Source organism: Brassica napus, chromosome C8 (assembly GCF_020379485.1).
Source record: "Brassica napus cultivar Da-Ae chromosome C8, Da-Ae, whole genome shotgun sequence".
NCBI lineage: Eukaryota > Viridiplantae > Streptophyta > Magnoliopsida > Brassicales > Brassicaceae > Brassica > Brassica napus.
Window position 1 is genome coordinate 23,774,724 of NC_063451.1, and position 71,537 is coordinate 23,846,260.

At 37.9% G+C, this 71,537-nt stretch overlaps 7 protein-coding genes, 1 non-coding gene and 1 pseudogene across 8 annotated transcripts; 5 read left to right on the plus strand and 4 right to left on the minus strand.

The window, feature by feature from the left end:
* Nucleotides 1-529: 529 nt before the first annotated feature.
* On the plus strand, nt 530-1,975 carry BNAC08G13050D (uncharacterized protein At4g28440). The gene is made up of 2 exons (XM_013852843.3): nt 530-976; nt 1,656-1,975. The coding sequence occupies exons 1-2, from the start codon at nt 709-711 to the stop codon at nt 1,844-1,846; spliced, it is 459 nt and encodes a 152-aa protein (XP_013708297.1). The 5' UTR covers nt 530-708; the 3' UTR covers nt 1,847-1,975.
* Nucleotides 1,976-5,248: 3,273 nt separating this feature from the next.
* Nucleotides 5,249-6,107, plus strand: LOC106414417 (PAMP-induced secreted peptide 1-like). The gene has a single exon (XM_013855075.3). The coding sequence runs from the start codon at nt 5,644-5,646 to the stop codon at nt 5,860-5,862; it is 219 nt and encodes a 72-aa protein (XP_013710529.1). The 5' UTR covers nt 5,249-5,643; the 3' UTR covers nt 5,863-6,107.
* A 502-nt stretch (nt 6,108-6,609) lies between these two features.
* Nucleotides 6,610-11,811, minus strand: LOC106412473 (26S proteasome non-ATPase regulatory subunit 2 homolog B). Its single transcript, XM_013853388.3, has 23 exons — nt 11,592-11,811; nt 11,281-11,381; nt 11,044-11,164; nt 10,888-10,947; nt 10,685-10,795; nt 10,524-10,589; nt 10,240-10,361; nt 9,975-10,089; nt 9,814-9,888; nt 9,553-9,711; nt 9,378-9,479; nt 9,203-9,304; nt 8,972-9,109; nt 8,783-8,887; nt 8,473-8,694; nt 8,272-8,385; nt 7,973-8,188; nt 7,828-7,887; nt 7,606-7,719; nt 7,425-7,510; nt 7,214-7,322; nt 6,941-7,119; nt 6,610-6,849 (listed from the first exon to the last, which is right to left on the minus strand). The coding sequence occupies exons 1-23, from the start codon at nt 11,691-11,693 to the stop codon at nt 6,777-6,779; spliced, it is 2,652 nt and encodes an 883-aa protein (XP_013708842.2). The 5' UTR covers nt 11,694-11,811; the 3' UTR covers nt 6,610-6,776.
* LOC125575605 (dnaJ homolog subfamily B member 13-like) lies at nt 11,810-14,184 on the plus strand. The gene is made up of 3 exons (XM_048765801.1): nt 11,810-12,627; nt 12,974-13,407; nt 13,596-14,184. Exons 1-3 carry the CDS (start codon nt 12,463-12,465, stop codon nt 14,029-14,031), a joined length of 1,035 nt encoding a protein of 344 aa, XP_048621758.1. The 5' UTR covers nt 11,810-12,462; the 3' UTR covers nt 14,032-14,184.
* Nucleotides 14,185-14,572: 388 nt separating this feature from the next.
* LOC106414341 lies at nt 14,573-16,113 on the minus strand (annotated as a pseudogene).
* A 2,538-nt stretch (nt 16,114-18,651) lies between these two features.
* LOC106412912 (cruciferin CRU1-like) lies at nt 18,652-24,736 on the plus strand. The gene is made up of 5 exons (XM_022698963.2): nt 18,652-19,016; nt 19,092-19,413; nt 19,511-19,829; nt 23,585-23,715; nt 24,231-24,736. The coding sequence occupies exons 1-5, from the start codon at nt 18,703-18,705 to the stop codon at nt 24,630-24,632; spliced, it is 1,488 nt and encodes a 495-aa protein (XP_022554684.1). The 5' UTR covers nt 18,652-18,702; the 3' UTR covers nt 24,633-24,736.
* Nucleotides 24,737-32,091: 7,355 nt separating this feature from the next.
* LOC106380612 (NAC domain-containing protein 21/22-like) lies at nt 32,092-36,784 on the minus strand. Its single transcript, XM_048765802.1, has 3 exons — nt 35,592-36,784; nt 33,922-34,187; nt 32,092-32,942 (listed from the first exon to the last, which is right to left on the minus strand). The coding sequence occupies exons 1-3, from the start codon at nt 35,800-35,802 to the stop codon at nt 32,376-32,378; spliced, it is 1,044 nt and encodes a 347-aa protein (XP_048621759.1). The 5' UTR covers nt 35,803-36,784; the 3' UTR covers nt 32,092-32,375.
* A 10,662-nt stretch (nt 36,785-47,446) lies between these two features.
* On the minus strand, nt 47,447-48,424 carry LOC106412909. Its single transcript, XM_013853779.2, has one exon. It carries the CDS (start codon nt 48,422-48,424, stop codon nt 47,447-47,449), a length of 978 nt encoding a protein of 325 aa, XP_013709233.2.
* A 663-nt stretch (nt 48,425-49,087) lies between these two features.
* Nucleotides 49,088-49,194, plus strand: LOC125592164. Its single transcript, XR_007328011.1, has one exon. It is a non-coding gene; the product is annotated as a small nucleolar RNA R71 (small nucleolar RNA).
* Nucleotides 49,195-71,537: the final 22,343 nt, after the last annotated feature.

The window sequence follows — 71,537 nt, forward strand, 5'->3', positions numbered from 1 at the left end:
CAAAGATGTTTTTCGTTTATCTTCCCCACAGTCGGCGCCAAAATGTAGAACCTAAAATCTACACTAAGTATTTGATAGTGATCGGGAGTTTGATCTAGGGAAGACAAATGATATAGGGAACGATATCTATAGAACACAACGATGTAAACAGTTTCCGGTAGGTAAAAATGGACTTTATTGATGAATAAGATCGAATACAATGAGTTGAACTTGATCGAATGATACAAATGAGATCGGTAAAGAATGAATCTAAGATCGGGATGGAAATAAGGTCGATGTATGTGTGTAGCTCTCTCTAGGGTTTTCAACGTGTCTCTCTTCATTCTCATTCTTCCTCCTTTATAGTGAGTCGACCTCGTGACTTTTGTAACTGCTCCGCGATATCCGTCTCTTGTTCCGCGATCTCCGAGACTTCAATGGCTTCATCTTGAGTTCGTTTGTTCACTATGAACTTCAGTTCCTTACGACCCATGTCTTTGATCGGGGTCCATTAATGTACTGACTAATATTGTGTCCAACAATATGTACCGAAAATGTGATAGATAAACATCAAACGAGAAAACGACATGTGGCAGTCTCACTATACCGTAAAGCAGGTGATTAAACACTCTCGTCCGTCTTGCGAGAGAGTGAAGCATCAATGGTCTTCCTTTATAAACCCTAAATTCCACCATTAGGGTTAGTGAATCTGTGGACCTTTAGAGAGCGATGGCGACCACAGGGAGCGCATCGGCTGCGACGGGAACGACGACGGCGAAGAGAAAACCAGTGTTTGTGAAAGTGGAACAGCTAAAGCCTGGAACGACTGGTCACACTTTGACTGTTAAGGTCGTTGACGCCAATCCGGTGGTTCCGGTTACCCGGAAGACTCGTCCGGGTGCTTCTATGGGTCGTCCGTCTCAGCCCAGTCGAATCGCTGAGTGTCTTATTGGAGATGAAACCGGATGTATTCTCTTCACTGCTCGTAACGACCAAGGTTACTTACTCACTCTCTTTGTTTTGCTAGAAATGGTATCAGTCATGTTGTTAAAGTTTGATCCTTTGTATGTATGTTCTCGTTTTTATCTCCGACAATTTGTATTCAGACAATGAACTGGTGATGTGTTTATGTCATGTTCTGGAACATGTTACAAAAAGCTATCGTGTCTGAAAATGGAAATGGAATTACTGGTTATTCAATGATGTCTTTGTGCAATTTAGTGGGCTTGAAGTTTATATAATCGTGCCGTTGGTTGTGGTGAAACTTGCTTGTTTAGTTGTTCTACATGATTCCAAAACTTAGTATTGCAATCCCTTTGGTCTAGTGATTGGTTTAGTGTCGTTGTATTGATAAAGTCTGATCCTTTGTTTGTTCTGTCGTTTATATCTCCAACTGTTTCTGTTACCAGACAAATAAACTGTGTCTATGTCATGTTCTGGTTACAAAAAGCTATCTTGTCTGAAAATGGAAATGGAATTACGGTGAAAATCTGCTTATACAATAATGTCTTTGTGCAATTTAGTGGACTTGAAATTTATATATTGTATACTTGATCTTGCCATTGGTAGTGGTGAAACTTGTTTGGTCAGTTGTTAAGCTATAAGTGTTCGACACAGTATTGCAATCACTTTGGCCTAGTAGTTGGATTGATTTGTTTTGTTTGGTGTGTGTGTAGTTGATCTTATGAAACCAGGGGAGACGGTGATACTGCGCAATTCGAGGATAGACATGTACAAGGGTACAATGAGGCTAGGGGTTGATAAATGGGGACGCATCGAAGCAACGGAGCCAGCGTCTTTCACAGTCAAAGAGGATAACAATCTGTCTCTGGTTGAATACGAGCTGATTAACGTTAACGATCGGTGATCTTTTTAGTGTGGACTGGTGAATGTCTTTGATTTAGATGATGAAGATTTGTGAGTGGTTCTTGTAGGATTTCCTTTTACCCTAAAACATGAGACATGAGTATTAATGCAATTGCTCCTTTTAATCTTATTACTTTTCCCCTCCATTGTATGGGAAGATTCTCACAGATGTATCATAAGTTTTTTAGTTGAAAGGATATAGCTTGCTTAGATTTCTACACAACCCAATGTGTTTAAGCTATTACTGAACAACATGTATCAATCAAGTAAACACCATATAGATTCATAGTGTCTTTGGTTCCTTCTCCATAGATCATATCATTATCAAAATTCAAAACTGAGAAAACAAGTCTTGGTGGGTGATAGTTGCGAAGATTCCTCTGAGATAGTTTGTTGAGATAGTTTGGGCTAGGCTTGGGCATTTTACCTGGACCCGATGACTCGAACCGGAACCGACCCGAAAATACAGGTTCGGGTCCGGGTCCATGCTAAAGTACCTGTTGGGTTTCTTTTATTTAGATTCGCGTGTCTCAGTTTGGGTCTAGGTCCTACCCGAGATCCGATCGGGTATCCGAAATACCCGAAACTTATTGTATATATTAGGTATATTTGGGTAATTGGATATATTTTTGATATTTCAGATATTTTTTTTTAAGTTTCGGGTCTGATTTTTGGGTATAATTTCAGATTTCGGGTAAAATTTTGGATTTTCAAAAAATATAATTCGGGTATTCGGGTATCTTTTGGTTTTTTGGGTCTGATTTTGGGTAAATTTTCGGGTCCAGTTCATGTATTTTGGTTCCTTTTTGGTCCTAAGTACCCGAACCGATCCAAACCCGAAAATTACAAGTATTTTACGGGTATTGAAATAATAGACTCGAACCAACTCGGACCCGACAAGACCTGACCCGTAACCAACCCGGAAAATTATAAATACCTATATGGGTCCAAATTTTTAGGACTCAAAAGATCCGGACCTGACGATCCAAACCCGAGCCAAGGACCTGGATGCCCAAGTTTGGGCCTTGCAAATATCTAAAGAACATAGTCAAAGATAGGCATGGGCGTTCGGGTACCCGTTCGGGTTCGGATCGGGTTTTTCGGATTTCGGTTCTATTTTGTAACACCTCCTAGGTCTCATTCTACTAAATTTACAAATACGGATCGGATTCGGATATAACACTTCGGTTTCGGATCGGTTCGGATATATCCGAAGTAACCATATATCATTTGGATTTGGGTTATATCGGATCGGTTCGGATATATCCAAAGTAAAATCTAAAATTTAAAAGTAAAACATAAGAAATATATACTTCTTTGTATATAATGAATTTAAGGTATTTATTTAAATTTTAAATATTTATTGCTAGATATCATATCCAAATAAATATGAAATTGAATATTTGAAGTACATATTTATGTTTCAAATATTTATATTGTATATTAATTTGGACATTCAGATCGGTTTATTCGGATATTTTTTCGGGTTTCAGGTTTTTCGGGTTTTCGGGTTATCCGTTTGGGTTCGGTTAATAACACTTCGGGTTCGGATATGTTTTGTAACACCCTACAAGATCCATTGAGGTATTTTTTACATTTCAGATCGGGTACGGATCGGTTTTTCGGTTCGGATTCGGTTCGGATTTCGGTTACGGACTCTATGCCCAGCCCTAGTCAAAGATGAGGTCGCACACAGATAAACCCTGAATTGAATTGGTTGTAGGAAATGATGACGATATGGGCCCATAACAAATAGATTTCCGAATTTTAAATGGGCCCAACATAAGGTTTAATAAATGGTCCGTATACATGATATAGTATAAATTCTAAAATTGATATTGAGAAAAAAAAAAAAAATATCAGTTTTTGTTCCCAAACTCGCACTCAAGGTCAAAAGTCACAAAAATAGCACTTAATGTTTTATCAAAAGTCACAAACTTAGGATTTAGAGTTAAAGGGTGGGGTTTAGGATTTAGGGTTTAGGATTTAGAGTTTAGAGTTTAGGGTTTAAATTTTAGAGTTTAGGGTTTAGGGTTTAGGGCTTAGATTTTAGGGTTTAGGGTTTAGGGTTTAGAGTTTAGGGTTTAGGGTTTAGAGTTTAGAGTTTAGGATTTAGGGTTTAGAGTTGAGAAATGAGGTTTTGGGGATAAGATTTCAAATTTTGAAAAATAAAAAAATTAAAATTTTCAAAAGATAAATTTAGAAAGGTGCTATTTTGGTCATTTTAGTTTTTGAGTGCTATTTTTGTGATATAAACTTAGAAATGTGCTATTTTGGAGATTTACCCATTAATATTTGTTAAAATAATATCTCAATTAATAAAATATTTGAATTATATATTATTATTTTAGTAGTATCATTCTATCAAATGAGATTATTTTAACTTTATTAATTTACAGATGTTTTACTGTATAATATTTACAGTTACATATTTTTCTAACAAGAATTGTTAAGTTTTAACTATTTTCAATGTAAAAAATAACTCATTTCATGAGTTTATTTATTTTAAAATATAAGGTCAAGAACTGATGTGTTCAATTTTAGTATGTTTTAATTTTCCGGCAAGAAGTTCAATTTTTTAATTGTTATACAAAAATAAAAATAAGATACGAATGAGCTTTGAAAAAATCTTTGCGTCGTCCGACTTTTACTAGTTTGGTGTTGATTGCATAGTTGATCAACATTTGGTAGCAGTAGTAGCACAACACAAGGAAAGTCGCTTGGACAAGTCAAACTCTCACGTTTTAAAATATCAAGCTTTCTTTTTTCAACAGTCTTAGATGCACACATTTTATAAAAAAAGTTAAATTCAAAATAACACTCTTTGAATATATATAAATATATGCTTATGTGACTCACTGACTCCATGCAAACCACATGAGATTACAGTATTTTAAACATGAAAAACCACCTACCAAACACTTCTTTTTGTTTATTTGTATCATTCAAAATCTCACTAAATAAACTAACTATAACTAATCGCACAATATTGTAAACTTAATTTAATCTTAAAGTTCCACCTACTTACACCGGCAGTGTGCTGTTTTTTTCAATGTCCCACCCCCCTCAAACCAAAACTGGTAAGAGAGTTATTTCGGTGAAACTGTTAACTGGTCCTCTTCCATGCGGTACTAGTACTACTATGATTAGTCAAGTCGTGACTTACGCGGCATGTTTCAAAACTCAAACATTGACTTTTCAGAAAAAAAAGTAACAAAAGTAAACTAATTGTATTTTCTTTTGTAATATAAATGTGCAAAATCATCTGCATTCAAATACTTTAATTAATAGTACGTTTTGCTGATAAATTCGAAGAGATATAATTGTATAAAAAATTATTTCTAAGATAAAGAAACAGTTTGTATCTGTCTCATTAGAAAATAAACTAAAACAAAATGAAAAGGCATATGTATGTGATGATCATATCTTTAGAAAAATGCATGTTAGATGTTATCTTTGATAACTGGTTTATAGATTAGTAACCGCGTAAAATAAATGTAAATTCATACATAGTAAAGTGTTGTAGAGCGACCGGTTCAAGTCATAATACTTGGTCAACACGCCAAGTCGTGAGATGCGCCGGGAAAATCCGACCTAAGTGATGAACTACTGAGTCATGTCATGACCACGTCGTCGTAACCAAGTGTATATATACTCCCTCTACTTTACCCATCATAACCATAACTCCTAATTTTCTTTCTTAATTAAACACCAAAAAATAATTCTTTCTCAGGAAATAATTATCTTTACCTGTTTATTTCGAAGCTCTTGTTTTTCTTGTTGTCGGTGCAACACAAAATGAGGAGGGTTAGTTGGCCTACTATTTTGATCATGGTGATCGTGGCGTTGTTGGTGGTAGAACACGTGGTGGTTCCAGCCGCGGCGGGGAGAGTATTAACGGAGAAGTTGGGAGACGGAAGCGCAACTATGATGAGGGTGGAGAAGATGACGTCGACGGTGGATTTTTGGTTTCAGCGTTTGGCTTCGGGTCCGAGTCCAAGGGGTCGCGGCCATTAAGTTACTCAAGCTCCCTTTATTACGAGTGAAGGCGATTTAATTTTTGTTTTATTTGCATACCAAAACAAACGGTCAATAACTGTATTCCATTCATTTATTTCTTTATTTGTTTGTTTTCTGTTAAGCAAATTGATATATTGAGTTCAGGAGCAGAAAAACTAAACCATCAATGTATACATGTACAGTTGTATACTTGTATACATAGCGTTGCTTTAATTTCAATAAGATTTTATACTCTGCTTTTACCGGACTATTTTGTTGTGGTTAGGATGGAAGATAATACAACTAAAATGTTGTAAACGAGTGAGTCGTGCAGGCCATAAAATGTTAAGATGAGTTCAAAAAGAATTATTCTTAATATTGTTCTTCGTGTTGAATTAAAAAAAAAAGAATTATTCTTAACCTTCTTAACATTTTATATTGAATTCTTTTTGCCAAATCCCTCAAGACAACAACGAAGAGCTTTTGCATGTCACAACTTGATGTTGGATTCAGAGCCGTGCATATAAGGTTAGAAGCAACTAATTTTTCTTGGCCCTATAAAAATTTTTATAAAAAAAATTGGCCCCTAAATTACCAAGTTTACCATCAGAACTAACTGAACTTCAACGAAATTGGCCCCTAAATTATTTTTAAGCTAACCGGCCCTCGAGCCAATGCAAACTGAAGTTGCTGGGCAGTAAACCAAAAAGCCAACAGCTTATCTTTTTTTTTTTTTCTAATGAGGAGAAATGTAGAACGAGTTCATTTAGAAAAGCAGGTTAATTCCTTTTTTTATATCAACTATAGAACGAAATAAGCGATTTAACAAAAGGAATTTGTCAACTAAACCATTTTCTATTCTATTATGCACATGAAACCATATAAGCTGTTCCTGAGAGTATCCAAATGCTTCGGAACTTCAATCTTCGGATTCATTCCTCTCTGTAGTTTGGATTTTCTCTCAATATGACGAAACCTTCTAGTACGGGAGACAATGGAATGTACCTGTGAATCCCAAAAAAAGGAGTTTTTAGATTCCAATATATGTAACAAAGTTTTGTTTCGACTAGGAAAGTGGTTTAGAGGAACAACATACTTGTCGGTTGCGAGTTCGGCTCTCTCCCCAGCAGCAAGTAGAACAGGTGTTTCATATGTTTGAAACCCAGTGATTGTCCTGGGTCGACCTGCCTGTCCAACCACGTCAACCGCTTGTCCTACCCTCACTGGCACCGAGATGGGCTTCAGGTTCTCGTCCACCGTCAGCATCATCCTTGGCTATACACTCAAACCAGTATCGCGTTAGTAGATACAATATGGCATAATCCATTTATTAAAAGAAAGGTACTCGTATAGAACACACTGCACTCACCTGCATCGCCAAAGCGAGGAAGTAGAGCACATAATGGTATTCCCCCAGTATGATGGATTTCATGTCAAGGCATGCATGCAGCAATGTCATTATACCAGCAAGTGCGGTTCTGAATACAAAAAAAAAAAAAATACACACAACACCCATGATGCTTCGGATTCACAAAGTGGAGCTGTCAAAGCCAAGTGTTCACAAAATAAATGTTACGTACGGGGATAGCAAGACCCGGTCGGAGTGGAAGGGATTGAGAGTTAAGAGACCTTTTCCCATATGCAACAGTCCTTGAGCAATACGCACCTGCATTGCGAACTTAACACAATGAGCACTAAGCCTATAAGTAGACACACTGTATTTATTTCACGAAACGGGAAACATAAAATGTAACACATTACACAGAAGAGGAGGCTGGCATCCTTCTCATAAAAGCTGGAGAGGTTTCTAAGCATGCCAGCAATCCTTGCATTATTGGTTCCAGCGCCGATCAAACCAAGGGATATAATTGCTGCCTATAGGAGTCAGTTGAATAATCAGAGCCCTCCAACGATGCAAATCAAGTCAATGCAAAATTAACTATTACACCCTCAACCGTGTGAGTGGCGAAATGAGAAACTCACCATGGCTACTTCTGAATCTGTGTCATGGCTAAGCCGGCTCAATGTATCCATAACATTCATCTGAAATTATGGAAAATATTAGAGAGAGTAACAACACAATTATAAGCAGAAAAGTAAAATCAGATTATTTTTAATCGAGATTCACCTTTGGGTTTGATATACATAGTAGAGCAAGGGCCAAGGGCACTGCTCGCCGAATGTTTAGTTCTCCATACTGTAGCACGTGCTCCAGAGAACGGATCGCCATATCACGACCCAGTTCTTCAGACATAGCAACAATCGCTACTCCAAGCACAGCTGGACCCTGGTGGATATTATCTTTCTCCAGATGCTCTCCACACTGATCCAGAAGTTCTTGCACCTGAACAGTGAATTGTCAGCAACTACACTAGAAAGGCAATGAAATATGTATAGTTTAAACCACCAATACATTTGAGGAGATACCTTAAGGACATTCCCAGTGCCAGCATAGGCACAGGAAAGAAGGGTCATTTCACAACACTTTCTGATTTTCTCACATAAGGTCTTTGAAATCTCTGCGGTAGCCTCTACGCTTTCCTGTTCGATATATTGGAACAAGTTGACACTGATAAGCGAGGGAGATAGCGTTCGGGTAGACAAAACAAGAAATGAATCAATTACTACCTGTTTGCCAAGGTACAAAAGTCCAAGACCAAGAGGCAAGAATCGAACGAGGGCTTCACCCAGTTCTGCCGAATTCCGATCCATCAAAGCAAACATAATAGATTGTGCAACCTCGTCACTACACGAACCAACATAAACCATCCCCAAACTAAGTGCGGCAAATGCAACCACATCGAGAGGTGCCTTTATATCATTCAGTATTGGAGACAAGCTGCTTTTTATCTGTCCAAACAATGATGAGCATGTTATTGTCTCTCGTCAACAGAAACATTTAGCATAGCACTGTAGGTAAAGTAGATATCTTCATCACCTGATCTTTTTGGGAACCCGCATAAGCAATCCCGATACCCATAATAGCACAAATTCGGACAGATGAATCCTCGTTATCAATATATTCTTCAAGAAGAGCCAATGCCTGAGAAAGAAAGGTCCAAGGTGAGTAAGAAGAGTATATGTGCAGAGAGTTTCCCAAAAAAACTGAAAAAGAAATCTAACTCACAGGATCAAAATCACTCTTAATGCCACAATTCAAAATCCCAACACTCAGTAGCGCTCCAGCTCTCACACGTTTATCACTGCTAGTGTAATATTTGTCGAGTTCATCAAGTGCTTCCACATTCCACAAGGAAATCATACCCTAGGCATTGGAAAACAGCGAATTCGTGTTACAATTTTCAAGTTCCAAGATATGAACACTCCTAGTCAATCTATCACGTAAGAAGAGGCATACCAGACTAGCAGATGCACTGGTCTTGCCATCGTCTTTATTTTTAAAGATCCAGTTTCCATCAGATCCACTGGTTGAATCTAATGGCACTGTCATTAATTTGTCCTGCAATAAGCATATTTATCAAACCGCGCAGCCGAGCTTACAAAATGTCATTAATAAGAATCTGTAATCGTACCTTGCAGAAACCAGCATTTACAAATGCATTCACAAAAGTCGCAGCTAGGTTTTGTCTAGCAGAATCCGCAACTGGGCCAGGGTTAGCTCTAAGAAAGTGATCCTACAAAAAATTTATCGAACAGATAAGAGACACCGACAAAAACAGATCCTGTAACCAAATAAACCTGACATACCTTGTAGATGTCTTCGGGCCTCTTGGCCTCCATAACGTCAATATCCCTTGCAAGGGTCAGATATCCTTCATTCAACTTAGTGTTGTTAACAATTTCCTGTAACGTTGATCTGTCAACCTCATCTTCAACCATCTCCGGGTCAAGGTTAAAGGTGATGCCCTGCATGGGGGAATAACAAGAGAAAAAAAAGAGACATATGAAAGTGAATCATCACCAGGTACTGAATCTGTATAGTAGTGATGTTAATCATTAAGCACTTACATGACGTGAAATCATGTAGCAGAACTGTTTCTTTCTTAGTAGATTAGTGCATGAAGTAAACACTTTCTTCACATACTGCAATACGGAAAGTGTCTTATCATGTAAGTAAAAATACATCACTTAGAGGATATTAAGTTCTTTATGAAGATTACAACCCAGACCTGCATGTTATCAAGCAATAGTGCAATTTGCAGAGCGTTTGGATATGCTTTAAACTTCATGTAGATCATGTAAGCAATATCTAAAGCCACCATGTCATCCGGCCATGGACGGTACCTGAAAAAAAAAACAAAAACATACAATGTCAAAGGGTCTGGTGTTTGTAACCAATTGCAAAGCTTATGCGAGCTTGTCACATAAGAAAATTATAGTACGAGTGATCAAAAACCACAAATGAGTGTGAAACACCAGTCATATTTAAATTACCTTGTTGCACTCGTGAGATAGTTGCAAGTTCTCCTGAAATTTGTGCGGCCTACATGGTCAAGTAAGAGATCAAGATCCTCAACTTCCATTAAGAGGTCAACAGCTTCAGTTTCTGCATTATGCTGCAATGAACAAAACGGAATCCTTCAGAGGTAGCCAGATAGGAAAACACAAGAGGTGGAAGTCTCAAGCCTATAAACGAAAGTTTGTTAATTTAGAGGCACCCTTTTTTTTATTACAAGGGGCCGACGAACCAAGAAAAGTAAGCATGAGAAGGACATCACCTTCATGTGAAAAGCAACTATTTGCCGCACAAGATCCATTAAGTCCATCATAGAGGACTCCTGAACCTGGTTTAACAAAAAAAAAGAACGAACAAGCATATAACCATATTGCAGAAACCAAATAGAAAATTTGATTTGCTTGAGGAGAAACAATTTGTAACCTGACGTATGGTATACTCTACTGCAACCTCTCCGGCCAAATTCCTGACATACTCGTGACCCCACGATCCGATGTCACCTCCTGATCCAGTCAACCTGTATCCTAAGCTTTCCTGGAAGACAACAAATAACAAATCTCTTCAGGCATAACAAAAAAAGGAAACTTTACTAGTAAATTTCTACTAAAATTAGCAAGGAAGCATACCCTTTCACCCTCAGCAGACATGGTCAGTGCCAGGACAGAGAGTATATCAGCCAACAGTTTCTGCAAATAAATGAAATTCGATCCTTAATCTATGCACAGCAGAGAGAGAGAGAGAGAGAAAGGAGGTGGTAGTTTTTTGAAATGTCAGAAGACTACCTTGAGATCAGACTCCTCCATTTTGAGATGACAATCCTTAAGAGGTCCATAATGAGGACGGAGGAACTTGAGAGGCATAGGAACTGACGTCATGGAGCTTGTTGACGCACGGATTTCTTGGCTACAGACAAAAAAAGATAAGACCTTTCTAAGGTTAGATTTTTCGAAAACGAATCTAGGAAAGTTTTTCCCAGTTAATCAATTTGGGGATCAGTTAAAGAGATACAAGAACTATACCTCATGCTTTCAAGAGCGGCCTTCTGCGACTCAGGATTGGGGTCCTGAACCCTCTTAACATAGAGCTCCAGATTCTGCTTTAGTTCCAAGTCCTCTTCAGACTACAATATCACATGATCCTGAGTCATCTAGTCATCAAACTTCGACGAATCTTTTCAAAATCAGCGAAAAGCTTATCAACTAATCTCTGGAACGAAGCTACATTGATGTAATCGTGAATCTTCATTCTGATCACCCTCGATACTAAACAACTCTCTCTCTCTCTGCAAGCGAAGCAAAATTTCTCAAAGAGAATGCGAAATACAACTTACGAGATCTTCCTCTTTCTTCTTGGGAGGCTTAACCTTCGTCGTAGCTTCATCTCGCTTCGCACCACCACCGCCAACGCTATTCGGATCCGGAACTGGAGCCATCAGAATCGAAAGAGACGAGAATGAAATCGAGCAATTCTTGAAAGTGGACGTTAGAGAGCAAGTATCTCGCTTTCTGAGAGGCAAGAAGAAAACTGTTGAAAAATGAAATGAAAAAAAAAACAAATAAGAGTATATATACAGAGAAGATTATAGGCTCAGCCCATTAACTAATCGGGCTAATCACTGGCCCAGACTTCTTTGCCATGGTCCGTATCCATTATTATTTTTTTTTCCCAACGGAAAATGAAAATAAAGGAAAGTTTGGACCAGGCTTTTCGAACCGGCGACGTTGGGATTATAAAAGCGTTAGTTTTGTGAGTCAAAGGTCACGGGTTCGATATGCCTGGTCCGAAAAGAGAGCGAATAGGGTAAAACTTCCCACCGTCAGTAGCCCGTCATCGTCGAGAGATAACGGGGATGATTGGTTGGGGCTGTAGATGCTCTGGACAGCCACAATTTAGTCTACAGCTATATATGTCAATCAATCAAGCTTTGCTTTCCTTAAAAAAACTCATAACAAAAAAATCTCTGCAAAATCAAAATATGGCTGTAGAGAGCTTTATTTCCAGAGCAAAAAATTAGTGCTTTAGAAATCTAAAGCAAGGAAAGCTACAGCAAATAAATCTACAGATTAAATTCTACAGCAAAAAATATAAAGCTACAGCACTTACCAATCATCCCCAACGATCGTGTAGATTGTCTACAAGTAAGAAACATCGAACGTGAAAGAAAAAAAAGAGAGGAAGAAGAAGGAGGAGGAAGTGGTGAGATGGGTGTGGATTACTACAAGGCTTTACAGGTTGATAGAAGCGCCAACGACGATGACCTTAAGAAAGCTCACAGAAAACTCGCCATGAAATGGCATCCCGACAAGAACCCCACCAACAAAAAAGACGATGAGTCCAAGTTCAAACAGGTCTCTGAAGCTTACGATGTGATTTTCTCACTATGAGTCAATCTAAAAGATGATTCCTTTATTGCTTTCATCCCGATTTGAGGATGCAATTTGTCGACTTTCACGACCACTGGTTGCTGATTTCACGAGTTGCTGATGTTTGGGCTTGTGGGTTTCTCAGATTTTGAGTTCCTGAGTCATTAGAATCTTAGTATAAAGTTAAAGATGGTTGCTTTATACATTAAACTAGTGAGAACCTCTTGAGGCATCTCTATACATTGCAATTAGTGCAAGTCTGTAACGTTAGGATTCTCAGGAGTATTCTTTACTTTGATTCAGACTTTATGTGTGCTGATATTGTTCTTCTATGTGAGTTGTTGTTTAGGTTCTTAGTGATCCTCAAAAGAGAGCGTTGTATGATCAATACGGTGAGGAAGGACTCAAAGGGAACGTGCCACTTCCTACTGCTGCTGGTGGAGCCTCCTTCTTTTCATCAGGAGATGGACCTTCACCTTTCAGATTCAACCCGACGAGTGCAGATGATTTATTCGCTGAAATTTTCGGGTTTTCAAACCCGTTTGGTGGAGGAGGAAGCGCTAGTGCCAGTGGAGGGCAGAGATTCTCTAGCCGCATGTTTGGTGATGATATGTACGCCTCGTTTGGTGAAAGAGGAAGTGTTGGTGGTGGATCGATGCATCATCACACTGTAGCTAGGAAAGTGGATCCAATCGAGAACAAGCTACCTTGTAGCCTTGAAGATCTTTACAAGGGAACCACCAAGAAGATGAAGATCTCAAGGGAGACTGTAGATGTCAGCGGGTAAGAAATCAAACTCACACACCATTTTTTATCTACTAGTAGTCACATATAAGGAGTGGTATCTATCTTAAGGTATGGACATTTCTGTCATTGATCAGTTAGTTACCTGTTTGATTTGAGCTGGCACTAGTTGTAGTCTTGACAAAACCTAATCTCTGTGTTCTTTTGTGTCTTCTGTTAAAATGTAGCAAAGTAATGCAAACAGAAGAGATTCTAACGATTGGAGTGAAACCAGGATGGAAGAAAGGCACAAAGATCACATTCCCTGAGAAAGGCAACGAGCATCCGGGAGTGATTCCAGCTGATCTTGTCTTCATCATCAACGAGAAACCCCATCTGGTGTTCACACGCGAGGGAAACGACCTGATTGTCACACAAAAGGTTTCATTAGCTGATGCACTAATAGGGTACACAGTAAACCTAACGACTCTTGATGGTCGGACGCTTACAATCCCAGTCACAAACGTGATCCATCCGGAGTACGGAGAGGTGGTGCCTAAAGAGGGGATGCCACTTCAGAAAGATCAGACAAAGAAAGGGAACTTGATCCTCAAGTTCAACGTCAAGTTTCCAGCTAGGTTATCTGCAGAACAGAAGGCTGGGTTTAAGAAGCTTCTTGGGTGATGATTCAAAAGCTTTGCTTCTGTCTTTTGATGTTTATGGGACAAAAAGTTTTAGTAACTCGCTCAAGATTTGGTACATGTCCTCAACAAGCAGGAAATAAAGATGTAAAAGTGTTTGTCTTTTATTGTTCCCTGACTAGAGATATAAGAGTATTCGTTAGTGAGGGGAGAAGCCATGACGGCGTGTGAGGAAGAAGCCACCACAAACAACGACGATGATGAAAGGCAAATCGGTAAGGAGCCCCTTGGTTTCTTCGAAAGGAATTTGAATAAACAACGGATCACGTTCTGACCGAACATGGAGAAAGCAAAGAAGACGAGCATCAAACATGATTGCTTGCTGAAGTCAAGGGACTTGAGCTTATACTTTTGCTTCTCTTCAGAGAAAGTGTTATAAATAGAATGATGTTTTACTGCTTGCTACTGCATCTGCAAGATGACTTTCATACAAAGAGTGTTAGCCAAATGACATTGTCCTTGCTAGATGTGGCCATTTAACTCCAAATTCAAGTCTCAATACCTTTTTTAATCTCTCCTAAACGATAAGTTTATTACAATTGACTCATTCAGTAAAAACAGTCTCTTCTTCCTTTTTTGATGGGATAATGAGATCCCAAGAACAACTTTAAAAAGTATATAACAATCCAAAGGTCTCATATTTTGTTCAAAGGATGCAAGAGGAATTGAAAAGACACACAGACCAGATGTGGGTTTTACTTAAGAAGCCTTCTACTTCTTTGGATCCACCTCCAAATTCATCCCCTGTAGGTTAAGCAAAAGATCATCAGAGCTCAGGTACACCTTGTTGGCCGAGTGTGCTATGGTTTGAGAAATCTCTCTTGCCGCCTCAATCTTCCTGAGCGTTATGAAAGCTTGGTTGTTTGCGATTGCTTGACCTATGAGCTGAGCACTCTTGGCTTCTCCCTACACAAAAGGCATGAGAAATTTTTGTCACACAATCATATCAGAGTCTCAGAACTTAGTAAACTGGAGAATGTAGAGAGTTTTCTCTTTACCTGGGCGCGGATAACTGCACTTCTCTTGTCTTGTTCAGCCTTCTCAACGATAAACTTAGCCCTCTCAGCCTCTTGAGCAGCCACCTGCTTTGCTTCAATGGTTGCGGTGAACTATTTCCCAAATGTCAGGGTGGTGAGGGACACATCGTCAAGCGCAATGTTGAAGTTTGTTGCTCGTTGAGTCAGAATCTTTCTAATCTCCTTACTGACCGTCTGAGAGCAGCCCAAAAAAAAACATATTTGATAACTGACTTACTAAGAATGTGGAAAAAGACATATGCCTATATTTAGACAGACACTTGTATGCTCCTCTCTCTGAGTGATAAGCTGGCTTGCATTGTACTGAGCAACAACAGCTTTCAAAGTCTCGTGGATTATAGAAGGCAGAACTCTCTCGCTGTAGTTCTCACCAAGGGTTCGGTAGATCTCAGGTAACTGATCTGCTATGGGACGCGTGGGAACCCTCAGCCCAATCTTCACCTGAAAATTTCAAGAAAACTTATGAAGTCGTTTGTTGACATTACACCACAGTAACATATCATAAAAGTAAAGAATTCACATTTTCCAATCCAAGGAAAAAAAGGTGACAAAAGTTACCATTTGGAGATCACAGCTTCCAGATGTACTCTCAACAAGGTAAGGTCGTGCACGAACGTCGTAAATGACCAGTCTTTCGAACCAAGGAACCATAAGGTGTGTACCCTCAGGGTAAACCTGCGCAATAACAACTCCATACTTGTGATTGTATAGTAAGTATTACATAAGCTCAGTGAGAACAGTTGAACAACAATATTGCAGAACCGATAACCTAACACATGAGATCTCGTTGGGAACATTAAAAGGGAGAAACTTTCATCCACTAGAAAAGCTCAAAAAGACCCATATTGAAGAAGAGAACACTGACTAACCTTACGGTTGAACATGATGGCTCGATGACCTCCGTCGACATTGTAGAGACTCTGAGTGGCAGCGTAGAGACCGAGCCCACCAATAATCCCAACCTTAAGCAACGCAGATGCAGCACCACCACCTGGCACCTTCGGAACTTTGACGTTGTTCAAATTCATCTGAATGAACAACCCAATAATAATAAATAATAATCAAAACATACCATTCAAAGTTCAGACTCAGATCTTAGTCAAAACCAAGTCAAAATTCATCAACGATAGAAACTTTAAGGAAGACCCATCATAGGTTCCATTGCTAATTACTCATCATATTTAAGAATAGACCCATCATATTTTTTGTTTGTATTGTTTGACGTAATATTTTTACACTAAATAGAAATTTTTAAAATATAAATATTTTCTAAAGTAAACAAAATGGCTAGGTTATAAAGCTTTTAATATAATAATCTCATGTTATAATAGAATAACAAAAACATATTAATAAAGACTTCAGTTAAAATATTCATTTTTGGATGAGCTTGATTGAATGACTGAACCGGGAGCTTAGAGCATCATTATCCCAAGCTTTTAGTGGGTCTCTTAGGTAAATTTTGATTTAAAACAAAATCAAAAATACATACTAACATAAGGGACGTATCTTAATTAAGGGAAACAAGAGACGTTTCTTCTAAACTCTCTCCTCTCCTTCCTCCGCTGTTGCTTCTTCTTCTCCATCTCACTTTTCTCGTGCTTCCTCCAAAATGGAGTCACTCTCTTGTGCGAATTTAGGGTTTTGAAATCAGCAATTGAGAGCTTCCCTGATGGGGCATTCAAACGGAGACTTGCCCATCAAAATCGACGACCAGGTTGAAGATCCCGTTTCTAGCCTTCATCGACTACGCTAGATCGGTGATTTCACTGGAAGAAGACGAAATCGAGGAGGAAGAGGATGTGATGAGCAAGAAGAAGAATCCCAGCGAAGCCATGGCTGAGGCTAGTGGTCCGGGCTGGGGATGGATCGCCTGGAGTGTATTGAAAACATGTACTGCTTACTCGAGCGGCATCACTGCCGCCATTCTCCTCTCTGATCTCTCTCAGGTGTGCCACCACTCTCTCCTACTTCGATTTTGTACCTTTTTCGAATGTGGGTAGGTGGAAAGTTTTGATTTTTATGAGGCAGTGTGCTTGTAACGGTGAGTAACTAATGAGACTGGTGATGTATACAAGTTTTTGCGATGCAGGTTTCTTATCTGTCTAGCGTTCTATAGGAATGCGATGTTTTTAACTGATGTTTTGGCAACTTCAGTTTACGACGAAACAACTGGATTGACTGTTAAAACCCCAACCTAAGAACTCCCCCCAATAACCATGCTCTTATGGTTTGGACAAGGCCATGGACACATGTCAACGCGACTAAACATGCAACGGAACAGTTGTCGAGTCAAGTCGCAGAAGACAAAAACAGTATCAAACCCTCCCAGCGTCGCCGCATCTATCTATCACCTTCTTGCTCTCTATAATGTTTTTTTTTGTGACAAATTGCTCTTTTTTTTTTCACTAAAAGATATTTATATTATCATATCTTTTACACAAAGACCGGCGATTGATGGAGGAAATCCCGGTAAACAGAGCCGACAGACTAACATTAGTCTCCAGAGTCATTTGCCCACACATGGGAGACGATTTGAAAACGCTGAACAAGAGTCTAAAACATACACAAACTAACATAATACAAGTAGAGATCTAATTAAGAATCCAAAATCCTTCAAACAATATTGCATGTCGGTTTGAACCAGATAATCTTTGGGAGAGAAGATGATGGAGCCATAAAGACAAAACCATCAAAGAGTGAAACCTCCTATATTGAATAGCCCAGCATATTAAGAACAGCTCCAATCACCGGCGCAACAGAACTCTTCAAGTTCTTGAGCTTTGACCAGATTCGGCAATGGCGGAGAGACGACAATAAACACCAAAGTGGAGAAAGATGAAAGAAGATCTCGATCAGATCTGAAAGTAGAAGACAAGGAGTGAATCTAAACCACTCCGGATTTAACCGCTCTCGAGAAATCGGGAAGGGTCGAAGATCGGTCCAGAGAAGACCAAAGATACCTCAAACATAACATGCAAAATCAATTATCCAAAACTAGATTCAAACAAAACCAGACCTCAAACTAAGCTGGTAAGATTGTGCATGCGCCGAAAGTACAAAGATTATACCCGACTCTGGCTCTATGGAAGCCGCCGGAGTCGGTGAACAGACGATTCACTTTTAAAAACTATAGAGAGAGGTCGGAGGATTTTGAGAGGACAAATTGCTCTCTATGATCTTATTCTTATTACAAACTCTTTTATTTGAGTTTTAAAACCAGATTTTGGCTGTATCCTGTAAACTCTTCGATCACAACGCCACATATTTAATCTGATTCTAGTGTTAATCGTCAACCAAGTAGATTACCCCATCCCGTTTAGATTCAGTTATTATGGCTAAATAAATTTAAGATGATAATAACTGAGAAATTAATATAACTAGTTTCGGATAACGTGAACCTAAAAATGAGATAGATACATTTAAATTTGTCGTGTTTTGGCATATGGGGGAGATAGAGCTAGGCGCATGAACATAATGAGACGTACGCTTGCTTGAGCACAGAGTGACGTGTAAAAACCATAGACACACGACTTCATGCAAACACAAACGTTCATGCTCACCCCACAATATATAAAGTTACCCGTCTTTTTCATCCATCTCTCACAACACGCACAACAATGATTAAGCTTGATCATCTCCTCGTTGCAACGTTCGGGGTTCTCCTCGTCCTTAATGGCTGTCTCGCAAGGCAGTCTCTAGGGGTTCCTCCTCAGCTGCGAAACGAGTGTAACCTCGATAACTTAGACGTTCTCCAAGCCACCGAAACTATCAAGAGTGAGGCTGGTCAAATCGAATACTGGGATCACAACCACCCTCAAATCCGATGTGCTGGTGTCTCTGTCTCTCGTCTTGTAATCGAGCAAGGCGGTCTTTACCTTCCTACCTTTTTTAGCTCCCCAAAAATTTCCTACGTCGTTCAAGGTCCATATCTATTTACACACACACACAATAATTTTTTCCTATCAAATTAATATATATCACGTTATAATGACCCCATATATTACACTTTCTCTCAATCTATAAATTTTATAGGATGTGCCGAGACCTTCATGGACTCGCAGCCTATGCAAGGACAACAACAAGGACAGGGACAGCAAGGGCAACAGGGGCAGCAAGGGCAACAGGGACAGCAAGGGCAACAGCAGCAGCAAGGACAGCAAGGGTTCAGTGACATGCACCAGAAGGTGGAACATGTCCGACATGGAGACGTCATTGCCATCACTCCAGGCTCTACCCATTGGATCTACAACACCGGAGACCAGCCACTTGTCATCATCTCCCTTCTCGACATTTCCAACAACCAAAACCAACTTGACCGCAACCCAAGAGTACATATATATATACACAATCATTCACTATTGTACCATGTCATTTTACCTAATATACGTACATACATGTCTTTGCACTTGTGATTCTATGCCATAGGTATTCCGTTTGGCCGGAAACAATCCACAAGGCGGTTTTGGTGGTCCCCAGCAACAACAACCGCAACAGAACATGTTGAACGGGTTTGACCCTCAGGTCCTAGCTCAGGCACTGAAGATCGACGTTAGGTTGGCTCAGAAGCTTCAGAACAAACAAGACAACAGAGGAAACATTGTTCATGTTAGGGGACCTTTCCAGGTTGCTAGGCCACCTATAAGACAGTCCTACGAGAGCGAGAAGTGGAGACACCCACGTGGCCCACCACAAAGCCCACAAGACAACGGCTTGGAGGAGACTATCTGCAGCATGAGGACGCACGAGAACTGTAACACACGTCTCCTCCTCTCTCGAGAACGGTGTGCTACTAACCGGAAAATACCAAATTAAACCGATTTATAAAACCGAATAAAATGTCAAACTTTTTAATCAAATAATTTCCAAATAAAACGAGTTTATATTTAAAACCAAATACATTAAATCGAAAAGTTAATTAAAACTGAAATAAAATACAACAATCCCAAGACACTAATCCGTCCACATATCCAACTACTCGTCATGTTCACCTGCAAGGGGAAGAAAGAGGGGTGAGTAACAGAGGAGTTACTCCGTGAGGTATGGGATGCTAAACCGCAAACCACTGACTCAGTACATAGCACTACGACCATGTAGGCCTAGCTCTAGCATGAAACAAACACAGTGTCTAATACACCACATAAAACATCCAATGCGCTGATAGTACATGCTACTCTATGCACCCCGCATTTCCTCATAAGGATATATGTATATCTCCAGGCGTACAGTAGTCCATCTCTGCACTCCCACAATCTGCGCGTCGGCGACTGATACAAACGTCTTTGTACCCCCGCAATCTCACTGCTCGTCGGCGGCTTACACAAACGTTTTTGTGCACCCGCAATCACACTGCTCGTCGGCGGCTTACACAAACGTCTCTGTGCACCCGCAATCACACTGCTCGTCGGCGGCTTACACAAACGTCTTTGTGCACCCGCAATCCACACAAACGGACTTATATATTTATATACATATATATAGCAGTTTTAACATCACTCAATTCATTCAACCGTTGAATCCTCTATTATCCTATTTTCGGATTAACAATCAATAATAATAATAAACAAACAAGACTCTCAAACAGACTCAATTTACAGAGACGGATCATGTTTCGAAACTAGACTTTCCATAATAGTAGTACTAAACTAGCTCGGGATTTAACGGAATAGCTCTCACCTTAGCCACAAACGAGAACCAAAGCGGACCGAGGAATAAAACGAGATGACTTGATCACCAAGAACCCTAGACTTTCACACTTGTCTCGGCTTCTCACCATCATCGCGTGAAAAGCATAACAAAGATACACATGTATAATAAATATAAAACAATGACATAAGAAAAGAAATATTAGATTTAGGGCTTATTGAAGCTTGATGCACAAGGAACAAGGACCACAATTAAACCTTAACGTCTTTGATCACGTTCTCACATCACCGACCAGAAACGTGACGCACATCACGAGGCTGCATCTACGCCTCTCCGTCAACACATCTCATCTCCAAAGACCAAAGGCTCACGTTGGTATGTATTATTGATCGGTAGTGAGGAACGCGGCAGCTCCGGTTGGCTTGGCTCTCATCACGGCGAGTGTACCACCACTGGCATGAGGCAACGACAACGTCTCCGACGGCAAGGCTTTATCTCTGGTGTCCCTTCATCATCTCCAGCACAGCAAAGCTCCTCCGGTATGGAACCGAGAGTGGTGGTGATGATTGGACACATGAAAATGGCGAGACCACACACCCATGCGAGAGCAAACGAGAGAAGTAGAGGAATCATAAGAGTAGATGGTGGAGATAACTACAAAGGCATACGGCTAGGGCTTTTCCATTAGGGAAAAGGATATGTAAGATTTTATATAAGGATTGGTTTAGGAAATGGTTTGGTTTAGTCAAAATTAATTAATGAGAAAAATCCAGCTAACCGGTTAAAGAAACCGGGTCGTTACAATTCTTCCCCACTTAGCCTGAATTCGTCCCGAATTCTAAAAAAACAACCTGAAAGAACTTCAACGGCTACGAAGGAAAGAAGAACACAAGATAAATCAAACAATGGAACAAATTGAAATTTGGTCTTCTCGTACGAAAATAAAAGAGTTAAAAACACTATCGCTTAACCGAAAGATACTGGACCGAAGGGTGTCATTCATTTTTTTTAAACTCCCAATCCCGAAACATTAAAAATCGTTGAAATCCGAGTCCCATAGATCGTCGTCCCAGGTCAGAGCCGGGACGGAACCCCGCTCTGATACCAAATTGTAACACCCGTCTCCTCCTCTCTCGAGAATGGTGTGCTACTAACCGGAAAATACCAAATTAAACCGATTTATAAAAGCGAATAAAATGTCAAACTTTTTAATCAAATAATTTCCAAATAAAACGAGTTTATATTTAAAACCAAATACATTAAATCGAAAAGTTAATTAAAACCGAAATAAAATACAACAATCCCAAGACACGAATCCGTCCACATATCCAACTACTCGTGATGTTCACCTGCAAGGGGAAGAAAGAGGGGTGAGTAACAGGGGAGTTACTCCGTGAGGTATGGGATGCTAAACCGCAAACCACTGACTCAGTACATAGCACTGCGACCATGTAGGCCTAGCTCTAGCATGAAACAAACACAGTGTCTGATACACCACATAAAACATCCAATGCGCTGATAGTACATGCTACTCTATGCACCCATCATTTCCTCATAAGGATATATGTATATCTCCAGGCGTACAGTAGTCCATCTCTGCACTCCCACAATCTGCGCGTCGGCGACTGATACAAACGTCTTTGTACCCCCGCAATCTCACTGCTCGTCGGCGGCTTACACCAACGTTTTTGTGCATCCGCAATCACACTGCTCGTCGGCGGCTAACACAAACGTCTCTGTGCACCCGCAATCACACTGCTCGTCGGCGGCTAACACAAACGTTTCTGTGCACCCGCAATCACACTGCTCGTCGGCGGCTTACACAAACGTCTTTGTGCACCTGCAATCCACACAAACGGACTTATATATTTATATACATATATATAGCAGTTTTTAACATTACTCAATTCATTCAACCGTTGAATCCTCTATTATCCTATTTCCGGATTAACAATCAATAATAATAATAAACAAACAAGACTCTCAAGCAGACTCAATTCACAGAGACGGATCATGTTTCGAAACTAGACTTTCCATAATAGTAGTACTAAACTAGCTCGGGATTTAACGGAATAGCCCTCACCTTAGCCACAAACGAGAACCAAAGCGGACCGAGGAATAAAACGAGATGACTTGATCACCAAGAACCCTAGACTTTCACACTTGTCTCGGCTTCTCACCATCATCGCGTGAAAAGCATAACAAAGATACACATGTATAATAAATATAAAACAATGACATAAGAAAAGAAATATTAGATTTAGGGCTTAATGAAGCTTGATGCACAAGGAACAAGGACAACAATTAAACCTTAACGTCTTTGATCACGTTCTCACATCACCGACCAGAAACGTGACGCACATCACGAGGCTGCATCTACGCCTCTCCGTCAACACATCTCATCTCCAAAGACCAAAGGCTCACGTTGGTATGTATTATTGATCGGTAGTGAGGAACGCGGCAGCTCCGGTTGGCTTGGCTCTCATCACGGCGAGTGTACCACCACTGGCATGAGGCAACGACAACGTCTCCGACGGCAAGGCTTTATCTCCGGTGTCCCTTCATCATCTCCAGCACAGCAAAGCTCCTCCGGTATGGAACCGAGAGTGGTGGTGATGATCGGACACATGAAAATGGCGAGACCACACACCCATGCGAGAACAAACGAGAGAAGTAGAGGAATCAAAAGAGTAGATGGTGGAGATAACTACAAAGGCATACGGCTAAGGCTTTTCCATTAGGGAAAAGGATATGTAAGATTATATATAAGGATTGGTTTAGGAAATGGTTTGGTTTAGTCAAAATTAATTAATGAGAAAAATCCAGCCAACCGGTTAAAGAAACCGGGTCGTTACAAGAACATTGACGACCCAGCCCGTGCTGACGTGTACAAGCCCAACCTCGGTCGTGTGACCAGTGTTAACAGCTTGACCTTGCCCATCTTGCAGTTTGTCAGACTCAGTGCCACCCGTGGCATTATCCAAGGTGTAAGTAAATTATATATAAATATAGATAATATCTCATTAAGAATTTTATTAATATAATATTAGAAATTATTCAAAAGATTACATTATAATGCATTTAATGTATATATACTATGTAAAATAGATATACAGATTATATGTCAAATTATATAATATCTATCCAGTTCATATTCATATCACAATTTTTATTTAGAAAAAAACATACAGAAAACTGGAAATTAGCTATCTATATACTCCCTCTTTTCCTAAATATAAGATGTTTAGGTAGAAACACACATAATAAAAAAACTAGTTTTTGTCTAGAAATCATCATTAAAACTATAAATTAATGGTATTCAACCAATTACAAAATAGACTATTAAAATATGATTGAGTACACAGTTTTTAATAAAATAGAAGTTATTTAGGAAAATGAAAACATCTTATATATTAAAACATCAAAATTATGTAAAACATCCTACATTTAATAACATAGGGAGTATATGTCATGACAATGAAAGGCATGATCACAATTTCAGAATGCAATGGTGCTTCCGAAATACAACATGAACGCGAACGAGATCTTGTACTGCACTAGAGGACAAGCAAGGATCCAAGTGGTGAACGACAACGGACAAAACGTGTTGGACCAACAGGTTCAAAAGGGACAGCTCGTGGTTATCCCACAAGGATTCGCATACGTTGTCCAGTCTCAAAACAATTTCGAATGGATTTCTTTCAAGACAAACGCTGACGCGATGATCAGCACTTTGGTTGGTCGAACATCAGCGTTGAGGGCATTGCCACTAGAGGTTCTAACAAATGCTTACCAGATATCTCTCGAGGAAGCTAGAAGGATCAAATTCAACACGCTCGAGACCACCTTGACTCATGCGCGCAGTGGGCAACAACAGTTGATCGATCAGATAGTCGAGGCTTAAGTTAAAAGTTAAAACGTTTTTGTTTTAGTAAAATAATAAAGTAGTGACATGGTTACTATTGTAATGGTCAGATTGTAATCATGCCCACTTAAGGTTTTAATGTATGTGTAAAATATGTTGGATAATTCCAAGCTCGTGGAAACTTAACATATTATTAGATGTTTAATATGTTAAGATAAACACAATAAGGAAACATAGAAATAGGAAAATGAAGTTTCTATTTAGGTTAGGTTTGTGTTTTCCATATCCCACATGTTAAAGGAAATTGTCTTTCATATAAATATAGGTCTAATGGAGAGGTGTTCCATATGATCTGAGAGAAACATATTGAGAGCTTTAGTTTTGAGTAGTTTCTAAAGCTAATAAGAAAAGTTGTTTTTATAACTTTTTGTGTTTCTAAGAGATCTGAATTGGTATCAGAGCCAGGTTGGGCCGTTACCATCATTAAAGAGTCTCATGTTGGAGACTCAATCTAAGCTTAAGGTGAAGCTTAGGTTTTGGCGACAGGAGGAGAGATCACGAAAGCAGATGGCCGACGTGATTATAGCTGCGCCACACATCAAAGACTTTGGATCCACATCCATCCATTGTCTGATGTTGTCATCGACAAACTACCAGGTTTGGTCGACGAGGAGGAAGGAGATGATCGTCGGAATGCCATGTGTAACACACGAAGAAGGCGTGTGTGACACATGTCTCGCAGGGAAGCAAACGAGACACTCATTCCCGAATGTAACACACGAAGAAGGCGTGTGTGACACATGTCTCGCAGGGAAGCAAACCAGAGACTCACTCCTGACTAAGGCCATGGTTCGTACATCAAAGCCATTAAGATTATTGCTTGGAGATTTGAGTGGACAAACCGCACCACCAACGACAGCAGATAATCATGAGGCATTCTATCGGTTCAAAAGATCTCACACCGATAGAGGAGGAGAGTTTGCCTCAGCTGTGTTCAACATAGGTTGCACCGATAGAGGAGGAGAGGTTGTCTCAGCTATGTTCAATCTAGGATGCACCGATAGAGGAGGAGAGTTTGCCTCAAGCGAATTCAATATATTCTGTGAAGAGAATAGAGTTGAAGCTATGGCAGCCGAGGTGGATTCTATCACAAGAAACAAGACGTGTGAGCATGATTCATGACGCATCCGGTTTTTGGCACACAATTTTGGATAATTCCAAGCTTGTGGAAACTTAACATATTATTAGATGTTTAATATGTTAAGATAAACACAATAAGGAAACCTAGAAATAGGAAAAGGAAGTTTCTATTTAGGTTGGGTTTGTGTTTTCCATATCCCATATGTAAAGGGAATTGTCTTTCATATAAATATAGGTCTAATGGAGAGGTGGTCCATATGATCTGAGAGAAACATATTGAGAGCTTTAGTTTTAAGTAGTTTCTAAAGCTAATAAGAAAAGTTGTTCTTATAACTCTTTGTGTTTCTAAGAGATCTGAATTGGTATTAGAGCCAGGTTGGGCCGTTACCATCATTAAAGAGTCTCATGTTGGAGACTCAATCTAAGCTTAAGGTGAAGCTTAGGTTTTGGCGACAAGAGGAGAGATCACGAAAGCAGATGGCCGACGTGATTATAGCTGCGCCACACATCAAAGACTTTGGATGATAGGCCCGATATCTTCCCCGCGAAGTCATCGACCGTATCTGCATCATCCATCTTCAACCTATCAAACTCCGTCATCAACGTCTGAAGTCTCGCCTCCCTTACACGATCAGCTCCTAGGTGTCGCGACTTGATGGCATTCCAGATCTCTTTTGATGCGGTTTGTTCTCCCACCTGGAGAATCAAAGTCTCTGGAACAGATTGAAACAAAAGAGCTATCGCAACATCGTTCTTCTTTTGATCATCTGAACCGGGTTCGATTGTGTCCCACACTTCATGAACACGTAGTAGAACCTTCATCCTCATCGACCAAACTGTGTAGTTTGTCGGTGACAACATCAGACAATGAATGGATGTGGATCCAAAGTCTTTGATGTGTGGTGCAGCTATAATCACGTCGGCCATCTGCTTTCGTGATCTCTCCTCCTGTCGCCAAAACCTAAGCTTCACCTTAAGCTTAGATTGAGTCTCCAACATGAGACTCATTAATGATGGTAACGGCCCAACCTGGCTCTGATACCAATTCAGATCTCTTAGAAACACAAAGAGTTATAGGAACAACTTTTCTTATTAGCTTTAGAAACTACTTAAAACTAAAGCTCTCAATATGTTTCTCTCAGATCATATGGAACACCTCTCCATTAGACCTATATTTATATGAAAGACAATTCCCTTTAACATGTGGGATATGGAAAACACAAACCTAACCTAAATAGAAACTTCTCTTTCCTATTTCTAGGTTTCCTTATTGTGTTTATCTTAACATATTAAACATCTAATAATATGTTAAGTTTCCACAAGCTTGGAATTATCCAACATTCACCCCCTTAATTCCAACTTGAATTAGGGAGATCAATTTCTTGAACTCCGATTAAGCTCCTCATTTGTTTGAACATAATCCTTGCTAATGGCTTGGTAAGGATGTCAGCCTTCTGCTCAACACCCGGCACATGCTCCACTTCGATATGCCCGTTCTCCACACACTCACGAATGAAGTGATACTTCTTGAGTACATGCTTACTCCTTCCATGGAAAACTGGATTCTTGGTTAGAGCAATGGCTGATTTGTTGTCGATCCTAAGCTTGACTCTCTCGCCTTCTTTGCTTAGTATCTCACTCAACAATTCCTTGATCCATATAGCTTGCTTCGCTGCTTCTGTTGCTGCCATGAACTCTGCTTCGCATGATGACAATGCAACCGTCTGCTGCTTCTGCGACGTCCAAGTAATCAGTGATGAACCGTAGTAGAATGCATGACCTGATGTGCTCCTCCCTTCATCGAGATCAATGTTGTGACTGCTGTCACTATAACCAACGACACTCCTTGACCCATCTCTCTTGAAGAACAGACCGTAGTTTGTTGTTCCTTTCACATACCGCAATATGTGCTTGATGGCTTGTCCGTGAGAGTCTCTCGGATTGTGCATGTATCGGCTAAGAACACCTACTGCGTAACACAGGTCGGGTCTTGTGTGAAGCAGATACCTCAAACATCCTATGATTCTTTTGAACTCGGTAGCATCTATCTCTCACTCATCTTCAGCTTTTGAGATCTTCAAATTCGCCTCCATTGGAATTTGAGTTGCGTTACACGCTTCCATCTTTGTGTCACGCAGGATTCCTTGAGCATACCTCTCTTGTTTTATTCTGATTCCGTATGCTCCTTGAATCACCTCTATGCCAAGGTAGTACGTTAGCTTACCTAGATCTGACATCTCGAACTTCTTAGACATCTCCTCCTTGAATTGCCTAATCACCTTAAGTGAAGTTCCTGTCACAAATAGATCATCAACGTAGATGGCAATGATCAAGACGTCTCCTCCTTCAGTCTTGCAGTACACTGATGGTTCCTTCGTGCACTTCTCAAATCTCATCTCCTTGAGAACCTGATCAAGTTTCACACTCCATGCTCTGGGTGCCTGGCGTAACACATGCAACGTCTTGTGTAACACACAAACTCGATCCTCTTCTCCTTTCTTCTCAGAACCAGTTGGTCTATCTACAAGCTCCCATATCTTGTTTCTTGTGATAGATTTCAACTCGCATGTCATAGCTTCAATCCAATTTTCTTCACAAACTAGATTGAGCTCATCTGAGGCTAACTCTCCTCCTCTATCGGTGCATCCTAGACTGAACATAGCTGAGGCAACCTCTCCTCCTCTATTGGTGCAACCTAGGTTGAATACAACTGAGGCAAACTCTCCTCCTCCATCGGTGTGAAATCTTTTGAACCGATAGAATGCCTCACGATGATTTGCTAGCGTTGGTGCTGCGATCCGTCCACACAAATCTCCAAGCAATAATCCCAATGGCTTTGATGTGCAAACCATGGCCTTAGTCGGGAATGAGTCTATGATTTGCTTCTCTGCAAAACATGTGTTACACACGCCTTCTTCGTGTGTTACACTCTGCATTCCGACGATCATCTCCTTCCTTACCATGTTATTCATCACTCCATAGCTTATATGTCCTAGCCTAGCATGCCACCTCCATGTAGCATCTACGTCCCTGACATGTAAACATTTCGGGTAGCTTATCTCCATAGGGGTCTTGTAGAGACGGTTTGGAGATCTTGTCACACAAACTAGCAACCTTCCATGCGAATCTGTGAGCGTTAAGTAGACATCTTTCATGTTAACCTCACATCCGTTTTCTGTTGCTTGCCCAAGACTCAATATATTGTGCTTCAGATCGGGTATGTAGTATATGTCCTTGAGTGCCTTCTTCTCTCCAGTCTTGTACACAAAGGTAACCACACCCTTTCCTACAATGTCAACACACGATCCATCACCAAACTTCACCTTCCCTTTGGTGTTGAGATTCAAACTCGAAAAGAACTCCTTGTTCCCTGTCATGTGATTGCTCGCTCCATTATCCAAATACCAGACACTTGCACTGCCTTTGTCGATATCAAGATTCTTCGGAATCACCTTATCTTCGTTCAAAAACACAACCTCGTGTACATAGAGTGCGTCAGCCTCTTCTGTCTCGTTTAGGTTGGTTTCTTGATTTTTCTCTGTCTTTTCGGGACAGACAGTTGCGTAGTGACCAGGCTTGTCACATCTCCAACATATCAGCTTTGAACGATTCTTCTTCGAGTTGTTATCTTCGGTGTGTGACGCACGGTTTTGGTTGTGTGACCTACCTCGACCTCTGCCTCTACCGTTCCGTCCTCTTCCTCTACCACGGGAATTCTCATAGCCCCTCTGACTATGCTCTTCATTGTTCGAAAACATCAGTTTCCCTTGGTCTTCTTTCTGAGTTTCTTCTCCTACACGCTCCTCGTACGCCTTAAGCCTTCCAACTATGTCTTCAAACCCCGTCGAGTTGAGATCTAGGACTTGCTCAAGTGATGCTACGATCTGGATATACTTGTGTCTTGGAAGACCTTTCAAGAATTTCTTGACCATCTTGGATTCTTCTATGTTTTCTCCCAACGAGGTTGCTTTGGATGATAGGCCCGATATCTTCCCCGCGAAGTCATCGACCGTATCTGCATCATCCATCTTCAACCTATAAAACTCCGTCATCAACGTCTGAAGTCTCGCCTCCCTTACACGATCAGCTCCTAGGTGTCGCGACTTGATGGCATTCCAGATCTCTTTTGCATGATTCATGACGCATATTAAGTTTTTGTGTTTCTAAGAGATCTGTGAGAAACATATTGAGAGCTTTAGTTTTGAGTAGTTTCTAAAGCTAATAAGAAAAGTTGTTCCTATAACTCTTTGTGTTTCTAAGAGATCTGAATTGGTATCAGAGCCAGGTTGGGCCATTACCATCATTAAAGAGTCTCATGTTGGAGACTCAATCTAATCTTAAGGTGAAGCTTAGGTTTTGGCAACAGGAGGAGAGATCACGAAAGCAGATGGCCGACGTGATTATAGCTGCGCCACACATCAAAGACTTTGGATCCACATCCATCCATTGTCTGATGTTGTCATCGACAAACTACCAGGTTTGGTCGACGAGGAGGAAGGAGATGATCGTCGGAATGCCGTGTGTAACACACGAAGAAGGCGTGTGTGACACATGTCTCGCAGGGAAGCAAACGAGACACTCATTCCCGAGTGTAACACACGAAGAAGGCGTGTGTGACACATGTCTCGCAGGGAAGCAAACCAGAGACTCACTCCTGACTAAGGCCATGGTTCGTACATCAAAGCCATTAAGATTATTGCTTGGAGATTTGAGTGGACAAACCGCACCACCAACGACAGCAGATAATCATGAGGCATTCTATCGGTTCAAAAGATCTCACACCGATAGAGGAGGAGAGTTTGCCTCAGCTGTGTTCAACATAGCTTGCACCGATAGAGGAGGAGATGTTGTCTCAACTATGTTCAATCTAGGATGCACCGATAGAGGAGGAGAGTTTGCCTCAAGCGAATTCAATATATTCTGTGAAGAGAATAGAGTTGAAGCTATGGCAGCCGAGGTGGATTCTATCACAAGAAACAAGACGTGTGAGCTTGTGGATAGATCGGCTGGTGTTAAACATACGTGGGTATGTGACACAAAGATAGAAGAGTGTAACACGACTCACGTAGGAGTGTGTGACACAAAGATGGAAGCGTGTAACACAACGCACGTACCAATGGAGTCAAGGTTAAAGATCTTAAAGGCTGAAGACGAACCAGAGATAAATACATCAGATGTTGAGCAGAAGGCTGACATCCTTACCAGAGCTCACGTACGCAAGATGGCGGACGTGACCAAAGTTATCATCGTAGGGAGCTTCAACCACAAGACTCATCGCAACTTAAGTGAAGAGGTCAAGAGAAGGTTCTACAAGAACTGGGCCAATTCTAAGAAGAGGCGGTACGGAAGCGAGGAGAGCATCCGGTCTAACCTTGAGAAAGATGTGAATCCAATGAGTGGATTCGCACACCATGGTGTGGTGAAAGAAGATTACTTGAGAATTATGTTCAAGCAAATGAGGAGCGTAATTGGAGTTCAAGAAATTGATCTCCCTAATTCAAGTTGGAATTAAGGGGGTGAATGTTGGATAATTCCAAGCTTGTGGAAACTTAACATATTATTAGATGTTTAATATGTTAAGATAAACACAATAAGGAAACCTAGAAATAGGAAAAGGAAGTTTCTATTTAGGTTAGGTTTGTGTTTTCCATATCACACATGTTAAAGGGAATTGTCTTTCATATAAATATAGGTCTAATGGAGAGGTGTTCCATATGATCTGAGAGAAACATATTGAGAGCTTTAGTTTTGAGTAGTTTCTAAAGCTAATAAGAAAAGTTGTTCTTATAACTCTTTGTGTTTCTAAGAGATCTGAAAATATGCGTCTAATGAACACACCGGCACGTCACTTGTAAGTAGTAACCCTTTCTTCTCATAAATAAAAGGGGAGTTTCGAGATACATTCTCTGGTGATGTCTTGTGTACGTAGATTCCTATCGTCTTTTCATTGTGTTTTTTTTTTCTCCTGTCCTAACCATATTTGCATTAGATTATTACTACTAAGAGTACGTTTATTGCTAAAAACCTTTAAAAGTCTTTTAAGTGGGCCATAATGAAGAGAAAATTAAGTGGGCCAGAAAAAAGAGAAACAGAAAGAGAGAGATAGAAACAAAAGATGAAAAGCAACGGAAGCAACGACTCTTCTAGTGTTTAATTAAAGTAGACCCCTTCTCTTTTTTTCTTTTTTTTTTCTTTTATTTACAAATTACCGTAAGCAACCCACTTAAGCTACTGCAATAAACATGCTCTAAGGATTTTTCTACTAGATTTTTTTTACCAAAAATAATAATCTTTTAATAGGGGAGTTTTGATTTGAAAATCAAGTCAAATTTTTAGTTGAAAATCTCTCTTATCAAAATATTATTATTTTACTGACTTTTTATTTATTTGAAAGACCTCAACTGTGGATATCCTTGGATTATATTTAATTTTGAATTTTTTTAACAGAAAACATAAAAAAGGGAGAAAATTCTTCTTTAAACTGAAAGCACAAAATAAGAACAAAATGAACGGGAATATGATAAGGAGAATAAGATCATATATTTATCACATTATTATTACATATTATCATTATATAAAATTTCTTTTAAAATATTTTGCGAATCAACAAATCGGCGGATATATGCAATTGTGTAGTATGTTTCAATGGAAAGAGAGGGGGTTGTCAGTCTCAAAACTTAAGCCGCCACATTCCATGTGAGGATTAGAGACCATACCACCATCGGATGATGTCCCCATACATATCTTATCATGATCCAAACTAGTTGAGTCTGATGGGAACAATATCTTCTCGTAGTTCTGAATGTACTGATCATCAGTGACGTTGATATTGTTGTTATTGTCGGCGTAAAGCAAATTTAGCAAGGACTCGTGATCATGGCCATGTGTCGACGATGATGACATCGAACCCATCATCTGCTCCCAGCCACATGCTGTGGTTTGATGTTTACAATGGTGATGATAGGGATGGTCAGTAGTCCTTGAAGGCTGCTTCATTAGCTGCCCCCACTGATCAAGATGATGTAGAGGGTCGATGGTGGTTGAAGGAGAGGATGATAGTAAAGGGTGCAACTGATTGTTGTAATTAGGAGCGTAATTAAGATCCGGAGCGCCATTAACCGCAAACCTTCGCGTCAGGTGATCATTGTTATTGTCTTGTAGCGATAAGTCTCTGCCTTTGTTGAACACTCTGCACAAGACCCAGCCTTCCTGTGTCCACATACCGACAAAACGAGAGGACATAATTTAGGAAAAAACATATGTTTCTAAAAATGCATTACTTTACGTGCTGTCTCGGGCATGCAAATGACCAACCACGCACTAAAGCCACTTTTGTCACTTTCTTCCATTATTTTGTTTTATTTGCACAAAATTCGTCATTCTTTGTATTTACTTCCATCTCATCATGCCCCCAACCCCCCCCCCCCCCCCCCCACCCACAATCCATGCATACATATATACGAGTATATATATATATAAACACCACTGCTTGGGTATAGATATTATATATATGAACCTAATTAAATTAAAAAATGAGAAATATCTACATATGTAATTATGTATACATAATCTCATATCTAATGAGAATAGATCGACGTAAACGTTGAAAAGATCTTATCAAAAAAAAAAAAAACGTTGAAAACAGATCTTGATTACTTCACTTATTTACCTATTAATTTGAAGTTTATGATTTCTCATATGGTATTAGAAACAGAAAATGAAAAAGTGTATAACCGAAAAAATCTGAGATTAATAAACCAACAAGCTATCAGCTTAAATGAATTGTTCAAAATTTCACATAGAGATTAGAAGAAATCAGCATGTACATATAACAATGAGCTGATTAACTAATGTCTTGAGGTACATGAATATTATATTGGATTAGTAGAATCTGACGATTTATGATTATTATTTGAAGAAACTATAAGGATTAATCACTCATATCCTTGTGGGTTAACTTATCATGATTTTCCACTCATATAGAAAATTCAAAAATACACTATTATCTATGTCACTTTTCAAATTGGTTTTGGCTACAAAAATTCAATACGCTGATACTAAATTTGGTATCTATATACGTGCATGGGACATCCACGAATAGACATATTCTGTGAGTTTAGCTAAGTTACAAGTTATCCTTACTTAATAATTATTGTGAATGATCATTACTAATGATGGATAATCGTACCTTGGGTAGCATGTTAGGACACTCAAGACGGAACTCGTGCATGATCCAAGTAGTTTTGATCCCATGCGGTGCTCTATTTCTGTAGAACACCAGTGTTTTCCTCATCCCTACCAATTGCCTTGTTCGTGGATCAATTACAGTTCGATCTTTGCCTGTTGCTTTCCAGTATCCACTTACTGTTGCTCTGTTTGTACGATAACCAGTGCAATATTTTCGATCGCGAAAACTGAAGAAGTACCATTCTTTGGCGTTCAGCTTTGCCACATCTTGATTTACACAACATACATGATTTTATAAATCATTAGTAAATCGACAAATTTGTAAAAAATAAAATAAAATTTATAAATATTAAATTTTGTGTAAAGTAAAGAGTAAGACACAAGAGATTGTATCAAGTACTTATTTATATTTAAAGTTTATAAATTTTACCTTAGTTCTGTTAACAAAATGCTTAAATGTAAATGTTTAGTTAACAATACTCCCTCCGTTTCAATATAGATGATGTTTTAGAAAGATTATTTTGTTTCAATTTACATGAAGTTTTGAGATTTTAAGGTTAATTTTAATTTTATTGGAAACTGTTCAACCAATTAGATTTTACAGTCTTTTTTATAATTGGTTAACAGATTTTAAAATTATATCTTTAAAATAATTTTTTTAGAAAAATGTAGTTTTCTTAATCTTTGTTCACTAAGGTAAAACATCAAGTATTATGAAACAGATGGAGTATAAAATTTGAAAAAATAAAAATATTTTTCATTAGTAAGAAACATTCAAAATATACTAGTTACAACTTTGAATAATGGAGGCACAAATAATATTTAGTACCGGTGAAATTATGATATTTTGCCATTTAACACATCCAAAAAAACACATCCAGAATAACCCCGACCATTATTGAAAACATAGTGAAAATATTTAAACTCTGGTATCTTGCCAGTGAATATTTTAATCATTGGATCACTGTGAATTATTGTTTGAATTGGACTGATGCATGTGTCAAAGGTTTATGTGATGAAATAGAATTTGTGAGGTAGACAATATGGAGGATGTGAGACACTCTATTCAGTTTTGACAAAAGAAATTACGATTTTGACTTCCGCGAAGAAAATTATTGGTCTCTCAAACATTCCAATAATTGCTTTTGTTTTTGTGTACACGTTCGATCTTTGATTTTGTGTACTTTATTGCTTTTGTATAGCCCCCAGAAGTTCAAAAAAAAAAGGTATAGCCCCCGGATAATTAATCTAATTTTATTTTTAAAAGTAGCATGTGTCTCAGTTGCCCAGGCCTAATTACATTCATGATTAATTAATCAATCTATAAGTCCAGAATTTATGTGAACATATCATCCGTTTATTTGTATCATACATTCACAATAGTATCTAACTAATCCACAAAAATAAGCATCGTTGAAACCGATGCCAAGAATAAATTCTGATTTAAAGCATCTGTTTTATTCTTTTATAGTCAATTATTTTCGATATTTTTTTTGTTAAATGGAAAGTTTCAAGAATCCTTATAAAACAATTCGAAGCCCACCAAAAGCCAGGAGTGGAGAGATATGTAATTATGTATATATATAGTATATACAACTCATAAGCACATAATTGCTAATCACAAGTTCATAAATGTAATTCAAAATTAGGAAAGTTAAATCAGTGTATTACCAGGGAGCTGCCACGGCTCACAAATATGCAAGTCAATCTCCACAAGATCAGTAGCATCCTTCAAGGCTTCATCAACGTCGTCATCCTCAACATTACAGTGGAGAGATTTTGCCCTAATCTTGTTGCAGAGATAATGACAAACCAACTCTTCATCGCTTGGGTGAAACCGAAATCCCGGTGGCAATGTGGACCCAATATCTTTCAAACCCATTATGTGAATAAATCTGTAGCTTACTATGTATATTTAAATCTAAAAACGTTTTTACCAACAGGACATGTAAAGGTTCAAAGAAAGAGGAGGAAGGGGGAGAGGGGTGTGTCTAGGTTCAATTATGTATATATTTATAGCTAGGGAGAAATTGGCATATTTTGATGTATGGAAATAGAATATTATATAACATGCATGTAGTAAGGTTGGAAGATGACAAGTTAGAGTCTTACAATATTATAAAATTAATTGGATCCATGCTTGTGTAATGTACGTAGTTAGTTATGGTGGGAAGTTTCAAGAAAAAACAAAGTTACAAGAAATCTTAGTTGTGAGATGTCTCATGGGACACTACTATCAAATATTCTCTTTTGGTTTCATTGTTATCCACTTAAGGAAAACAAACCTAACTTTTCCTTTCTATTTTTCTTGTTCTAGTAACCATTTTCTTTAGATAATTTAAATTTTTATGTAAAACTCGGTAAAATCCGAATGTATAGATGCATATATATGTGACGTGAGGCAGTTTTTATAAAACGTTAAAGAGGCAATATGTAAATGTATGCGTACCAACTACCAAGTATCAACCAATAATTACCAGGTCAACTCTATATATAGTATGCCCGATTACAATATATTCGTCAGTATATAAAATATTTCGAACTGGTATGTACTCCCTGATGGGAGTAAGACCATGATTATCGGTAAAATTCTAAATGGGGTTCTTAGAGCATGTTTATTGCAAGTTTCTTACGTTGGGATTCTTAGCGTAATATAAAATACGGTCTCTTAACTTTTAACTAAAAAATCTAAAAAACGTCTCTTAAATAAGAGATATGAGAGACGTCTCTTAGTTTTTTTAAAAACTAAGAGACGTATCTTATATTACGCTAAGAACCCCTTAAGAGACTTGCAATAAACATGTTTTAATTTTTTTTTTCTTTTTGTTTTCTAAAAAAAAATTAAACAATAAACCAATCGTGTGCCACCACGTGTCGGTGGGGTCCGCAAACAGTGCAAAAAATCTCCAAAAACCGATCCTTATTTCGTGATTTTAGGGACTGATTTTTAAAATTTTTGTAGGATCCACGCATCAGTGGAGTCCGCAAACAGTAAGGCGTCCACCAACGATGAACATGAAACCGAAGAAAGTGAACTTTGATCAAAGCTCATTTGGTGATGGTTCGGAAAATCATGGATTTATTTCAGGGACTCCTGCAATAATTGAGGTATACAGACAAAACTTAATTTTTTCGTTACGTTTCCTTTTTTTCTCCTAATTATTAGAAACTGTATATACATAACACACACTGACACACATAAAGACGGCACCACAATTTTTTTGTTTGACGGTCAATTTGATGAAATTGTATCATTTCAGAGAATTAACGCACCTTGACTCTGAAGGTGCAAGACATCCTACACAAGGCAAAATAATTAAATTTATTGTAAGTAAAAAACACCTCAAATAATAATAATGACGCCGGAGTTATTTAAAAAAAGAAAGAAAAACTTCTCTATTCTTCTTCTCATCCGAGTTGGAATTTCTCTCTAGCATTACGGAATAACATGATAATTTCGGACAACACCGCATTTTTAACTTGACTTTTCAGGTTACTTTTTTTTTTTTTGTTTAACGAGGTGGTGGGTTCGGGCCTTCGGCCCTACTCCCTCTCCCTAGGCCCGGAGCCAGCCTGCGTCTGTACCGGTTAAGGCCCTGGACACTCCTCTCACGGTGGATCGACTTTTCAGGTTACTTAAAAGAGACTTTAGATGGTTGAACTGTATCTGTAAAATATATGTCGTAGATAATTGATTATAACTGTACATTTATACTATCTATTTTATTATAGAAATTTTGATGTAGTTTAATAGGTTGTATTGATAAATTCTGACTCTAAATATTTTATAATAAAACATATGAGATATATATACAATGTATACATAAAATATTTTTATCAATGAAAATACTTTATTATTAATAGAAATTTAATTATCAAAGTTCACTATTATTTATTTTAATATGTAATTATCATTTATGTTTTCAAATGACTAAATAGTTTATAAATTTACTCAAAAGTAAATAAAAACTTTCTATAGTTTTTAAAAATTATACTAAAAATTAATTATACTAAAAATTAATTATACTCGAGATATATGTAATATGTTGTTGATGGTGGTGAGAGGTTTTTCGAAAGCTTAGGTCGCAAACGATTGGGGTCACTCAAAATCCATGTAGCATTAGGGTTTCTTTTCCAAAGTGGTTTAGCCGTTTTATAGTTTAGTTTTACTGTAACCATTATATCATTACTCTGTTTAAAATAGTTAATATAATATAATATTTTAAAAAATTAGGAGAGTTAATATAATATAATATTTTAAAAAATTAGGAGAGTTTAGATGCAGGGTTCAATTTTAAAAGATAAATCTACATCATAATTGATAAAACTTGATGATTTTAAAAATAGAAACAGTTAAGAAGTGAGATAAAATCCAACAATTCATTCACATATATTGTATATTTTCAAACCCCCCATATTTTGTTTTCTTGCTTAGTAGAATTAATTATTGTATGGATTTGGATTATCCCAATTAATTAATCATACTTTAGAAAAGAGTATATTGTTAAGTCTTGTCATGTACGGCTGTACTTTTTCTTCTATAAAAATGAGACCATCATTTAATTTAGATAGACCAAATATAGTTTACTGTTATTGATATATGTATGATTCTGAATAAACCGGCTGTGTGATACAGTTGATTGATAGCGTTATATGATTTGGATATATTATAGTTATTTAACTGATTACTTGGATTCTGAGATCCAAATGGTTATAACATCTAGTAGGTAAATCATTATACCAACAAATGTAACTTCGTTTATAAATTTGAATGAACAGGGGATACATAAACAATGTCGAAGCATATTAGCATTAGGCAAATCATTACCAACAACTAATGTAATTTCGTTTTATAAATTTGAATGAACAGGGAATACATAAATAATGTCGAAGCATATTAGCATTATGTATATTAACCTCGACCACTCATTATATAACGACAGAACAAGAATCAAATAGTATATAAATGCTCTTGATAAACGCACATGGCATGCCGTTACTATTTATGCAGACAATATATCCTAATATCATTATGATGAATTTTATACCACTTGTTGATACTGGCTAGAGTCGTGCTTAATGGCAACATAAAAATAAAGGCAAGTGCCTGAGGCCCACTTCACATAGGGCCCCTATTTTCATGTTACTTTAGTTAAGCACTGATCAAAGAAATTATGTGCCTTTTTCGTTAGTTGCTGGTTGGTATACGGTGGTTAAGAGGCGAAAGGTTGAATCCAACCTCTGATATGGTGACGGTGAGGTGAAACGCGGCGAAGAGGAGGCGAAACGCCTGAGACTACCTCCGTTCAGATGAGGTAACAGGGTGAGCAAAGAGAGCCTGGGCTCGGGACAGAGTCAACTTGAAATATACATGCAGCAGAGTCAACATCCACATACGTCAACACGTAAACATATTTCTGCGATTTGAGATCATACGTCAACACGTAAACATACTTATTGGTAAATAATGACAAAATTCGCATTCGTTTAATGGATACCGCCACATTCCAGGGAGCAATGAGGGCCAACAAATGAATTTACGCGGATAATTAATTAACCGACGAATATTAAATATTTTATTGTAAAATCCAACTACATTCTGACTCGCATATAAAAACGTGGGTTTATTATTTAATTTCATAAAAAATGTATATTTATTTTCAGTTTTTTTTTGTATTTTGTAGTTTGGTTTTATTTTAATGATATTGTTTGAGAAAAATTAGATTTTAAACTTGTTAAGAGACTCTTATTGCTTTCATTTATAGTAAAATTAAAAACTATAAATAAGATATTATTTAATTTTAATTTTTAATCCATTCTGTAAATTTTCACATGAATTAGTAATAAAATAAATAGTTTTTAATTTTTTTTGTAACTGAATAGTTTTTAATTACTCTAATGAATTTTAGTCTTCTTATAAATTACCGGTGATATTTTCTGTAAATCACACATCAACAAAAAAATAATTTAATACAACATTTTGTTATCTAATAGATCCGATCTCGGATTTTGAGTTTATGACCACAAATACAAATTTTTATTTTTTGGACTGGATTTAATAAATTTGACAAATATCAAAAGTTATGATTTTTAATTAAATTCATAAAATATTTTATATCGGGAAATCCGTAAAAAGTTATTTTGTTTAGGTTTGCAGTTCAAAAATTACATAGATATCAAAGATTTTTTGTTTTTGAAGAAATATCAAACGATATTTTGAAAATGGTGCTGTAAGAAGTTATAAACAATTTATACCATATTAACATATAGGGTTTATCTAATATTACGATTAAACAGTAATTCATAACAGTGAAACGAAAATGACACACTTATTTGGAGGTGTGACGAATCACGAGACAAGATTTAATCAATAAGAATTTATGTCAATTTCTCATATTATTAGAAACAAATAAATAAATTACTGGAAAAAACAAAGAAGAAGTATAAATTGTATATTTGACACCAAAAGATTCGGAGTGATATAACTTATATGGGAAATTGTTATCTGCAAGTTATAAGCTTCATATATGGTTGGCATCAACTAGGTTTGGCATATATTAGCCAAAAGAGTCAACACCAACCATATGTGGTGTGTAATGTAAAATATAACATGTGTACTGTGTATTATAAAATATCAAATATTTTACGAAATATTCTTTAGTCTTTTTACTATAAATAAGTAGGCTTGGAGTGTGTTGTGATTCAAGCCCAAATAACTTGAATGAGCTAAGTCATAAAAAATCTCTCAAGTTTTTTTTATAGTTTGCAGTATTTTTAATAAATATAGATTCTTTTTGTCATAAATTATTTGTATCTTCCCTTAAACACTTTATCCTCATACATTTGATCATAAACACTATTTTTTATGGATCTATCTACTATGTATTTGTAAATTTGGTATCAGAGCCATGGAAGCTAAGATATTTATCTTTCCTAAGAAATTTTAATATTTGTAATTTGTTTCAAACTATAAACTAATATGGGTTATCACTTAGTGGATCCTACATATCAGAAATCCTACTAAGGTAAAGAGAAAGAACCAAGAGAAAGATTCTTGGGTACCTTGAGGTTTCAAAAGAGAAAAAAAATTGTCTCGGTTATGTAGCAAAAACACCTAATGAAACTCTTCATTTTATTCTTAGCGCTTAATTCTAATGAAAACAGCTAATGGATCATTGTTACTTCAATGGTTAGATAAAAACCGTGAGCATTTTATTTTGGTTTCTGGTTTCATTTACACCATGGAAAATATTTTTATTTTTTCAACCCAACCATCTTTTAGAAGAACAACCTCTAGCAAAGTAGATTACATACATGAAGTATAATATGTGAGCGATGATAGTAAAGTCCCTATTATCTAACTACCCCTACTCAACTCATAGAAAGCCTTTACCAAACCTACTTCCACTCTACCAAAAATCATAAAACACGTGTTTGCTCCAAACAAATACGTTGCTAACGAATTCGTTGATACACTAAAAATGAATCCTTGCTACTATCAAGTTAACAGTGGTAATTGTAATATTTGAGATTCAATCCAGAGTACCAGTTTATTTTTTAATCTTATGAGTTTAATATTAAGCTGGGAAACAAGTGGGGTTTTAAAATCAATGGTGACGCAAGTAACTAGAATACCTAGAGATTCAAATTCGGTTTAAATGAAATCCGGCTTAGGGTTGTTCATCGGGTGTCAATGCGGAACCAAACAACTATTCAAGTGCAATGAGGTGCAGTCTAGAACTCGAATCACTCGGCTAGAACAATCCACTATCGTGGACTTGTTCCCTTTGTTGATCGGTCTTGAGTCTTAAGCTCTCACTTGGAACAAGACGCGATAGCAAGCCTTAGAGATCATGTCCGATTAGTTCACCTAATACCCTAATATATACTCTCGCTGATTAGGGATATGAAGCTCATTCAATATATGTCAATTTATCTCCTAAGTGGTTAGCTAGGTGATTAAACTAGAGATTGAACATTAAATGATCAATTCAATGCAAGCAGTAAGAACAATATGAATGAAGAACAGTTAAAATCACTTATTTGTGTTTAGCTCATACGATTGACACCCTAAAACCCTAAGCAAGCTTAGCAGACTACTCAATCATAAAGCAAGATGACACAGACATGATTTTTGAATAATACTGCATATACAATAAAGTAGAAAGACAAGGGTTCAAGATGATCTTCTCGTGAAAATGAGTGATGAAGCCTTCTCCCTTACAAGTTGCTAAATCCAAAAAAATAGTTCTAGGTCTCTTGTAAAACTAGCGTAAGAAATTAGAAATGATAGCATATGCTTTCTATATGGAGGCGCCAGTGGTAAAGAGAAAGGAGAGAAAATCTAGGGCAAACCCCTGAAATTTTGGAGGTTTCCTTAATAGTCGGGAACAGTCAGTCGCTTGCTCTCTTTGGGAACAACCTTCGGATTGATCCGACTGGTTGTTCTACGTTAGATATTCCAAAATGACTTCTTCCTTCATGGCACTCTCTTCTTTACTCTTTCACATGCTCCAAACCTGGAATGATATCAAATAAGCATGAATTAGGACTGAGAATTAACTCAAAGAACACATATAATGGTATTAAAAACACCATATATCAATTCCCCCAGACTTAGATCCTTGTTTGTCCTCGAACAAGGCCAAGCCTCAAGAACAAGGAGAAAGTTTTGAACCATACAAGCTGTAGACTCGCTTGACCTCAATAACCATACTCTTACCACACATCTCTGAAGCATACAAGCTGTAGACTCAGACCACACACCCTTACCAGAACACCCACGATCGCTGTTAGAAAATCAGCTCCATACTCTGTATCTCATACCTGAAAAAGGGTACACTATCGAGACAAAACTCCTTAGATTCAATTAAGAACAACGTGAGCTTCTCATCACATGCACTATTCAGGGTAGACGGGCTAGGTAAGGAACATGTTATTTCATAGTGGAGCTAAGAGTGTTTAGGGGCTACCAAATTTAAGTGGATGCAGGATATCGGGCAAAATAGTAGGAGAGGACGGATCCATTGATGTCCACAGCCCTTACTCGTTTCTGCTTCACGGGTGCAGTTGTTCTCTCCTTCGGATCAACCGTGGGACTGTTCTTCAGTTCTTGACTTCCTTTGCATACTCCTCAAAAATTGGTACCAACTCCTTGCTCAATCTTCCCAGTGGCGTGTGTTTATATATATATTATATATATATTTATATTATTTTTTAACATACAAGGTGATGGGGTTGCGAGGGAGAGGCAACAGAATGAATGTTTCGCAGCCACTGGTGGTCTATTCTTTTGTTTCTCACTGGTCGCCATTGTTCCTCTGATTAGAACATGCACTCATAGACTGTTCTCTTGTTAGAGCATGGTCTCATCGACTGTTCTCTTCATGCTTGATTTCTCTTCTCTGAGTGTATGGCATTAACGAGTAAGAGGCTGCATCGATCATTTCCTCTCCGACCCTTTTGCACATATCTGCACATATGACACTGAAAAACATAGTGCATGAGGGTAAAAATAAAGGCTTAGGCGCAAGGTGGGAACTAGCTAAGATGAGTTAGCCATTCAGGATCAGCAAGATTGGTAAAAGGAGTAAGAAGTCCTGAGTGTAAGTCTCGTTTCCCTGATCTAGTGCCCATAACAAGAAGAATTTCAGTCAAAATTAGGTTCAAGTTAGGTGGAGTTGAGTCTACCCAGTGTAACCTGATCGGTTGAGAGCTTCTGGAGAATCAAATGAGATAAGTTAGGGGTGTTCCAGGTCCAAGTGTGGGTCTTTCATCACTGCTAAGGTCACTGGATAAGAAATTTAAAGCACGAGGTGGTTAAAAGATTATCACAACACAAGGTCCTAATTCCCACAAGAGTTTTAGCTGACTCGATCCTAAACCGACTCAGAAATAAAGACAGAGTATCAGCACACAACAAGTGCTTCCCCCAGACTTAATTTACACCATCCCTGGTGTGAAACCAAATCGAGGTCAACCAAATAACAACACAAAGCATAAAAATAAAGAGTTCAGATGGATAGAACAATGGATAGAGAATACTCCTTGCGGACTCAGTTGGACTCGCCGCTCTCAGCCGGATAAAACGAACATCTGTTGTGCGAGCGATGAACCTCCTCAGTTGAAGTGCATGTTCCCATAGGCGCCTTTCCTGGACGGTGCGATCGTGGAGTCTGCTCTGCTGGTGACTGTCGCTGGTTACTTCCGCCAATGCAGCCGAGCCTCTTACCATGATAATCAGAGAAAATGGACTGCAAAAACAGAGAGAACTCGGAAATCCAATTGGATTAGAAGCAAGAATCACTTAAAAAGAGTGAGAATTTAAGTTTTGGTGATGGCTTCAAAATCGCAAGAGAGGGAGGAGTGTACGGCTGAGTGAAAGGGGAAAGTGGAAGGGTGGGGCCTTAAATAGGCGAAACCTACCGCTCTCCATTATCTCTCTCTCTCTTTTTTATTATTATTTTTATTGTTTTTGGGTCCGGAACACTTACCTGGAACAGGCGATGGGTTGTTCCACCAGAAGAATAATCTTTCGGTTGTTCTGATTGAAGTGTTCGGTTTTTCTTGTTTTTGACCTACAACTAAATCTGGAAAAAAAATAAACTATAGAAAACAATATATACACTCACCAGTGGGTTGCCTCCCACCAAGCGCTTAGTTAAAGTCATTAGCTTGACTTGGCTCAGCCAATCAGGCTGATGGGGGATCGCTTAGGGGAATTTCTTCACCCTCTGCGATAGTGGAGTCAGCAAGGCAATGCTTGATGCGCTGACCATTGACGACGAACTCGTCTCCCTTTCTGTCCAGCAACACAACTGCTCCGTAAGGGCGGACTTCCTTAACGGTGAAGGATCCGGACCATCTAGATTTCAGCTTGCCTGGGAACAGCCTCAGTCTGGAGTTGAAGAGCAAGACCTTATCGTTTGGTCCGAAACGTCTGGCATTGATTCGCTTGTCATGGTAGGCTTTGGTCTTCTCCTTATAAATTTTGGAACTCTCATAGGCGAGGTGCCTTATCTCTTCTAGCTCATGGACTTGGATCATGCGCCTCTCAGTTGCTGGCTTGATGTCGAAATTCAGTAAATTGACCACCCATGCAGCCTTGTATTCGAGCTCGACAGAAAGATGACAAGCCTTACCGTAGACCAGGTGATAGGGGGTGGTCCCTAGCGGCGTTTTGTAGGCTGTTCTGTAGGCCCAGAGAGCATCGTCCAGCTTAAGCGACCAGTCCTTGCGTGAGGTATTGACAGCTTTCTGTAGAATGTTCTTGACTTCCCTGTTGGAAACTTCAACCTGCCCACTAGTTTGGGGGTGATAAGCGGTAGCCACCTTGTGTTTCACCCCATTCTTCTTTAACAGGCCCTGAAATGCCTTGTTGATGAAGTGTGTTCCGCCATCGCTAATGACCACTCTAGGCACCCCAAATCTCGGAAAGATGATGGAGCTGAACATCTTAGTCACCACTTTTGCATCATTAGTGGGACTCGCCACAGCTTCTACCCACTTGGAGACATAGTCAACGGCGACCAGGATGTACCCGTTCTTAAAGGACGGGGGGAATGGTCCCATGAAGTCGACTCCTCAACAGTCGAACACCTCAACTTATAAAATGTAATTCTGAGGCATTTCATTCCTTTGCTGATGTTCCCAAGTCGCTGGCATGCATCACATCGAGCTATGTAGGTGTGAGCATCTCTGAACATAGTTGGCCACCAGAAACCTGCTTGGAGGATTTTGGAAACCGTTTTGAATGTGGTGAAGTGCCCTACATAAGAGTAACCATGGCAATGATGTAGAATCCCTGGAATATCTGCCTCTGGAACACACCTTCTGAATATGCCATCCTTGCAATGTTTGTACAAGTACGGTTCATCCCAAACATACTGCCTCGCCTCTCTTAAGAATTTCCTTTTCTCGTTTCCAGTGAACTTAAGTGGTTCATTTTCAGCAGCTAGGAAGTTCGCAATCTCAGAAAACCAGGGGAGGTGAGAGTACTGCTTTTGGATCGCGGCTACTGGTTGTTCCGGTATGCGAGAACAATCGGATGTTATGCTCAGGGGTTGTTACGCGAAGCGCAGACCAATCGCGTTGACGTGTTCCACTGTTTGTTCTTCATCAAGAGATGTGTCGTCCTCAATCTTCATTCTGGACAAGTGGTCTGCAACCCCATTCTCGACTCCCTTTTTGCCTTTTATCTCGAGATAAAATTCTTAGAGAAGAAGAATTCACCTCAACAACCTCGGTTTTGCATCCTTCTTTGTGAGCAAGTACTTAAGAGCAGCATGGCCTGTGTGCACAATCACCTTTGATCCCACCAGGTAGGATCTGAACTTCTCGAATGCAAAAAAATAGCCAGGAGTTCCTTCTCAGTCGTAGCGTATCTGCATTGAGCTTCATCCATGGTTTTGCTTGCGTAATAGATCACATGAAGTTTCTTATCCTTGCGCTGTCCAAGGACTGCTCCAACTGCAAAATCGCTAGCATCAGTCATTATCTCAAAAGGGAGATCCTAGTCTGGCGGTTGTACAACAGGTGCGCTAACTAGAGCTCCTTTGATCGTATGGAACGCAGCTAAGCACTCGCTGTCGAAATCAAACTTGATCTCCTTGCAGAGCAGTCTGGTGAGTGGTCTCGCTATTTTTGAGAAATCCTTGATGAACCTCCTGTAAAACCCTGCATGACCCAAGAAGCTTCTGATAGCTTTCATAGTTGTTGGTGGCTGCAAGCTCATCATCACCTCGACCTTTGCCTTATCTACCTCAATGCCTTTCTCGGAGATCTTATGCCCTAGAACAATCCCATCTCTGACCATAAAGTGGCACTTCTCCCAATTGAGCACCAGATGTTTCTCCTCACACCTTTTGAGTACCTTGCACAAGTTTGACAAACAGACACTAAAGGAGCTTCCATAGACACTGAAATCGTCCATGAAAACCTCCATAATGTCTTCAATCAGGTCAGTAAAGATCGACATCATGCAGCGCTGAAATGTTGTTGGCGCATTGCACAGGCCGAATGGCATTCTCCTGTATGCGCACGTTCCGTATGGGCATGTGAACGTCGTCTTCTCCTGATCGTTCGGATGTATAGGGATCTGAAAGAAACCTGAATAATCATCTAAAAAGCAGTAAAATGGGTGGTTAGCCAATCTCTCAAGCATTTGATCAATGAAGGAAAGTGGAAAGTGATCCTTTCTAGTGGCTACATTTAATTTTCTGAAATTAATGCACATGCGATGTCCTGTCACTGTTTTAGTAGGGATCAATTCATTCTTTTCATTTGTGATAACAGTGATCCCACCTTTCTTAGGTACTACATGAACATGGCTAACCCACTTACTATCAGATATGTCATAGATCACACCCGCTTCAAGAAGTTTCATTATCTCTTTCTTAACAACATCTTTTAGATTCGGGTTTAACCTCCTCTGATTCATTGCAGCGGATCAATCCCTTCATCCACCTCAAAGGTCTGTCCATCCAGCATCGGCTTCTTCAGCAGCTCATCCATCTCGAACTGCATGACTAGTCCCCCAGATTGAGATCAATCTTCCCTTGCCGCACATCAATGATGGCTCCAACAGTACATAGGAACGGTCTTCCTAAGATGAGAGGATCTTTTGATTCCTCTTCCAGCTCTAGAACTACGAAGTCTGCTGGAACAGAGGTGTTCCTGAATTTTACTTGGAGATCCTCCAGAATACAAACCGGGGACTTAACTGATCTATCCGCGAACATGAAGGACATCTTAGTTGGTTTGAAATGCGTGTATCCCAGACGTCGTGCTACAGAGTAGGGCATGAGGTTTACGCTGGATCCCAGATCAACCAAGGCGCATGAGAAAATTGTCTTCCCAATCTGGATAGAGAGGACGAACTTGCCAGGGTCTCCTCGCTTCTTTATCTGCATGTTCTGAAGCACGGCGTTGCACTCCTTAGAGACAGTCATGAATTCGCTCTCCTCTGATATTTTTCCTGAGATCAATCCCTTCATAAAGCTGCGCATGGAGGGCAGCATCTGGATCGCATCCATCAAGGGGAGTCGGACGGTTAGGTCCTCCAGCATCTTTCTGCACTTCATCTCCTCTCGGTCCTTACGAGTAGCCTTTGCTGGAACAAGGTAAGGGACTTTAGGAGTGTATTCGCGAGCAGGAACAGGCTCTGGGATCGGGCGGACAGCCTCAGCTGGTTGTTCTGGTTCTGGCGAATTGGTTCCAATTGTTGGTTCCCTCTCCTTCTTAGCTGCCGGGGTATCGGCTGGTGGTTGTTCCGACTCTTTCTGCTTCCCCTTCTCAGCCACAGTGAACCTCTTCTTTACCGGCTCAGACAGTTGCTTTCCGCTTCTCAACTCAACCGCATTGCACTCCTTAGGGTTTTTGTCGGTTTTCCCAGGTAGAGTACCTTGTTGCCTCTTGACGCTCTCAGCAGTCTGAGCAATCTGAATGTCCATATGACTCGCGACATTGTCGTATTTGGTGCTCAAATCGCTGAACATATGGTTCATTCTGGTATTGTTCTCGGTAGTAACATGGTCTAGAGCCTTCCCTTAGAGCTGTTGTCCTTGGAGCAGCTGCTGCAACATAGCTTTTGTCTCATCTTGCGGAACAGCGACAGGAGCAGAGGTAGATGGCTGAGTGTTCTGGTGTTTTGCAGTTGGCTTAGAACATAGGTCTGGGGTTAGTAGTTCTTTTGATACCCGACATACTGACCTTGGTTACTCTTTACAGGATCAGCTGGTTTGTCTTTCTTAGGCCAGAAATGTTGTGGGTTGTTCCTCACGTTAGGGTTTGGGTAGTAGTTTTTGAGCTGCCATCCTTTCCCATTCACATAGCTCACCTCTTGTTGATCGCCTCCTGATATTTCAGCATCAAACGCCAGGTCACCGACACTCTTCTCAAGAGCTGCTTCTTCTATTATGAACACTTGGCTTTGGTTTCCCTTAAGCAGTTGGTCCACCTTTGAAGCGAGATCATCTATGATGTTCACACTTTTCGAGCAGTCATGCTCCTTGTTCTTGTTTAGTGAACTTGAAGCCATGTTCTCAATCAGCTCGAACGCACCAGGTGTGGTTTGAGTCATGAAGTCTCCATTACTCGAAGAATCAATGGTTTTTCTAAACTCATAGCTCACTCCATCATAGAACACCTCCAATATATAGTCATCGTCAAACCCATGGTGCGGGCACTCTCTCTGGTACTCTTTGTACCTCTCCCAAGCTTCATGAAAAGGTTCATCAGACTTCTCCTTGAAATTGGAGATCATGTGCCGTAGAGCCGCAGTTTTAGATTTCGTGTAGAAGTGGCTCAGGAACGCTGATCGGACCTTGTCTCATGAGGTAAGAGAACCGGTCGGCAGAGATTAGAGCCAGCGAGAAGCTTTCCCTTCAAGAGAAAATGGGAACAGCGTGCATTTGACATAATCTGGTGGCACTCCGTTAGAGCGAGAGAAATTTCAGATTCTCTCAAAGGCTTCGATGTGGTCCATCGGGATGTCAGTAGTGAGACCGCTGAACGTGCTCTTCCGTACTAGACTTATCAGTGCAGGTTTGATCTCATAGTCTTGCCGAGTGCAAAGAGGAGGGTTGATGGGGGAGCGGTTAGTAGCGAAGTTCTGCGGAAGGTTCCGCTCCCCCATAGGAGCACCACGCTCTTCTCGCGCAGCGTTCTCAGCTGCTTCTTGAACAGCTTGTTGCTGATTTTGGATGGTCTGCTGCATATGCAACATCTATTGTTGTTGAGTATGCATTTGTTGTTGAATGATTGCCAATGCAGCAGTGAGGTCATCCTGATTGCCGTGATCACCAATTTTGGTGTCAGTTGTTCTCGGCTGTTGACGGTTCTGTCTTTCTAATCTTGCGAGTTCATCGTTGGTCAATTGATGTAGTGGTCCTTGTGCGTTGCTCCGAGTATGTCTACTGGTCATGCACTTGGATCATCTGTTCCAACAAAGAATTAAAAGCAAGTTAGATATCTCAGACTAAATATTAAACCCTCTCTCTCTCTCTGGGTGTTCGAGAGGATTCAGAATTTTGATGGCGGACGAACTGGAGTTGTCGCCATTAGTTCCGCTGTCGCCGATGGTGGATCCTTCCTAGATCGATCTCGAAGCGGGACATGGCGAACAAACTCAGTGCCGAATCTGCCTTGAGACTGATGGTATCCCCCTAATCTCGCTTCTCCTTTTTATGGGTTTTTGCTAGTGATCGCTGCTTGCTCAAAATCCTGGTCCCAGTCGCAACGGCACCAAAACTTGATACACTAAAATTGAATCCTTGCTACTGTCAAGTAAACAGTGGTAATTGTAATATTTGAGATTCAATCCAGAGGACCAGTTTACTCTTTACTCTTATGAGTTCAATATTAAGCTGGGAAACAAGTGGGGTTAAAATCAATGGTGCACTACAAGAAAACACATGCTTAACGAGGAAATTTAACGAGGAAAAACAATCCTCATAAATTTACGTCGATTTTACGAGGAACTTACGTGGAAAACTAAAGTCATCGTTATTTCCTCGTAACGTAACGACAAAAGTGTTTCGTCGTAAAGTGGATGTAATTTGACAAGTATTTTACGAGGAAAAACTATTTCCTCGTAAATACGACGTAAACTTTGCGTGTTATTTACGAGGAAATAGTTTACGTGTATTTAGCGAGGAAATTTTGAATCAACCAACTTTGTAGGTGTTACACGTTTTTTTTTTGCCACCTAATTAATTTTCGTCGTAAATTCATAGGAAAATTACAACTACCAGATTCGAAATTTTCTATAAATATGGATGTTTGAACATCATTTTAAACACACCAACAACAAAAAACGTGAAAGAAAAAAAAATGGCTGGCTCCGGGACTATTTACAAGTTGCGGAAGTGGATGTATATGCATAGAGATACTAACGGGAGAGTGACGAAAGAATACCTTGCGGGTCTGGAGACATTTATGAATCAAGCAGATTCAACACCGCTCGCCCAAGAAAGTGGTATGATGTTCTGTCTTTGTCGGAAATGCAACAATTCGAAACTGGCAAACCGTGAAAATGTTTGGAAGCATTTAATAAATAGAGGTTTCACGCCAAATTACTATATCTGGTTTCAACATGGAGAAGATTTTAATTATGATAAGCTAGTAGTAGTAATAGCAATTTTCAGGAAAAAGAACCGGTTGATCATCATTTGCATAATGAACATAGTTACCATCAGGAGGAGATGGTAGATTATGATAGGGTTCATGATATGGTAGCTGATGCATTCCTAGCTCATGATGAAGATGAAAAATCTAATATAGATGCAAAAAAATTTTACGAAATGTTAAACGCGGCGAATCAACCAATTTATAGTGGTTGTAGAGAAGGTCTCTCTAAATTGTCGTTAGCTGCTAGAATGATGAATATTAAAACTGATCACAATCTACCTGAAAGTTGTATGAACGAATGGGCGGACTTGTTTAAAGAGTATTTGCCGGAAGACAATATGTCTGCTGATTCTTATTATGAGATTCAGAAACTGGTTTATAGTCTTGGGTTGCCTTCGGAGATGATAGATGTTTGCATCGACAACTGCATGATCTATTGGGGAGATGATGAGAAGCTAGAAGAATGTCGATTCTGCAAGAAGCCACGATTCAAGCCGCAAGGACGGGGACGTAATAGGGTACCGTACCAAAGGATGTGGTACCTACCAATTACAGACAGATTGAAAAGATTGTATCAATCAGAGCAGACTGCTGGAAAGATGAGATGGCATGCCGAGCATACTCAGACGGATGGTGAGATGACTCATCCATCAGATGCAAGAGCCTGGAAACATTTCAACAAAGTACATCCGGATTTTGCTAGCAATATCCGGAATGTGTATCTCGGACTATGCACAGATGGATTTAGTCCGTTCGGAATGTCAGGGAGACAATATTCATTGTGGCCAGTCTTTCTTACACCATACAACCTGCCACCGGAGATGTGCATGCAACGGGAGTTGCTATTCTTGACCATTTTAATACCTGGTCCGAACCATCCAAAAAGGTCCCTGGATGTTTTCCTACAACCACTGATAAAAGAGTTGAAGGATTTGTGGTCTAAAGGGGTGAGGACGTATGACTGTTCAACGAAGACGAATTTTACGATGCGAGCGATGCTTTTGTGGACCATAAGTGATTTTCCTGCCTATGGGATGTTGTCTGGATGGACTACACATGGGAGATTAGCTTGTCCATATTGTAATGGAACGACAGATGCGTTTCAACTGAAGAATGGTAGGAAGACAAGTTGGTTTGATTGTCACCGTCGATTTCTTCCCATTGGCCATCCTTACCGAAGAAACAAGAATTTGTTTAGGCACAAAAGGGTTGTGAGAGACACTCCTCCTCCATATCTAACTGGAGAACAAATTGAAGCGCAAATCGACTACTACGGAGCTAACGAAACAGTTCGTTGGGGTGGTAATTGGCATGTCCCTTGTAATATGCATGATTCTTACGGTGTTCATCACAACTGGCACAAGAAGAGTATATTTTGGGAGTTGCCATATTGGAAGGATCTTCTTCTGTGCCACAACCTCGATGTGATGCATATAGAGAAGAATTTCTTTGAGAACATCATGAATACAATATTGAATGTCCCAGGAAAGACAAAAGACAACATAAAATCGAGGTTGGACTTGCCGGATATTTGCTCAAGAAGCGAGTTACATATTAAAAGCAATGGACAAGTTCCCGTTCCGATATTCAGATTATCTTCAGAAAAAAAGTCGGTGTTGTTCAACTGGGTGGCATCAGAAGTGAAGTTCCCTGATGGGTATGTTTTGAATCTCTCTAGATGTGTTGAAAATGGTCAAAAGTTCTCCGGGATGAAAAAGTCATGATTGTCATGTCTTTATGCAACGACTACTGCCCTTTGCATTTGCGGAGCTACTCCAACAAACGTACATGAAGCACTTGCAGGTACGTAGTGTATTATATCATAATAATTTACAAAATAATATATGACTAACAATGTGTTTAATTTTTTTTGGAATATAAAAGGCATTTGAGCATTTTTCAGGGATCTGAGCATACGCACTCTTAAAGAAGAAGTTGTGGAACAGCTTCAGGAGAACATTCTCATCTTATTGTGCAACTTGGAGAAGATATTTCCTCCCGGATTTTTTGACGTCATGGAGCATCTAGCTGTCCACCTCCCATATGAGGCATTGCTTCGTGGACCTGTACATTACGTATGGATGTATCAGTATGAGCGAGCCATGAAATATTTGAAGGGAAAAGCAAAGAACCTCGCCAAATTTGAACGTTCTATAATTGCTGGAAGTTTGACGGAAGAAGTTTCTCATTTCACATCGTACTACTTTGCGTCAAAAGTATGTACTCGGAGAAGATCTCCGAGAAGATATGATGATGGTGGTGTTGCGCCAACATATGCAGTTGCTGGTGTTCCAGACATCTTTAGCCAGATTGGGCGACTCGGTGGGAAGTCTAAAGAGGTTTGGTGGTCGAGTGAACAAGACGCTCATAGTGCACACACCTATATTCTACTCAATTGCGAAGATCCATTGATCCGTTATTTTGAAAGGTAACATATATTGACACTTCGAAACACATATAAGTATAATTAATTGTATAATTGCGAGAGATTCATTCCTATAAAATGTGATTTTACAGCCTATTTGTTTCTCAAGTCGAAGAAACATTTCCTGGTATATCCACAAGTGACGTAGACAAAAGGAAAGATCAACACTTCATTAAGTGGTTGCGGAATCAGGTATTAACTCAAACTCTTTTTTCATACATGATATGTATTTCATTAACATTCTCTTTATTTTTGTAGGTTGATTATGACGACGACGATGCAGATTATCCTAAGTGGTTACACGAAGTAATTCAATCTCCACTTGTAAAGGTCACCACATCACAGATGTATTTCACACGAGGCTATACTTTTCATACATATGAGTATGGTAGACAGCGGGCAACCAGTAACTATGGAATATGTGTGAAAGGGGAAACAGATTTCTACGGGATCTTGACGGAGATTATTGAAGTCGAATTTTCAGGGATACTGAAGCTGAAATACGTCCTCTTCAAATGTGAATGGTTCGACCCCGTCGTCAACAGAGGTGTTCGGTCTAACAAATTCGGTGTAGTTGATGTCAACGGTGGACGAATGTACAACAAATTCGAGCCTTTCATCTTAGCTTTACAAGCATACCAAGTTAGCTTCCTTCCATACCCTCGGATGAGAGATTCAAGTATAAATTGGTTAGCAGTGATCAAAGTTACACCTCGAGGACGAATCATCAGTGGAGAAGAACCACCATTGCAAGAAGAACAGATAAATGAAGTCGAGGAACCTGAACAAGAAATTGATGACATCCTTCTCATTGATCCGCATAATCACGAGTACGAAGATCTTACCGATGATGCCACAGACGAAGCTGTTGAAGACGAGTTTAATGAAAATGATGATGTTTCTAGTGATGATGAGAATGTCGATGTATCCGATTGATGTATTTGTTTTATGAATAAGATGAGGGAGTTTGTTTTTTGAATAAGATAATGTGGGGTTTGATTTATGAATAAGGTAATGTGGGAGTTTGTTTTATGAATAAGCAAATGTGGGAATTGTGGTTTGGAATGGAAATAAAGATGGGGTTTGGAATATATGAAGTAGAAAATAAGGAATATGGGGTTTGGGGTTTCGGATTCTAGGGATTTAAACATAACACTCGTTAATTCCACGTAAGCACAAATCGTCGTTAAGGACTCGTAAGACAACGAGGAAATAACGACGAAATATAAAAATAAAGAACGCGGGGCTCGTTAATTCCACGTAAGCACAAATCGTTGTAAAGACCACGTATAAAAAATCGTCGTAAATACCACGTATGAGCAATCGTCGTAAATACCTCGTAAGCCAACGAGGAAATAACGACGAAATTTAAAAATAAAGATGGAGTTTGGAATATATGAAAATAAGGAATATGGAGTTTGGGGTTTGGGGTTTCAGGTTTGGGGTTTGGGGTTTGGGGTTTCGGGTTTGGGGTTTGGGGTTTAGAGGTTTCGGGGTTTGAGGTTTGGGGTTTGGGGTTTCAGGTTTGGGTTTGGGGGGGTTGGGGTTTGGGGTTTGGGGTTGGGGTTTGGGGTTTGGGGTTTGGGGTTTGGGGTTTGGTTTGGTTTGGGTTGGGGTTGGGGTTTGGGGTTTGGGGTTTGGGGTTTGGGGTTTGGGGTTTCAGGTTTGGGGTTTGGGGTTTGGGGTTTAGAGGTTTCGGATTTTAGGGATTTAAACATAATACTCGTTAATTCCACGTAAGCAGAAATCGTCGTAAACACCACGTAAAGGGATTTAAACAAAACACTCGTTAATTCCACGTAAGCCCAAATCGTCGTAAAGACCACGTTGGATGAAATCGTCGTAAATACCACGTACGCAGAAATCGTCGTAAATACCTCGTAGTGTAAAAACCAGAAAAAAAAAGGAAAAGGAGAAAAATACCAGATTAACATGTGGCAAGACTTCCAGCAATTATAATACGTAAGTCTCGCCCACATGAATTCTAATATCTTCTCATTTTCCTATTTTTTCAAATATTTATAATTTGAATAGGATTTTGCTGAGGAATGTGATTTGAGATAGGGTGTGATTTGGGAGTTTGTGTGTGGTTTGAGAATGAGAGTTGTGGGTATATTTATAGGAAAGCAAGGCTCGTTAATTCCACGTAAGCAAAATCGTCGTTAATACCTCGTATATAAAAACACGGACCTTTGTGATTCCTCGCAATTTCCTCGTATTGAAAAACACGGGCCTTTGTAACTGCTCGCTATTTCGTCGTAACCTTACAAGGAATTTGCGACGATATGTAATCTTATATATACCCCCGAGCGCTCACTCTTTCTTTCCTCTCTACTTCCTCTCCACTTCCTCTCCATTTCGTAGCAATGGTAAGCCTCTCTAATTCCTCTCTAATTTGGTTGGTTTAGGATAGATTAGGTGGTTAGTATAGGGAATTTAGATAGGTTTACGGATTTTATTTTATTTAGTGTTCATTAGGTGGATAATGTTGGGAAATATACTATTGATGTTAATTTTAAAAATTTAATTTTTTTCTCAGGTTCGAAAAAGAAGACTTACTGCCCATTACAGAGAGATCTTCGGTGAGCCGGGTAGTCGTTTAGACCCGGCTTCTTCTTCAGCCCCCGGTTCTTCGGGTCAGGAGACTGTCCCCGAGACTCAGTACACTCAGAGAGTCTCTGGGTCAACTTCTTCTAGTGCACCATCGGCTCCTCATGTGCCTTCCCCGATGGCTCATCCGACGATGCCTCCTCTTGTGCCTCCTCCGATGGCCGCCGATATTCATCCTGATTTGATGGTGCCTCCGAGTGCTCCTTACTCGCAGTACACTGTAGAGGACATTCTCCGTCTGCCAGGTAGAGAAGGTTTACCAGTCATCGACCCCGACCGACCGGACGGAACTTTGTGGTATGTTGCATTAATTTTTTTTTAATTCGTTTAAAATTCTTTTATAACATTAAAAAGTAATTTATATTTTAAATTTGTATTTTCCAGGTGGGGGGTTGACGGATGTCTTGCATCGGACGTAACCGACCTGATCAAAGGTTACTTCTCCATGGCACATCCGAACTGGAGTAAGACGCCTCACTGCGTCAGAAAGACGTGGTTCAAAATTTACGCTGTAACTTTCTATTAATTAATTATATATACTTTAATTTTTTCATGATTTATATATATACTTTCTAAAAAACTAATTGTTAATTTATTTTTTCCAACAGCAAAAATATAATTGAGTCTTGGGGATCACTGAGAGGGTGAAGAAGAAGTTTAACGCGAAGGCGAAAGTTCGCTTGTTGGACACGGTCTCCAACTGGAAGGGTGACTGGATTGTGAAGGGGTATGAGCGTGGCAAACCCGCTGAGCTCACCACGGATGTGTGGGATGGCCTCATCCGTTATTGGCGCCTTCCTGATTCCATTAGAATCGTCCAGGCTTGCTCTAACTCTCGTAACACGGTCGATGAGCACGGAAACGGGGCGATGCTTCACACTACGGGCCAAAAACCCCACGCCGGTATCCGTTTGGAAAAGGTAATTAAATATTTTATTAAATAAATTTTTAATATATATATTTTTATTCTAACTTTCTTAAATGTTTTTTAGGCCAAAGAGACGGGACATCTCCCGTCTCTTATGGAACTTTACGAGAGGACCCACAAGAACAAGACGGGCGTATTTGTAGATGGCAAGTCCGAACAAATCTACAATGACGTGGTTGCTCGGGTTGAAGACCGCCAGACCCAGCTGACCCAGCAGTCTACCGACGGATTACCCGTCACCTTATCCACACTTGAAGTGGATAAGATTTACGAGGAGGTAAATTTTCAAAAATTTTAATTTTTTATTATTCATTTAATATAACTTTAAATTTTTACTAACAATATTTATTTTTTGTTTTTAAGGTTGTCGCTAAAAAAAAGGGACGGACGTTGGGGATTGGTTCCGTCAACGATGTTCCGACAGCGACATCGTCTTATGGTCAGCGACGGGATGATGAAGTCACTGAGCTGCGTAAGGAGTTGGCCGCGACAAAATCTCGTATGGGTGGAGTCGAGGGCTTCTTGGACGTTATAGCGGCCACAAATCCGGAATGGGAGTCCATGTTGAGGAACATGCGACAACAACATCCCATTCTAGGCGAGTCATCCGACGTACATAACGAGGCGGATGTTACGAGGAGGAGTGATGAATTCTACCAGGCGATGAACGACCCTTAGTTTTTTTTTTTCCGGTTGTTGTATTATAAATTCAAAACTTATTTATATATAAAATATTTTCATATTGATTTATTTTTATTTTAAATTATAATTTTATTAATAATTAAATAATTTTAATTATTTTTTGATTTATATTTTTAAATTCTGTAAAGTAATAAAAACGAAGTAAATTCGTAGCTAATGTACGACCTATTTACGTGGAAACCTTACGAGGAAATGACGAGAAATAATAAACGAGTATTTTACGAGAAAACATTTACGAGGAAATAACGAGGAAAGATAAACGAGTATTTTACGAGGAAATACTTTCGTGGTCGTTACGTGTATTTTGCGAGGAAACACTTTCAAGGTATTTACGAGTAGTTTACGAGGAACTCGTTTCGAGGTATTTACAAGGAAATATAGCGACCTCCTTACGTGGAATATTGACGTGGTCTTTACAACGAAATGATCTACTTCGTCTTTACGACGAAATATATTCCTCGCTAAGTTACGACGAATTAGCGAGGAAATATGTGTTACGACGGATGAGTAACGAGCATACATGGTTCCTCGCTAATTCGTCGTAAAGCCTCTTTTACGACGAACTCACGAGGAAAACCGCCCTCGTTAAGATTATGTTTTCTTGTAGTGGTGGCGCAAGTAACTAGATTACCTAGAGATTCAAATTCGATTTAAATGAAAGCCGGCTTAGGGTTGTTCATCGGGTGTCAATGCGTAACCAAACAACTATTCAAGTGCAATGAAGTGCATTCTAGAACTCGGATCACTCGGCTAGAACAATCCACTATCGTGGACTTATTCCCTTTGCTGATCGGTCTTGAGTCCTAAGCTCTCACTTGGAACAAGACGCGATAGCAAGCCTTAGAGATCAGGTCCGATTAGTTCACTTAATACCCTAATATCTACTCTCGCTGATTAGGGATATGAAGCTCACTCAATATATGTCAATTTATCTCCTAAGCGGTTAGCTAGGTGATTAAACTAGAGATCGAACATTAAGTGATCAATTCAATGTAAGCAGTAAGAACAATATGAATGAAGAACAGTTAAAATCACTTATTTGCGTTTAGCTCATGCGATTGACACCCTAAAACCCGAAGCAAGCTTAGCCGACTACTCAATCATAAAGCAAGATGACACAGACATGATTTCTGAATAATACTGCATATAAAATAAAGTAGAAAGACAAGGGTTCAGAATGATCTTCTCGTGAAAATAATTTAATTTCATCGCAATTTTATCATAAATTTGCAAGGAAATTGCGTAGAAAAATTGTAAAAGATTTGCGTGAGAATTTTTAAAATACCTCTTAAATCCCTTACAAATTTGCTAGGAAATTGAGAAAAATTTAGATAACAATTACATAAATATTATTTAACCTTTCATAATAAATAAATTTTAATATAAAATAAAAATAGAATAAAAACAAATTATTCATTACAAAACATTAAATAAACAGAAGTTTTATAATAAAATACAGAAAAGCTTATCTTCTTCCGAATCATATTCGGAATTGTTATCTTTAACTTAAAAGTTCTCAAACGACATGGTAGGGGTCTGAAGAATGGTCGCCACGGTCGAATCTTTTGTAGCCAGATAATCACAGACAGCGCTCAACTTCCTGGTTTGAGCATTCTGGTTGTTGAGATTTTTTGCTCCTGAACCAAATGAGCTTGTTCCTCATGATCTTTTTCAACTAATTATATCCATATCCACCAGAAGAAAACGTAGCGGGAGTGGATGCTAAAGATTTACTTATAAAACACACTCCGTACATTTGTCCCTTTTTGCGGGGAGCGGGCTACATAATAAAATTCAAACTATTAAAATTTAAAATTGATTTAAAACTTTTAAAATAAAATTTGTTGTAATATATACCTTATAATATTTCTTGTTCTTCTCCGTCGGGAAAAATCCGCCAGACCCGGTGCTCTTAGGATCATCACTAGCAGCTTGAAATAACTCCTCCAGTCTAGAAGTCACATCGTTGTAGAGCTTCTGAGATTTGCCGTTGACAAAAGATACATATGTTCTTTGCGATATTACCTCACAAAAAACTAGGTACTCATATAAAAACACGTTTTACCTAATTTATTTGATTTTTGAGAGGAAATTACAAAAATTTAAGTCTCTCACAAATTTTTGAAAGATTTACGAGGGATAACTAATATTACTTGTATATTCCTCGCAAAACTGTGAGAAAATTGTGATGAAAGAAGAAGTGACATGCAAATCCTTAGTATTTTTTCGAAAATATTGTAGAAGCTGTTTCTGGCCTCACAATCCCCTCGATACACCGCAAATTTGCGAGGAAAAGTTTCCATTAGAAATCGACAGTGTTTTTGTTGTGGTTATACCTATCTTCACAGTTGCATTGATATGGATCTCAAGATCAATGTAATCACTTGAATCGGCTAGATAGAAAAGATTTATCAATAGTGACCAAACATCAAACCAAAAAAAAGTCGATGATTGCATCATTTCTCTATCTATCTTATTAAAGTAGAAATACTTTGAGTATTTGTTTGGAAACATGGATAGTAGTAAGAAAATAAATATAATTTTGTTTCGAAAAATGGATAGCAGTAAGTTAGTAAAAAAAAATAATGGGTTTATGCTATTAAAAAAATTGGAAGTCCATTACATTATATTAAAAAGTAATGAACTTATGTTACTTAATATACATATTCAAATCAAAATAATAATTTAAAATTGATTTATATCAAAAATTCATTCAAAAATATACATCTATCTTATTAAAGTAGAATTACATTTAGTATTTGTTTGGAAACATGGATAATAGTAAAAAAATAAATATAATGCTGTTTGGAAACATGGATAGCAGTAAGTTAAAAAAAAAGTAATGGGTTTATGCTATTACAAAAATTAGAAGTCCATTACGTTATATTAAAAAGTAATGAGCTTATGTTACTTGATATACATATTCAAATCAAAATAATAATTTAAAATTGATTTATATCAAAAAATCATTCAAAAATATACATATATCCAAAAATTGATTTTTACTAACATATTTTCCAATAACCATTATAAAAATGTTTTCAGTATATATAAGAAAAATACAATACAAATCTCAATTTCAAACACCAACTTAAATTATGGTTTTTATATTTCACATTGAAATTTAAAAATATAATATATGTGATTATTTATATGATTGTACGTATAAAATATTATTAATTATAAGATTACTTATTTGATGGTACGTATAAAATACGATTAATTATATAATAACACATATTTTTGTAACCTATGATGACACATATATGATATATAATAGTGAATGGGCGTTCGGGTTCGTTTTTGGGCCTGTTTGGAATTTCGTGTTCGGTTCAGATCTTCGAGGATTCGGTTCGGATTTGGATAACCAATTTAAATTATTTTAAACTTTTAAAATTTATTATATGCTTTAATTTTAAAAAAATCTATAAAACAATAGAATATATTACATATAAATTTGAATAACATATGTCACAGTACCTAACTTAACATATAAATTGGTTTGGTTTAAATATTTAGATAGAGTATTAATAATTATTTAAGTATTTTTGGAGTTTTGAGTATATTTTAACTATTTTAAATATTTATGTTTGATTATTTGTATATATTTTCAATTATTTAAAAGAACTTAAAAGTATCATATATATTCTGGATGTTTTTATATATATTAAATCTAAAAATAATTAATATATATTAGTATATAAATCTATACCCAAAATACTTCGGTTCGGATCAGATTAGGTTTCATTTCTTCAAAAACCAAAATTTTGAATAATTCGGATATTTAATCAATTTCGGTTTAGATTTGGTACTACTTATTCGGATCGAAATCGGTTCGGTTCTTCGAATTCGAGTTTTTTACCCAACCCCAAATTGTGACATAAAAACAAATAACATCATATTTTTTAAAAAATACATTCGCGTGGGCGCGCGGATCAAAATCTAATTTTCATTCGTTTTTTACAGATATTTCATACTATTATTTGTTTTGTTTCGTAGAGTTACGGATATCCGATTCTTTTTGGTTCGAATCAAAAGAAAGGATCAAATCAAAATTTACATATATTTTGCCTAGCCCTAGCAACACGTACGTCGATCTGACTCATGCACATAAAATATGTCTTTGTATATATAATGAGAGTGAGTTGTTGGACCGTAACTAGTGACTTTAGCTTTAATTTGTATCTACCACCATATAAATTACCAATTATATTTTAAGTCATTTTTAAGCTAAAGTGAAAAAAAAATGGCTTTGGGAGTCTTATTTTTTAAAACAGAAAAATATTGTTGTAGGAATATCTTTCATTTTATCATTTTTCTCATTTAATTTTTACAGCTATATTAAATATAATTACAATAAAAAATTTCTACAAACTAAATTATATAACAAAATTTCTATAGCCACAGTTCAATCGATCGTTCCCAATATATTGGTCAATAATTATTCTATTTTTCCGCCGTTAGGCCATGATTAACTCCACCTGTTAAGTGGGTTCTTGAGAGGTGGGTCCCATAATTTTTTTTAAAACCACATCTTCCTTCTCTTCTGCAAGAGGCAAGTTTGGTGGGTTCTTGTACTGTTCGCGGGCTCCACTGACACGTGGCGGCCTGCGATTGGTTCATTTTTAAATTTTTTTTTTAAAAAAAAAATAAAAAAAAAAATAAGAACCCAAATGAGGTTTTAAGGGTTAATGGTGCTCTTATTGCCTATTGGACTTTTTCGTAGTTGCATTTACGACAACAATAAAAACTATAAAGATATATACATATTAAAGCATATATATTGTATATATGTAAATATATTATAGTCAGCTTTGATTTACAGGTTTTCATAATCATGTGAACAGATTTCGTTTCTTTGTTCTTGATTCATTTTTTTAGATTTTTTTTGTTTTAGCCAAATAATTTCACCATGTATCATACACCCTCTTATATATATCCAGGAATTTAACAATAAATATTATTAAATTACTTTTCTTAAAAACTAATTTAATAACTAACTATAATTAAATTAGTCATAGAGATAACGAAGCAGAATCGATTTTAAGCCACCCCCTACCTAAAGTTGATATTCCATGTGTGGTTAGAGCATCTGCATCTGTGAATTCCACGGGGAGTTCACACAGTTTTCGAAAAAAAAAATATTAAAATAAATAAAAGAAGTGAACCTGTCTCCTGTAGGGTCACTGCACTGAACCCGAATCATCACTGTAGCGCGGGCCCCACGGCACGTGGCGGCCTGCGATTGGTCCGATTAATTAATTTTTTTTTTAAACAAAAATCAAACAGAAAAAAAAAAAAAAATACTTTGTGAACCACTTCCATGGGGTTCACTGATGCAGATGCCCTTATGTGATTATGTAATAAAATAATATGACAAGCTTAAATGGATGCATGCCGCATGCCAATGTGTTGTACGTACTAGATGCATGCAATAATTGAAACTTATATCCTTAATCTTAATTAGTAGTTGTGTATTAAGCTAGATATGTTAAAATATAGAAAATTAGATGGGCAATGAAGTCATATTTGTAGAGTATGAATAAACTTCTCTATTTTAGTTTTGTTTCGAGAATAAGATCAAAACTCATGATCTATACAACAAACTACCAAAAAATAATTTTGAAATTCACACAAAGCAAATATATATGAAACGATTTCAACAATCTAATAACCACTAATGTGTATCGATTGTAGATATCATCCAATCCTCTGCGAACAGTCAAAAATATCTAAGTTGGTTATACGATATGAGATATTTAATCTTAAAATCACTGTTTTAAAGTATTTAGATATATATATATATATATACGATTTATTGGTTGAAATTTTCACTCGCACTTCAAATACTTTGTAAATTAGACAAGTTTTCACGCACCAAACTTTAAAAGATAATAATAATAGGATGATATATACATTTGATTTTGTGTATTCTGGTAAATATCCTATATTTAGAGCTTCAGGTATTCTTTTTTTTTGTAGCATAGAGCTGCATGTATTCAATCAACGTTTCTATTAAACATGTAGGCTCATGTTTGTAGACAGTTACATAACAATAATTAGCTCATGTTTGTCTGGTGTTCCAACCGTAAAAACAAAAGATAAAAATTCATATTGATCATCTAAAGAGAGAAATGATACTACGGGCAGTCCATGCATCAATAAGCATCTATATAAGTACTTGAGCTAGCCCTAGCTATAAGATTATATACACACCCACTTATTATATAGAATATGTATTATTTATATATGTACTTTTTTGGGCAAATATTTATGTATGTATATTAATTTGTGTGTGTCCTTCACGTAAGCCTGTAGCATTTGAAGCAACTTACAACAAATTATATTACATATGATATAACATCCAATTTTAAAACTTCAGAGAATAGTGTACATGAACAACAATATTATTTCTGAAACAACAATGTTATACAATTACAAACTTATAAAATCAAATTTAAAACATAAGTTTTTAAATTTGCCATATAAATTAATTTTTTATTTTTTAATTTATATAAAAATAAAAAATATATGCGTAGATTCGCTGATGACACTAATGACATTTGAAACTATAAGACCAACCGGAAAGAGATGTAAAGAAGAAGAAGAAATCTAATATTGAAAAGAAGAAAAAGAGAGATCAACTCTTAAGTCTGTTTAGCTTTTCGAACGTCAGCCTCATGGGACCGCCAAAGAATCTTTTGTTGTTTTTAGTTTTCTTGATTTAGAAATGTACTCAACCTCTTGGAGTCGGGGTTACTTTATCAAAACATACAATGATATTTTATGACTGGTGTCTAAAGCATTTTCAATCAATGGAACCAAATCCAGTGTACCGACACCTTTTCAGTTCATTTTATCCAAACCGTAAACCTTATTTTCTATTCAAAATTACTAAAAATTCATTATTCATCTTTTTCGCAAAACTCAAAAAACAATAAATTTTAGAATGATTTAAATCTCATTGCACCAATAAAAAGAATTTCATCAAATGTTCTTGTTTTTCACATTTAATTCACGTTTGTTTACAATATATATGTCTCCAAAATCTTGTTCTAAGAAAAAAGAGAGAAGAAATGAGTCTTAACCATTCAAATACAACATACTTAATTTGCTTAACTAGAAACCAACAGAATAACACACCCATCTTAAGCACACAAGGAAACACAATAATAGTTTTATAACACGATTAGGACATAACCGCGTCCGGATCCATCTAAAACACCCCACAAAAAAATAATAAACTGGCGAGCAAGTGGTTACTAAACTAGGTTATCTTGTATATACGACGATCAAGGATAAAAAAAAAAGAATCAAAGATCTTGAAAAATAAAGCATATTCCTTGGCTGTAAGTTATAAAGATACCATTACAAACTTTAAAGTTTGTATCAAAAAATAAGGATGAGTAAGTTACAACTTACAAGCTTAGTTCAGAGAAAAGAAAAATTATAATCTAGACGCTTCTTCATGACTTCATTGACGTGTGCATGCAGCAAGAAAGGATATCCTCTACACAATTCGAAAATATTCCACGTCGCAAAGTGGGCTTGATCCACTTGTCTCAGACCCAATGATTCAAACGTCGATTCTGTGATAAAGACAAGATATGGGCATAAACATGAATTATACAAGAAGATTAGCGTTTTTGATTGGTATAATGTCAATCTCGAAAGCTACTTCTCTAGTCAATGTAGTACGAAGTTCTTAACTTGGAAATAATGGGCTACGTTATTTACCTATAAAGCTCAAACAAGGCCTCTTATTAAGCCCAAATAAAAATAGATAATCTGGTGAATTGATGTCCTCAAATAGATCTCACCCACTTTGTGTAAAGCAAGCAATAATCCATAAACGTAGAGACTAGGGTCAGCAAATAAACCAAATCCGAAAATCTAAACCTAACGCGATCTCATAAAAATGAATTTAAACTGATCCGAACCTGAAATAAATGCTGAATTGATTTTGTTCTACAATATTTTGAGTTATGGGTTTCACTCGGATCGAATTCGAACCTAAATAAATATCCAAAAAATTCCAAAAATTCAAAATACCAAGAATTCAAAATACCAAATATAACGTATGCTAAACCTGATCTTAATCTCTAAGGGCATCTTCAACCCTACTCTATTTTTTACTCCAAACATCATTTTAGAGTAAAATATGTTCTAACTCCACTCCATTTTCAACTCCCAAATGATGTAATACCTAGAGTTGCTCCATTTATGAAGTAATCTTACCATTACTGCATTTAGGAGTGAACTTCTTTTATTTATAGAATAGTCCTCAAATCTTAATATTTTTATTTCATACCTTCTTCCTTATTTTTATTTTTATTTAATATTTTTAAAATAATACAATAACATGAAAATATGATTTCCATAAAACTAATAAAAACACCAAAAAATGTAAAAAATGTAAAATAAATACAATAAATAAAATAAGCGATTTAATAATCCGGTAAATCATTTCTGAAACCGCCTAGATCGGTGAAGTATAATCCAAACAATAAAAATGACCGATTTTAAAATTTTTTGACTCGATTTAGGAAAGTCAAAGATAAAAAATTCATTATTCATTATAAAATGCATTAGTTGACCATTTGTGAAAAACATATTTTGATGTTCATTATAGAACCAAAATGTGCTATCTTATATATATTTTATGATTATTATACTTTTTAATAATAAATGTTTAATTTAAATAAATTATATTTTTATGGAAGTTTTCTTAACCTAAAATAGCTGGGGTTAATTTCTAATTTTTTATAAGTGGAAGGTATTAATAACAATGATTAATTAAATAAAAGTGGAACTATTTTAGAATATTCTTTTTGGAGTAAAAATGAAGTAATAAATTGGAGTAAAATCAAACTCTATTCTTGTGTTACACAATTTTAGAGTAAAAAACGCAGTTATATATTGGAGATGCTCTAATATATATTTCAAATACATTAAGATATTATTAGGTACCTAAAATAATTATTTATTACATAAATAGTTAACTCAAATTCATGACCTAATATGGGTTTTTGGTATGAGGTCAATACTAGTGTTCTCATGTTTTGATAATTGTATTTGAAGTTCAGTTACAAATAAGTTTGATCATAAAGTTTAAAGGATTTTTAACGTTAAAACCCTTCAACTAAATTTGTTTTGGAGAAAAACCCTCAAACTAAGTATTTAACGAAAAACCCTCAAACTAACTTCATTTAATGAATTATACCTAGCAGGTCATAATTACCATTACTACCGGTAAATTTTTAGTTTAAGGGTTTCTACATTAAGTAAACATAGTTGAGGAGTTTTACCATTAAAAATCAAAAAATTCAAAATTTTATAATATTATCTAAAAATTAGTAACTTAAATTTTCAAAATTAGCATTTTTATTTCTTTTTGTAAATATATGAGTTTGATGTGTTTTTAACATCAAAATTATATATGTATTAATTAAAAGTTTTAAACCCCAGAAAATATAATAAAAATTATCTAAAGATTTATTATTACATTATTATTATATTTTATTGTTTTTTACATTTTTAATCTTTTAGTAATTTTTTTTTTGACAACAAGATATTCACAGACTCATATAAACTCTGTAAACCAAATTGGTAACTCCGCATCCATGTGAACGACGAAAAACAGTTGTTTCCTAGCATATCCGCCCGTAGGTTCTCCGTCCGAGATACATGAACGATGTCTGAGTTGAGAAATTTCTTTGTAAAAGCTTAATGTCTTCCAGATAACATTCAAATACTGGTCATTCTTCTGGTTCCGAAACCATCTTCACAAATTGAAAACAATACATTGCAAACGCAACCTGAAACTGTCTTAAATTCTTCATACATTCAATTGCCCAAATCAAAGTTTCCACCTCCGAATGAAGAGGTGAAAGACTTGCCCTTACATTCCTTGCCCCTAATAAACCATCAAAACCCGGTAAGGTGCTATACCAGCCTTGTCCTGAGAATTGTTCCTTATCTTTCCATGAACCATCTATGAAGCACCATCTTCCTGAAGTCGCTAGTGTGGGTCTGGTATGTACCTGATGCCCCCCTCATTTGATCAGTGAGTACATGTGCCTCAGCCCAAAGTGCTGATTCTAATTCTGCTAATTTAAGTGTTTCCCTTGGATCAATATCCAGATTGCTAAACACTTTGTTATTCTGACATTTCTAGATATACCATAATATCCATGCAAATTGGTGGTCATCCATCTTTGGATTGACTCTCCAAAAAAGATGATCCATGTTAGCGAAAGAAGAACTAATAGGAAAAATATTGGGATTCGATGGTATCTTAGATAGTGCCCACACTTTACGTGCTGGAGGACAGTCAAAAAATACATGGTTTATTGATTCCTACGGATCTCCACATCGAGCATAACATATATCCCCTTGTATTCCTCTCGCTTTTAGATTTTTCATTACCGCTATACAACCTGAAAGGAGTTGCCATAAAAAATACTTTATCTTCGGAGGACACCGTACTTCCCAGCAGAAAGCTTTTAGTATATCCACTGTGGGTCCATAAAAATCTGGTGGGTTTTCCTTGTGAGGATAGACCCGTTCCACTTGATACCCTGATTTTACCGAAAATTTCTCATTGTTAGTGAAATGACATTCATTCCTATCTTCCATCTGATTTCTACTTAATGGAATACTTTCAATAATTTTTACGTCATGAGGATCCACCAAAGCCCTAATTGCATGTAGGTTCCACGATCGGAATTCCGAGTTAATGAGGGAATCCACTGTGAGGTCCAGATAACTGTTTTGAAGGTTTTTGTTTGCTGGTCTCGGGCGAGTGGTTGGGATCCAAGGATCATTCCATACCAAAATAGATGAACATGTTCCCACCCTTTTAATTAGTCCTTTACAAACAAAAGATCTACCAGATATAATACTCCTCCAGCCATATGACGGGGAGTATGAACGGATCGGGTCTAGGGGTGAAGCATTCCTGTAGTACCGTCCTTTGAAGACTCTAGAAAAAAGAGTATTTGGCTTCTCAATCAGCCTCTACAGTTGCTTTCCAAGCATCGCCGTGTTAAAATCAATAAGATCCTTAAAACCTAGTCCACCATTGTCTTTAGGCACACATAACTTATCCCATGATTTTCAATGCATGCCTTTTGTGCTTCCTCCTGGGCTCCACCAAAACTGAGCTACTGCACTCGTTAACTTCTTTACTGTAGCTTTCGGCAACCGATAAACATACATCACATGGTTTGGCAGGGCCGTGACCACCGATTTAATAATCACCTCTTTTCCTCCTTTAGTAAAGAATCTAAAAGTCCATCCATTAACCCTATTATTCAAGCGGTCTTGAACAAAACCAAACACTTGTACCTAAGATCCTCCAAGGCTTTCGGGCAACCCTAAATAAGATTTCATTCCTCCTAGATTCTGAATACGCAATATATCTCTCAATTCTTGACGATTGGATTCTTCGATCTTATGTCCAAATTGAATTGAGGATTTCTAGAAATTAATTTGTTGCCCTGAAACAGCCTCATATTCCTTCAAAATCCTGAGAATGGTTTGACACTCTTCTTTATTTGTCTTACAAAAGAAAAGACTATCATCTGCAAATAGCAAATGAGAGATTATTGGGAAAGCTCTTTCTACCTTCATATCGGTTAATTGTTTCACTCTCTCCGCCTTCTTAATATTCACAATTAATGCCTCAGTACACATAATAAATAAATAAGGAGACAAAGGATCCCCTTGACGTAAGCCCCGTTGGGGAGTTATAAGACCTCGTGGCTGACCATTGAGAAGTACCCTATATTGAACCGAAGATATACATTCCAGCATTAAATTGACCCAACGAGGATCAAACCCTATTTTAGAGAAATCTTAGATAAATCTTTAGTAATTTTATTACAGGTAAATCTTTAGATAATTTTTAGAGAATTTCCATAGGATAGACATTTTTAAGTTTTTGTCACAAAATAGCCATCAATGAAGAAAATGACCAAAATAAGTTTTATTAAAGGGTAAAAATGTATTTTTATCCTAGGGTTAACTAATCTAGACTTAAGGTTTAGAGTTAAGGGGTGGGGTTTTGGGGATAGGGTTTCAAATTTTTAAAAATCAAAAATCAAAATCAAAAATTTCAAAACAAAAGAGGCTATTTTGGTCATTTTTTTAGTGCTATTTTTGTGACAGAAACTTAAAAAGAACTATTTGAGAGAATTGCCCTAATTTTTATTATATTTTATGGGCTTTTATATCTTTAATTTATACATATATAATGTTGATGTTAAAAACACATCAAACTCATATATTTACAAAAAAATGCTAATTTTGAAATTTTAAGTTACTAATTTTTAGATAATATTATAAATTTTGAGTTTTTTTAATTTTAATGGTAAAACCCCTTAATTATGTTTACTTAATCTATAAACCTCTAAACAAAAAATTTACCTGTAGTAATGGTAATTAAAGTTAGTTTGGGGGGGGGGGGGTTCGTTAAATACTTAGTTTGAGGATTTTTACCCAAAATAAACTTAGTTGAGGGGTTTTTTTTTTTTTTGTCGACGCCAATCCTCGAAGATCAAGTGGTAGTCGGATTTGAGTCGTTCCGAAGAGACGCTCTGTCCGGCTAAGTCTGATCTATATGGGAAAAGAGAACACCGCTACATCTTGCCTCTTTGGCGAGAGAATCTGCACGAGAATTTCTTGTCCTCGGTATACGGCCGATACTGAAATCCAAGAAGCCGGCTCGTAGAAGTCGGAAGGAAACTAACTCAGAGGCAAAGGTCGGCCAGTCAGTAGGGTTAGCAATCATGTCCACCAGGTCGGAACAGTCTGTCTCGATATGAATCACAATGTACTGCAACTCTTGTAAACAGGACATCGCCCATATGAGTCCTTCCATCAGTTGAGGGGTTTTAACGTTAAAAATCCAAGTTTAAACAATGTTGTTGTTTTTGAAAAAAAAAAAATTTAATAGTGTTTTCTTAAGCTCATAGAGTTGTTAGTTGTTAATTTTAATTTAATTATGTTTCTTTATTATTGTTAGAATAGATATTCGGTAGAATATTGTATAAATCTATATATGGTAAATACCATAATTCATAGGAAACCCTACTCATTGTATCCTATAAATATTCATCTAATGAATCATCTCCGATCACGGAGCTTTATCAAATAACATGGTATCAGAGCTAAAAAGTTTTTGCTACAACCCTAAGCAAAACAACGCTCGATCCTCTCCGCGCTTTCTTCTCTCTCACGTTCTCTTCTCCTCTTCCTCTTCATCTTCTATTAACTTCTCTCTCACGGCAAGATGTCTCTCAACGCTGTTGCTCCCACCATAGACAAGCCTTATGGAATCTCTCAGATCCGGGCTTACATACCGATTCAGCTTGACATGAAGAAGCTGAACTATGATGTATGGCGTGAGTTATTCGAAACTCACTGCACTAGCTTCGGTGTCCTTGGACACCTGGATGGATCCTCTGTCCCCACTTCGGGAGAAGACACACAGTGGAAAGAACGTAACGGTCTCGTGATGATGTGGATCTACGGCACCGTCTCTGAGCAGATCCTTGACACCATCCTCAAGGCGAAAGCAACTGCTTGTGACCTCTGGCTCACACTAGGGAACCTGTTCCGCGATAACAAAGAAGCTCAATCCATTCAATATGACAACGAGCTTCGCACTCTCACCATTGGCGATATGGACGTCACCGCCTACACTCACAAACTCAAGATGCTGTCTGATCTACTAGCTAATGTTGACTCACCCGTCACAGATCGGGCGTTAGTGATGCACATGTTGAATGGATTATCAGAAAAGTTTGACAACATAACAAAC

Bases quoted from the DNA above. Each gene is read 5' to 3' on its own strand.
- LOC106380612 (XM_048765802.1), bottom strand. From the start codon at position 35,802: ATGGGTTTGAAAGATATTGGGTCCACATTGCCACCGGGATTTCGGTTT. The intron at 34,188-35,591 runs GTAATACACTGA...GTGTAAATCAAG, and splicing joins TGAGCCGTGGCAGCTCCCTG to ATGTGGCAAAGCTGAACGCC. The intron at 32,943-33,921 runs GTACGATTATCC...ATGTGGACACAG, and splicing joins GTCCTAACATGCTACCCAAG to GAAGGCTGGGTCTTGTGCAG.
- BNAC08G13050D (XM_013852843.3), top strand. From the start codon at position 709: ATGGCGACCACAGGGAGCGCATCGGCTGCGACGGGAACGACGACGGCG. The intron at 977-1,655 runs GTTACTTACTCA...GTGTGTGTGTAG, and splicing joins CACTGCTCGTAACGACCAAG to TTGATCTTATGAAACCAGGG.
- LOC106414417 (XM_013855075.3), top strand. From the start codon at position 5,644: ATGAGGAGGGTTAGTTGGCCTACTATTTTGATCATGGTGATCGTGGCG.
- LOC106412909 (XM_013853779.2), bottom strand. From the start codon at position 48,424: ATGAACCATATGTTCAGCGATTTGAGCACCAAATACGACAATGTCGCG.
- LOC125575605 (XM_048765801.1), top strand. From the start codon at position 12,463: ATGGGTGTGGATTACTACAAGGCTTTACAGGTTGATAGAAGCGCCAAC. The intron at 12,628-12,973 runs GTGATTTTCTCA...GTTGTTGTTTAG, and splicing joins AGGTCTCTGAAGCTTACGAT to GTTCTTAGTGATCCTCAAAA. The intron at 13,408-13,595 runs GTAAGAAATCAA...GTTAAAATGTAG, and splicing joins GAGACTGTAGATGTCAGCGG to CAAAGTAATGCAAACAGAAG.
- LOC106412912 (XM_022698963.2), top strand. From the start codon at position 18,703: ATGATTAAGCTTGATCATCTCCTCGTTGCAACGTTCGGGGTTCTCCTC. The intron at 19,414-19,510 runs GTACATATATAT...TCTATGCCATAG, and splicing joins AACTTGACCGCAACCCAAGA to GTATTCCGTTTGGCCGGAAA. The intron at 23,716-24,230 runs GTAAGTAAATTA...TCACAATTTCAG, and splicing joins CCCGTGGCATTATCCAAGGT to AATGCAATGGTGCTTCCGAA.
- LOC106412473 (XM_013853388.3), bottom strand. From the start codon at position 11,693: ATGGCTCCAGTTCCGGATCCGAATAGCGTTGGCGGTGGTGGTGCGAAG. The intron at 7,888-7,972 runs GTGAATCTCGAT...CCATAATTTCAG, and splicing joins TATGTATATCAAACCCAAAG to ATGAATGTTATGGATACATT. The intron at 6,850-6,940 runs GTATGTTGTTCC...TGGGATTCACAG, and splicing joins GCCGAACTCGCAACCGACAA to GTACATTCCATTGTCTCCCG.